This window comes from Phragmites australis, chromosome 21 (genome assembly GCF_958298935.1).
Source record: "Phragmites australis chromosome 21, lpPhrAust1.1, whole genome shotgun sequence".
NCBI lineage: Eukaryota > Viridiplantae > Streptophyta > Magnoliopsida > Poales > Poaceae > Phragmites > Phragmites australis.
The window spans coordinates 9,619,521-9,691,609 of NC_084941.1; the positions used below are offsets into that span (position 1 = coordinate 9,619,521).

Here is a 72,089-nt window from a genome sequence, read left to right on the forward strand (position 1 = left end):
TTTAAATAAATATCATTCGTGACTTTTACTATGTACAGACGATTATCTTAAAAAATATATCTATGTGTAAGTATATTACAGATGATTCTAAAATCATCTGTAACCAACTCGATATCACATATATTTTTTAGAGACGAAACCTATAACTACCTATGATAAAATTTAAAATCGTTTGTAAATACCCGTTCGGGGTAGTGGTAAGTAACATACCCCACAGTGTGGACACAATCTCAATCTTCACGAGTACCAACGAAACAACAATGCAGTAGTTTTCTCTTTGGTATTCTTTCGGGTACAACATAGTGACTAAAATATGTCAAGAAAAGTTGTTTGTGCATATAGCGTTTCTCTACAATTTAGATTGTCCATCTTATAGAGTGTTAAGACGATACTAAACATTGCACCATTTCTGGTGGAATGTTTCCTAATTGTTAGTTTAATTTTCAAATTAAAGTTTTTTAAAACACAAAGTTGAATGTTGAAATAGAAAAGCAAAACGGTTTTAGAGAAGCAACGGACTGGTTTCTGTCCAAAATCGGAACCAACGAGGGCCTGATTTTGGGTTTGCTTCGATTTTGTATACGATGAGACATCTTTTACACCGAACATGAACAAACCATCCAATTTAGGTAATGATATACATAATGTGAACAAAACAATAATAACTAAGTTTATTGGCACGCCTACACACGCCAATGGGATTTTAGTTTTTTTAAAAATAAATCCGATAATGTTTAGGTAATATGTATATAGTAATATTGTTTAAAATTAAATAGATGAGGTAAAAAGTGAAGTAAAAATAAGTAAGTACGTATATATTACATAACTAACCGATATATGCTACAATGCAATAGTAAGCGAGGCGTGAGCCGAATGGGTTTGGCCGGATGAAGTGTCAGCATGCACCATGTAAGCTGCTGGCTTTGCTCAGGCATTAAAAAATGGCTACAGAGCCATGCCAACTGAACTCAATATTATATGCGTTCTGTGAGTTGAGGGCTGAATGGTTTCGATTGGATGAGGTGTCAACATGTACCCTGTAAGGCCGTTGATTCTCGATGCCGCTGGCCTTGCTCAGCCATAAAAAAAACATAGCTACAATACTTCATGGCCTGGGAAGCGCCGATGCCTCTGGGCGCTGCTGGCCATGCTTGGGAAAAACAGAGCCACAGTAGCTATAGGGCCTTGGTGTCTGTAACTCGTTAGTATATGTTACTAGGAGTATTGGCGCGTCTATACGTGTCTATCCGACTTTTGTGCGTATAAACCAACAGTAAACTGGATCGGAAAAAATCCGAAGTGTTGGCTATTCTTATCCATCCCCTCACCCTCTATATCTCTCGGTCCACTCAATTTTCTATCTACCCACTCCTCTATCTTCTTCAACCACTGGAGTAGGCCAGAATCCTTATTCAAACCCCGTTCACTTCTCCCTCTCTTTCTCTCTATACCCAGTCCTCTCTCTGTCCATCGGGGTAGGTCGGAGTGGTGGGTGGCGTAGCAATAGCAATGGCGGAGGGGAGCGGCAGGTCTGGAGGAGCACATGGAGGTTGGGAAAGCTGGCAGCAAGGTGGGAGGCTAGATCCGTCTGTGACACACTAATGAGGACCACAACATCGGTAGCTAGGATACTAGGGGATGCAGCCTTGGTCTCCTTCACGCTCAAACCCCGCTCCACCCATCCGCTGTGGGTGTACGCCGATGACGTCTTGGAAAGGGGCTACGGTGGCACCGAGGAGGTGCTCCTGCTACTATTGGCGCCAGCAAAAGAGGGCCCATGGTCGGCGGAGGCTGGCGAGGCCCGAGCCACCCTGCTGTTTCTCCGCGTCGCGACTCGCGTGGATATGGCTTGTCCGTTAGGTTCCTATAGCCCTCTGGTGGTAACGTTACGACACGTACATCACGTGCGACACGGGTGCGAACCCGCGAGTCTTGGCCGAAGCCCAAGCGGTGACGTCGTGGTGGGCAAGAGCTTCTGGTTGCTGGATGCATTTGGTGGTGGACGGGGTGGGTCACCGTGTGGATCGCCGCCAATGCTGCCCATTGCATGGCCCCGAAGCTACGCATATTTTGTGAGCTCCTTATCGGCGCACTTGCGGGGACAAGTGGGGTTAGGGGCCTAGCGGACTTTGGTGGTGGTAGCTGTGGCGAGGTCGGGGAACTCGGCGGTGACTCCTATGTAGAGATGAAGGGTGGGGTCACGACGACTACACGTCGGCGGTGGTGACGACCTCCACGTGGTGCGCCTCTCCGCAGGTTGTGTGTGGCGCTCGTGTTTGATGTGGCGGGCGACGGAGTAGAACTCCGTGGTGCGCATCTCTATGGGAGGCATGTGACGTTCATGGTCGATACGGCGGGTGATGGAGTAGATCCGATTGGCGTGAGGAGGCAGAAGGGAGGAGAGACGGATCCAGTGGGATTCAATCAATAGTGACCATTGGGATATCCGGTTTCTCCAACATTTTTCCCATAGCGCCGGCTTCGCATGCTCGCACTGGCTTCCACGTGATTGGTGTACATTACCTACAATAACTCGATGCCCTGAGGTTGCCGATTCTTGACGTTAGGATATGTTATAGATAGATTATATATGGAGGTATCTCTTCATATCCTATTGTGTAGTAGTGCTATATCTTATCATATAAGTTATGATATTGATATTACTTATTGTTGCTATAAATATAAACTACTAAATGCATCGTCTCCTTTTTTATATAAATAAATGACACAACTCATGCCACCCTTGCTACATGGTGCTTCACAACTCACATCGCCACTGCTTCATAAGCCAAACGGTCCACCTTGTAAAGGGTGAGACTATAGTTGGCCCCACATACCCCACCCCCACCTCCACCTCCCCCAAATAAATCTATGTTTTGTACTAAGATTGGAATTCCCCACCATCTAAGGCAGAAGGCCAATATTGAAGAACCAAAACCATTCTCTCCTCCCAAAAATTTCTCCTCCCAACGTCGACATCAAAAGTAGGAGAAGCCGAGGAGTTTCTCCCAACTCTAAGGGGCTGGGAGCAAAAATGGCTGGCCCGCCAGCCCCACCACCTGCGTGCTCTAATTCCTCCGCGCCTCAGTTCAAAGCAAAAACCTCAGGCCCAAGCCCGGGCCACGCGCCCGCCTCACCGGCGGCGGCCGCGCCGCCGTCGACCATGGTCCGCATCCCGTCCGATGCGGCGCTCGCCGTGCTTGGCGTCGTTGGAGAGCTCCACGGTCGCGGACGCCTCGCTGGGCTGGAGATCCCGGAGGCCGAGCTCCTGAACGCTCGCGCGCCCGCCCTGTTCGAAGCCGTGCTCGCCGCCTTCCTCGCAGAGTCGGAGGGCCCCGGAGCCGTCCCGTTCCTCCCGATTCCGCCGCCACCGCTCGCTGACGGCCGCAAGGTGGAGCTGCTCCTCCTGTACCTCGCCGTGCGCTCACGCGGCGGGTTCCCCGCCGTCGCGTCCTGGGCAGCCGTCGCCGAGGATGTCGGCCTAGACCCGTTCGCAGCGGCGGCAGTCAAGCTGATGTACGCCGAGTACCTCACCCCCCTGGAGCAGAGCATCCGTAAGCCAGGAGAGCGCCACGAGGTGGTCGGGAGTAGCGGCAAAGCCGGCCGGCGTTTGGGCTCCAAGAAGGACAAGTTCCTGTCGCCCACCAAGAACCCCGCGAGCGCTGGACCGGCGCACCTGAAGCGGAAGAGGAAGGCACTCGTGGGGATGCTCGACTGGGTGCGCCTTGTGGCGAAGAGCCCAGATGAACCGAGGGTCCTCGGGAGGAATCCCGGCGGCCACTTCTCTACGGCGGTTCTGCTCCGGGGCCAGATGTTCGCAAATAATGATTGCAGGAGTTGCTCTTCCTCGCCGCAGGTAATTCATTGCCTCATTGTTTTGATTCTTGAACGTATCGAGGCTTATATATATAGATATACTTGATTTGTGTTCATTACAATTGCATCTAGATTCCAGACGAGCCTATTCCTTTCAGTCTGTTCAGTTATAGCATTTGCCCATTAGAAGTTCCTTTCATTCATGACTCATGAGAAACGGAACCGCATAGCGTTGTTTGCTTGTTTTATGGTGGGGTTACAGTACTGTCCGCAAGGCCGAGTTCGTGTGACAGGAGATGGCGCAATGCAGGCCGCAGCCAGCCACACCAAGAGGTGGTGTACAGCGGGGCTAATGCCCTTATCTCTAGGAACTTCTCTTTATTTAGAAAGGCATCTCCTATCTCTTAGATTAGATTTGTTAGACTAAAATTAGGTAAGATTAGATTGTTATCAATCATATCACTATATTAGATTGTTATGAAGCCACCTATGTAAAGAGTCTTGCTCAATGGATAGGATCTAAATAGAATAAGAGAAGTCCCTCTTCTCATCCTTTTTATCCATCACTTATGTACTAGTATCTTATTGTTACACATCAATCTTCCTCAGCCATGTATGAATTATCCTGCCTAATCTCTTATTGGGTATTATGATAGCTTCAAGAATCCTATTTTACATAGCCCTAGCGATTGCTAGGGTTTCCTATGACTACAATCTCTGTTCTAATACTAGTTTAGCCCATAATAATGTGGTATCAGAGCCCTTCGTTTCTTCATGTACAAGGATTACTAGTGAGGGTTCTAAGTAATTGAATCTAGACAAACAAATAGTAGTGATCTTGTCATAGTTAGATTCCACGGCCCAATTAGTTATCATCTGGCATCGCCAAGGCAACATGATGCCAATGTCATCGCCATTAATTTGTGTCTCGATTGCCGCCATGCACTCTTTGCACTCGTAGATAAGAGCAACCTTGAAGACACGAATGACAATGTTGGCGGCGACACTGACTTAGTAGCACAAGTCGCGATCAAGGAAGAGTCGAAGGCTGACATGGCACGACCCATCTTGCCGCGCTTCCACCCCCAACAGTCAGTGTGTTGGCTAGCTCTGTTGCATACATTGTGGCTAAAATAGTGTTACTGCTTTCCTTGGTGGCCTTGCCTGCCGATGTCCCCTGCTTCCACAAGCTATCCTTTTCAATATTCAAGGGGAAGGTTTGGCTGGCCTCCTACCATCTATCTGGTGTCACACAAAAGTAGTACATGCGCCTAGAGCTAAGAGGAGGCATACCAGACTCAAGGTGCTCATCCAAACTCGTCAACCTACAGTTTAAACCCCCAATGCACAACAATCTGATTGGCGAGCTTGCTCGTGTTTAGGGCATTAAGGTTGGACTCAAGGCAATAGGCCTTGCTCTACATTGTTAGTCTCCTCGAGCTCCTATGCAGTGACCATCGCCTTCGTGTGAATTTCCACATTCCACATCCCCGCCAAGTGGGCCATGAATTTGTGCATGACTGTTTGACATACCAGCGAAAGAACACAAAGCATCTCTAACCTACTGTTGTCCTCCAACCTCTCAATGTAGAGGTGTGGTAGATAAGCTCCATGGATTTCATCGAGAGCTCGCTCAAGTATGAGGCAAGATCATCATTTTGATCATCCTGAATCACTTCTCCAAATATGCACACTTTATTGCCATGACACCTACATGGCATTGGTTGTCGCCCATTTGTCTTCATGGGATGCTACGTTGCATCATTAGTGACCATAATGTCATCACTACTAGCAACTCTTGGACTGAGATCTTTATCTTGGCTAGAGTGTGCATGCACATGAGCTTTACCTACCATCCCTAGTTTGATGGTTAGGCTGAAGCTATCAAGAATGCCATCACGTGTACCTCTATTGTGTCACTAGGGATCGACATAAGGAGTAGTTCAAGTGGCTATCATGGGTGGAGTATTGTTGTGATACTTCTTCCCACTTTTCACTCCGTGGCAATGATCCCCTAACCCTACTCACATATAAAGCATGACGAGGTGCGAGTGCTTGCACTTGATGTCGCCTTAGTGGGCCACGAGGTCTCCCTCACCACCGTTCATGAATGTCTTCTCCAATCTCAGGAATTGACATACGACTACTATGACTTTCACTGTGACCTTTCCTTCAAGGTGGGCCAATGGGGTGATGATATCTCCTCACCCAAGTGGCAGCTTTGCCCATTGCCCATGACACCAAAAGGGAAGATCTTTCCCTAGTATTGTTGGTTATTCGAGGTGTTGGCTTGCATTGGAGATGTGGCCTCCCACTTTACATCCTTGTTCATACTAGGATTGATGATGCCTTTTTTATTGAGGTACTAAAGTGTATTTATGGCACTCCTCGCACACCATGTTGCCTTTGCCTCCTATTCTCCAGGATTACTACACCCTCGCCATCTTGGACACTCATGTGCAACTCTCTACAAGTTATATAGAGGAAAGCTTTTGCAAAGATCTCTATGGGGTTATGCTAGCAATATTTACCGTTATTGTTACCTATTCTGCTAGATAGATACATATGAAGGTGAGTATTCTCTTTCCAAATTTCAATTAACCTATTAGTTGATTGAAGTAAAGATGATTGCACTTCTGGCTTAATGGTTCTTTGTAAGTAATTTTACCAATTGTATATTTCGTGATATCCGCTATATGATTGAGATTGAGTGATTGTTTGATTGTATTGCAACACATCAATTTCGATGATGCAAAGCCATATTGGTTCATCACAGCTTGCTATTTTACAAAGTAAGTGTTGTTAAAATCATCTGAAAGTTGATGCAAAGAGAAATAGACATGCCATTAAGGTGAGCTATCTGAATCATTCTCGACATTAAATGGTGAGGTGTCGAAGGAACAATTGAAACTCCCAAGTGGCTCTTAAGTCTTTTGGTGGCATGTCATAAAATACACCCAACAAGCATCAACTATCCTCAAACTGCGCTACATGAAGCAATTTGGTACATGTGTGGTATGCAAGTTTGGTAAATAATCATTCTTGTGCTAATTGAATGCCCGTATGCAAAGATGTTTTGCTTGGAAGCAAGAATGTGTTTGCAAATTGAACTCTGAAGGCTTCTGATGATGACCTAGAATTCGACATGTTATGTTCAACCTCTATAGCCTTAGAATTTGCCATTGATCATCACTATCATGTGGCTTACAATCTAACAAAGTCATGGAGATTCTGAGGAATACACTGACGGGCCTAGAAGTTTTGTAGCCAATTGCTCAAAGGTTGTCTCAGGAAGAGATAATTTCTTGGACTTTTCACCTGCCTTACTGGATTAGAAACGGCATCAACGACATGCTAAGAAGTTCAACCTCCCTAGTAGTATGCATCCTAATGAGTTCTGGAGCTGGTTTCCATTTTCGGTCATTTCTCCTATTATTTTCCTAAGTAGGAAGCTAATATTGTATGTCTTCTACGCAAAGTTTGCATGTGTATAGTTGGGTTTGCAAGAGTTGCTTGCCATGAGCTCTTCTTTCCATCTTTCTAGCCTTCTTTCCATATGAACAGGAACATATGAGTTCTTCTTTCCATGTTTCTAGTGTTTGCTCTGCTTCCACAATGATATTGTTAATGAATGAAAGCTCTCGATTTCCCCTAACAAAAGAAGTCACTTTTTTATTACACTCTATAAATTATTATATCTAACGTAAAACCTCAAAATAAACTGGATCACTTATAATGTATGGGTTTCAAGCCTCTATAGGTGAAGATATAGATTATCAAGCAAACTCGATGATTGAACCTCTACTTTTGTTAAGAATTTAGGCATTATTATTTCCCTTGCTTTAGAAAAAGATTTCCTAAAGCGCATATAGCATTGTGTTTAGAGAGTTCCAAATCTTCTCAAACGAAATATGTCTTCAAGACAATGCTCTCATAAAGCTTGACTGAAGATCTTACTCGATTGATAGAAGGGTGTGGTGCTCCCACCAAGCTAGAATGCCTATTTCGGAGGTAGGGGTGTCCATAGTGAGGGAGTCCTTCACCTAGAGATAATCAAGAGTTGACATAGAAAAACGTGAATTCAAAATGGCTATATCATAATCACCAAAATTTTTGGTTGATTAGGTCGAGTAATAGGGTCGTTGGAAGCGGTTGACACTTGACAAAAGTTGTGTACAAAGGGGGTATCGCATCGGGATGACAAATTCACGACAAGGTATAGGACCAAAAGGAATCCGGGTCAATGACCTCGGGAAGAAGCATGGGGTCAAGGGTCACCAACCTAAAGGAAAAGGAAAATAAAAGATGAAGACAAGAAAGAAAAGGGCATAAAGGATTAGATGGGCTAGCCTTTCCCGAACCATCTAGCCCACCTTCACCTCAACTTTCCCTTACCCTTCTAGAAACTCACGTACAAACATTGCACACTTGCACACAGACGACAGCCATCGCCCCCCTCGCTTTCTCTCCTCCCATGACACAGTCACCATCAACCAAAGTCGCCGCCACTACCAGTTCAATCCTTCGTTGCAGCGCCTCCTCCGTCGACCCCACAAGCCACCACTGCACAAACCCTTTTCAAGCTCTGTTACAGTGTCCCCTTCTGCCAAAGAATCTCTATCCGAAGCTCATGAGCGTGCAATGATGGAGCGGAGGCCCAGCCTAAAATGGGACGTCTACCCGACCCTTGAATTGGGATGACGTCCTGGGGTCATGGAATGCGGCTCCGACCCTGTTTCCTGTGACCATGTTGCAGTTTGAGACTTTGACAATCGAGACTTTGACAATCGAAACTTTGATGAATGCCTAATCGGTAAGAACAGGGCTCTACTGTATTTGAAACTATTTTTTTTTTTGCCAAAAACAGATTTGAATACGGATAGTTCGGATACAAATATGATCACGGCTAATGTCGAAAACGAATACAAAACGAATATGGATCGAAAACGAATACGACCGGTGAATATTTACCAGAACATGGAAGACTACTCAAATTGTATGTAAGACCATAACAAAAACAAAGAGCATATTCATACTAGAAAGTTACTACGCAATAGCTGAGATAATATAGTCCATACATTTGGTCCCTTAGATAAAAAAAACAACACAACTTAGTTCACCATAACTTCACAAGTGCACATGTTATGCTTGATACAAGTTTACACAAACACACAATACTTAGACTTAGTACACATATTTAAACTTAGTTCATCATAAACTCACAAAGCTAGTAAAAAACTAAAGATAACATAAATACAAATAGAAGGGAGAGTCTTCTTCAGGTGAGCTTGCCGTCATATGGACAGCGCCACAACGCCACCGTCGGGTAGGATGGGAATCGGCAGACAACCACGTCTATGCCCTTGATCGGCGTCCCTTATGGTGGCTAACGATCGAGATAGAATCATCCCGTTTAAAAAAAGTAAACATGTTGCCCTTTCAACGGGCGACACATTTAAAAAATAAAAAATATTTCGTTCTCTTGCTCTCAAAATTTAAAACTCAGAATTATCATGAAAAATTCTAAACAATTTTGGTGATGTAGAGGATACTATGATTTAGCTATAAAAAAATTTAAATAAAATATGATCTGTACAATGAGAAATAAAAAAGACAAATTTCATTGTACACCGTTCGATTGTGTACAATGAAATTTGTCTTTTTTACTTCTTATTGTACATATCATATTTGGAGTTGATTTTTTCTAGAGCTAGATTATAGGATCCTCTACAATATATATATATATATATATATATATATATATATATATATATATATATATATATATATATATATATATATCTTTTAGCATTAGAATGCTGTTTTAGCCCTTGGTTTTGGATAATATCCGAACTCAGGTAGTCCGGATATCCGATGCCGATGTCAATTTCGTCGGAAACTACTACACTAATTCCGATACCGATTCCAAAAAAACTAACCGTTTTTGGTTCTGACCTGGATCGGCCGGAAACTATCCGAGTCGTTTTCATCCCTACCTGTGTTCCCTTGGAGAGTTGGATTATGGGATGCCTTTTCAGAGGCCTTAATGAATTATGGGCATGGTGGCAACGAGTAGTGCTTCGGATATTGGTGAGAGGTGAGTGATCACCCACTTTTAATCCCATGTATAATGTGGCCTTACTCTTTTTGATCACCCAATTTTAATCCCTTACATAATGTGGCCTTATACGTGGTATAACTTTTGCAAAAAGAGTAAAAGATTTGCATATTTTTATGGTCACTGTTACTAGCCAATATGTTGCGTGTTGTAGCGCCTTGCATAGTCGCTATTCGGGTTTAAGAAGTTTTAGTGTGTTTCAGGAATTTGAAAATCGACTAGATTTGCAAATTTGAATTAAAAAAATTGCTTAGGATTGAGACAATTGGTATTTGGAAGATGTCAATTATATGTTGACATGCCCACAAGGGTAGATGTGCAGGATTGAGCATGTGGGTGAAATCAAGATCAAACACCAAAAACACATGCAAAGTTGCTTCTCTCAGCGATATTTTCTCCATGTACCATAACTTTGGTTTAGGCCAAGGTACATAGTCCTTGTTCGGCACATCGTCTGCATGTGCAGAATCCAACTTGTGAGACCCTTCTTAGTAAAAGCAACTTACTAATAAGCTGTTGTAGAATCCTGCCGTTTAACAGCACTTCAGCTTTTCTTTGTGGAGAAACCGTTGTAGAAATTGTGCCAAACAGGGCCATAGGCTTGTTCTATGGAGTATATGCGCCTACCTTAAGTATGAACACAACCCCATGATCCTAGTTGTTTCTCTCCAATTGTCTATGCATGCACGCCAATGACCAAGGAATCCAAGATCTTGACAAAACATGTTAACTTTGATAATCTTCCTAAAACTAAGGAATCCATAGTGATAGCAGATGAACAAATGCCAAATATGAATGCAAAGTTGTTTCTCTCAAGGATATCTTCTCCACGTATCACTTTGTAACTCAGGCGAATGGCTACATCCTTGCTCCCAGGTGCATGTGGTCCTTTTCTGAAACAATAAATGCTACACCACGATCCTATCTAATTGTCAATGGATGCCTTTATCCATGTTAGGATCTATGTGTTTCCTGCTTCTGGTTCTTATTCTACTGCTGCCAGAAGTCAGAAGCCAGAACAAACAGGATTCTGAAGAAGTGGCTTCTGGAGAAGCCAAAAGTCTACTTCTGAGAAAAATGAACTAAAGCTGAGAAACTCGCTGAGAGACGCTTTTCTGAGAAGCTATGTGCTGATAAGCCAAAAATTTATTGTAGAATCCAACAATCTATTTCTAAAAACAGTTTTTCAGACAAGCCAAAAGCATAGCTTTTTAGAAAAACTCAAAAGCAGAAGCCTAAACAAACAGACCCTTAATATCCTTACCTCCACGATCACATCATAGTAACTTTGCTAGCATTCCAAAAATTATGTAGTCTATAGAGATAAAAAGAACTAGAAACACGCTTTCATGTCCCCATTAATTTCTCCTCTAACAAACTGTCACTGGTTTTGTTTTTAATATGTTTAAGGTGCTGAATGCATTTGAACTTTAAAAACAGTTTTTTGCTAGTTTAAAGCAAAGTGCTTTTCTTTACTAGCCAAAAACTGGCTTAATGACAACATTTTGGCCTGGGACGAGGTAACGAACCGTAGTTGTGGTATTGTAGTCATCCAATACGGCCACTAATGTATTGCAATGCTTTGGTCAAATACATTTTAGGTTTTCATTCAATCTATTTGTTGCATTCATGGTCTAGCCATTTTGAATTCCCAATCCTACACTAGGCTTGAGACATGAACAAAGAGCAATCCTGATACAAAATAATTAGTTTTTTATCCCAAAATTGATTTATTAACTTTATATTGTTTGCTAATGTAATTAAGCATGTTTCTTTCAGCTATATTGTTGCAGTTCCAGAATGGACATTGACAGGATTTTTGGTTCAAAAATTCGTCCTTGTGGCCAAGCAGACATTCCAGAATGGACAGGAAAGCCTTCATCACCTTATGACGATCCACGTGCATTGAGGTTTCTTGGAGAACCTATTTTGCCTCCAGAAAGTAATGAAGACCTTGATGGTGGTTCCATTGGCAAGAGGAGGCAAGATGACTGCAACTGTCAATTCCCAGGTTCCATTGCCTGTGTCAGGTTTCATGTGACAGAGAAAAAGATTGAACTGAAGCGCGAACTTGGCTCAGCATTTTATGAAATGCGACTTGACCGCATCGGTGAGAATTTAGCTCTGGTATGGACCAAGGATGAAGAAAGGAAATTCAACACCACCATCCAGAAGAACCTGCCTTCCTCCAAGCACAATTTCTGGGACAAGCTGCTTGCTGTCTTCCGTTCCAAAGGCAGAGAAGGCCTTGTGAGCTATTACCACAATGTTTTCCAAGTCCGGCGAAGGGCCTACCAGAATCGTCTCGCTCCAAATGCCGCAGACAGTGATGACGATTCCATTGAGCCCGGCTTCCTATACCTTCTTCAAGGTGGTCGTAAGAGTAGGTCCAGGTCTGCTGCTTCCTCTGGGAATCGAAAGAACTATTAGGTTGATAGTCGCCTATCGCTATCAGGTATCGGTGGCTCCAAGTCAGCTGCCTCCTGTGGAACTCAAAAGAAGGTTGTTAGGTTGATACTCACCAAATTGGTGACTGGAGTCGTTAAAAAAAAAAAGAAAAATGGTGACTGGTGACTGGTGATGGTGGACTTAAAATTGGGGATCTCATTGAGACTTGTTTACCTTTCTTTATGAATTTCTCTGGTGGTTTGTTACTGACCTAAATCTTGTTGCAGTTGTGTTGACATTTATGCTATCTTGAAGAAGGCGGTTTACAAGTTTCACCGTTATGCGAGTTTCTTATACGAATATGATAGTTCAGGTTGATATGGACTATGGTCACAATGAACGATATGTTCGCTGCAGCATCGACGCACAGGGTTGAGATTTGAGAACGTGCTCATCGCCCGGTAATGGCGTGCACTGGATGAAGGTGAGCACTGCTGTTCCTCAGTTATCACTTTCTCAGCTTATGCTGTACACTCGTGTTGTTTGGTGTTCGCATATTTGCGAAGGGCACGGGTTGGAAGCTTTAGTTCAAGTAAGTTGTGAAGAAACGTCTCCATGCTTCTTCTTTTTTTAATCTCTAACGTCTCCATGCCCAGTTCAGAGGGACTTCCGTCCTCTCTGTATTCTGTTTCAAAGGCTGGTAGGCAACACATGGCATCGTCTTACTGTGGGTATTGTGGCTTCAGTGTTATTTTGACTGCACCAAACTGTCTTTTTTTTTGTTTCATCGGACGGTTGGGAGAGGTTGAAATGCATGCAGTTGTATGTCCTTTGCATCCACAAGTGACCCGCTTGTGTGGAAATAGGAAAGGAAGACAGAACTAAGCATGCAATTCCTTTTCTGGAATAGGGATAGTGGCCGGTGGTTGTATATACTTTTGCTGGCTCGGGTTCGAGTTGGAGGATCGGTTTGGGTGTCCAATTTTTAGAGAATCAAAGAGTTCCCTGGTTATTTTATGTTTTTTTATAGAAATATTACAAGCGAAAGGCAATAACAATATAAAGTACAAGGACAGCGGTACACTATCAATACTAGTTTTTAATGTTAGCGGTAGACACTTCAATCTAATCTTAGATCATCTCCAACTATATTTTTTTCATTTCGTTACCTTTCTGATTCTTTTCTTCATTCTTATTTTCTTTATTTTCTCTTATCTCTGACAGCTTCCATTTGAGAAGAATTATGAAGGGAAAGGAGAGAGAATCCCATTCTGAAGGGAATGACCTTAGAAATTCTTTCGTGACGGAAACCGTAAAGGGAAACCGTTAGAACGCTGAAGGGAAACTGTTGAAACACTGAAAGAAATAAAAATCCTATCGTGAAGGGATTCTGGACCCTGAAAACCGTTGGAAAATCTTAGATGAAATATAGTTTTGTTTCACCGTGAGATCCACATCCCATCCATATGCCAGATATTATATTGGATCTTATTTCAGTTGGCAACATAATTTACTCACCAGGCCTCAACCCTCACACGTCAGCACGTGTGATCCTCCTCCATCCGTGGTTCCACTCTAGCAACATGTTTCTTTCTCTCATCGACAGCTCCACTTTAAGGACATGTACCATTTTTCACATGTGCTCTTCCTCCTCCAAATACTCCAAACAATTTTGTGTAGATGCCCACACCGCCACCTTGCTACCCACACACTCCAAGACACATATGTGCCATGAAGTTACATATATGCCACATTCTCTGTCCCTTGTTCACGCACGCAATGAATAAGATACTTGGGATGACGACACCAAACATGAATCGTTACTCTCGATGAAGTGCATGTTCTATGTCATAAAATTCAAGAGTTTTTCTTTAACAATATATTCGTAAGAATAATAGGTTATTTTCATGTGTGCATATTCGGGTATCTAATTAGAGTAATACCTTATATCATGTGTGATCGACGATATAACTGTATTCACTCGAGTATAAACAATATGTCTAAATCTATTACAAGGAGTAGATAAGATCTAAACTAGACTAACGAGGAAGTCGCCGAGGATCTCCTGTGGCCATAGTACTTGCGTCGAGTTACAAATAAGTTGCGCTTCTCTGGAAAAAAAGAGAGTATCCCTTCGGGGGTCTGGGTCCTTAACTTATATAGGGTTCTTGTACCGTCTCCTATCTCATCATAATTGATAGAGAGTTATTTATCTTATCCATCAAGAAAAATCAGATAAATCTGGTTGGGATGCTAGTTATTCTCAAGTTAGGTAACCAATCGAGACCTTAGTATGCGTCTACTGGATCTCTGAGATTATCAGGTATCGTAGATTCAGTTCCATAATATCCAGAATTGTTAAGCATGCATACAACATACCTTATATATATGGTATACTCTTTATGTTTATATACCCTATAGTTAGATATTCGCCAGTAGTCCCCTAACTCTGTTCGGGAGGAAGGGTTTCTGCAATTTTCCACTCAAGTACCGCCAAGCCTAAGCCTAGTCGAATAAGGTGGTTCAGGCTTGTAGTCGAGAGAATCGAGTAAGAATAGATCATATTCCGAGTATCAAGTGGAAACACAATTGGATCGAGTGCCCTGCCATTAACTGCACTCAAAGCTCAAGAAAGGACTAAAAGCTCGATTAGTTGACACCAAATTTCGAGTAGAGTTAAAAAAACCTTTTAAAATTTGAACCAATGGATATAGATGCATTCAATGCGTGCAGAGATTCACACGATATCATCATTCCGCCTTTCATACCAATCGAGACGCCAAAGAAACGTGTTTCAGAGAGGAATTGTTTCAATTTGCCACTTATGGAGAAGTCAAAGGAGAAAATTGCAAGTGATCAGTCATCGACCCGGCTTCGACCTCCACAATTATTCCACCATTATATCCTCGAGCAAAGAAATCCTCAGTGGATGTCTCTGGGTCAAGCCTACAAACCAACACGGCTGAGGTGCTGGCATCAACCTCAATGGAAGACCCTTTTACGGATCTGGAGGACCTCATCAATGTTGCAAGTGCCCAAGTGGGTGCTACCAAGGCCCGGTATTTGGAAGTCGACCATAGCAACTACCAAATGAAAAAGGATATGGAGCTCGCCTTTAGATTCGCAAGAATCGAATGTTAGTGCCCCCCTTGATCACAATCGACCCCTTTCTATTCTTCTAGTTCTTGAATCCGTAATTAGGGACAAAATTCCCCTCTTTAATGAGCAAAAACCATTGAGAACAAGGAAAAATATATGGAAAAGCTCCCAGGCAACCTGAAGCAGGCCAGAACTAACCGAAAAGCCATGGTTGATGCTTTTTAGAAGGCGGAAGCCGATCAGGACACAATGGCCGAAATTTTGAAGAAATTAGAGGCTGATTGAGACGCTGCGATTGCTAGTCGGGGAGCTATGGTTACAACGCTCCAATAGCTAGAGGAGTAGACCCTCGACCGCATGACCCTGTCGACCTCCCTTAGCGCCAAAATAATGATTGGTCTCCTCAAGAGTTATGATCCCAATCTCGACACCTCCATGGTGATGGCAGGTTTTGGATGCCCTGTAGAGGAGGCAACAAAAATTATGGAAAGCGTCGAACCTCTGATCCCTGCTTTCATCGAGTCTTTGAGGCTTAGCCTGTCTGACGGCAAAAGCGAAGGTAGTCCTTCTTGCTGATGGTCTGTGGTGAGGGACTCGAAACATTTAGATTTGATCCGTACTCTGGGGATGTCTATAAACACTACTATTATTTTGCTTGTGTACTATGCTACTGCCTGTTATTTCCTTATCGATGAAATAGAGTTAGCGTAAGTAGATGCAAAACTGATTAGCAAGTGTTATTATTAGCCTCGAAGATCATTAACCAAATATATGTTAGTTCCTAAAATCTCAACTAAACAAGCCAATCGATGCACAATACTCGAGTAATTACTCAAGGTGACCAAAAAAGGAATAAGGAAAATACTAGTATAAAACTAGAAACAGAACATATGATAGACTTTTGCAAACTTTTACTGATTTGCGCATTTGATCAACATACGAATAAGAACTTGTCAGAGAGCACCCACGGGACCGACTAGGACATTCCAAACCTTTGTTGGCTGTTAGGCGTGAGATGTCTGACAATCTCAGTGCCATTATGCCTTATGAGGTGTGACTACACCAAAACACCTCATCAGTGCTGGTTCCAAAACCTCATCAGTGCCGATTTTGGAACCAGCACTGATTACTCGGCACTGATAATCATGGACTATTAGTGTCAGGTCTAGAAACGACACTAAAGATTCTTTTCACTACCGGTTGGAGGCTCCAACCGGCACAAAAAAGGTTTCGGGAGCCAAAAAATAAACGAGCCAGTTTGGTTGCCGCTCCGGTCGCTGCGGTGCTCCCACTGTCGCATACTGAAATCAAACACATCTCATACATACAACATATCTCACAATCAAATTCAATACAACAATGCAAGAATTGACTTATCTCGTCTACCCAACACATCTCATAATCAAATTCAATGCAACAACGCAAAGAACAGGCACTCGATGTAGGCGGAGAGGAGGGAACAGGCACTCGATGCAAAGAACAAGTACAGATTAAACATCTTATGCAAACAATGAGGTAAAGTACAGAAGCACTCGACACCATCTAATATTCTGGCCAGGACCACATCAGCTATTCCGGCTAGGACCACATCAGCGAGGCCACGATCGATGCGCATCCAGTGCGGTGACGAAGGAGGACCACATCAGCGAGGCCTACCACGGCGAGCGTGTCGCAGTAGCTTCCATCAGGTGCGTGACTTCATGCGCCACACCACCGTCAGATCTGTCAGCGGCGGGGGAGGCAGCGCTGCCGGGGGTGAGCCTGGTTTACCGGTGGCTAGATTCGCGTCGTGGACGAGCTCGTCGGGGTGGACGAGCACGATGAAGCCTTGAGGAGTAGAACATTAGATGAAGAGATAAGGTGGAGAGGGAGAGAGAGAGGGTAGAGCCGAATATGGTAGCCACTGAGTACGAGAACAGTAGCCTACTCCTCCACCACCCGCTTCTCTAGACTACTCCTTCGTGCCTACTCCACGCACGCCCCGCCACACTGCCACGCGCACAGGCTGGGGCCGTTGGTCGATGACGCACTGAGCCCGCGGTAGGAGGAGGCAATGCAGTCCACTTTTGCCATGGCGCTCGCTTAGCCCCCACCGCCGACCGACCGACGGAGAGAGAGAGAGAGAGAGAATGGGAGAGAGGAGGGGATCGATTCGGTGAGGAAGAGATAAAGCTCTGGCACTCTATGGATGTGACTCATGAGGAAAGAGATAAGGCTCTAAATGCGAGGACTTAGCCGACGTAAGTCAAAATTGTATTGGAGACCAAATTCGGGTCTGGATACATCAGTACCAGTTGATGGCTCAAACTAGCACTGAAAAGGACACATCAGTGCCGGTTCATGGCTGGAACCCCAGTTGATGGCTCAAACTAGCACTGAAAAGGACACATCAGTGCCGGTTCATGGCTGGAACCGACACTGATACTTCAGTGCCAATTCTAGCCATGAACCGGCATTGATAGTCATTTTCTGTGTCGGTTCTTAGCAGCTTACTCATTTTTCGCGTGCGAGAGATTAAGAACCAGCACTGATACATCTTCAGTCGTGGTTTTTGCACAACCAACACTGATAGGGCGCCACTTATTGCCTATTTTGTAGTAGTGCGTGATTGTCCGTCATTGACCCAACACATGTCTCCGTTGGTTCTATCCAACATGATCAATGCAAAGCCAGATAAGCTTTTGCAAAAATACTTACAAAAGAATATGATATTATTATGTATCCCCTAACTCTATGGTCGAGGAGAAAAATTCTCGAGTAGAGAGTGAAAAATAACATACCTATACCATTGAAGGAAAATAGCGTAGCCCTCGACTTTCCACTCAATGACTGAATAAAATGAAGGGTAGAACCTTAGCATCAAAAGTATACGATATAGCCCCTAACTCTCTATTTGATGTGATAATCAAAACAGGGAGTAGATCATATGCTCTATACTTGACGTGTCCCATGTCTCTTATGAAAGGATCGAATGACCCAAGAGGGGGAGGATGAATTGGGCTATTAAAAATTTACTCCTACTGAATTTTAGAACAAATAGCAACCTTAGCCTAGATGAATTAAAATACAACTACACAATCAAACTAGACAGAAGCATGAAAAACAAGCAAGCTAGAACATAAAGTAAATGCAGAAAGAAAATCTTGCAAGAAGTAAAATGCTCAAATGTAAATATGGGAAAGTAAGGAGATGGACAAGAGAACTCCAACTTTTTCCTAAGGTATCAAGGAGTTAGCACTCCCCCCTAGTCCTCGTTGGAGTATCCACAAAAGATATCGCTCCCCCTTGAGTCACAAAGTCTCAAGTTCTCACTCATGATTGCCACTTCTACATCTCTGAATTGATGGGCATCAAACCAAGCACATAGCTCTTCCCGGGGCTCCCATAAGAACTCCAAAAGCTCACCAAGACACCTCTAATCACCAAAGACAGGCTAGGTGTTGCCAACCACCAAGAGTAACAAGCCAATAACTTCACTTGACCAAGATCAAGCCTAGACTACAGCTAGATGCACACTCGCTACTCTTGAAGCACTAATGAAATCCTTAACCTTCAATTAGAGATTTGAAAATTAACTCAAGTGCTCTCCCTTGCTTCTTAATGACATACACAGTGTATGAACTCCTTTGGGTTGCAAGAGAGCCAAATAAAACCAAGTGAGGGGGGTATTTATAGGATAGAGATCTAAATTTAGCCGTTGCCTAACCACCCACTTTTTTGTTAACACCAGATGATCTGGTGAGTACCATCTCACTCACAGCGGACAATCCGATGAGTAGAAACTCCAGAGATAATTGTGCCAGCTGTCATTAGTCGTTGATCCTATAATGTACTCGGACAACCGGTCAGAAGAACCATACCAAAACACTCATTGCAAACCTCTTTGCAAGAATTAGTCTAGTGATGTCATCTTTGCCTACATCGGACCATCCGGTGAGTGAAGCCTCTTCTGAACCTCTCTACAACATTACTCTAATGCATTGTCCAGTGAGCACAACGTGAAGACCAGACTAGCCGGTGAGTAGAGCTTCAATTTTCTGCACTTGGAATTTTTCTCTGCAAGAAATTGTCCGGTGATCCCCCCTTTCCATCATCGGATAATCCGGTGAGGTCAAATTCATTTCCCCTTGGAGATTTTGCTTCTGCTGAAAAAAGTTCGGTTCACTCACCACTCTAATATCGGACCATCTGGTGAAACACTTCGAAAACTTTTGAACATAAATCATCGAAAAAAACTCCCGGTGATTTCACTAGTTAGACACCGGATCATCCTGAGCACTAAGTTCTTTTCTGTTCTGAACCGAAAGAAAAACTCCGATGATAATTCTTTTCAAGTCATCGGACTATCCGGTGAGGTATATTTGTTGCTGAGCACGTCCAATTCAAATTTCTTTGAGCACTAACTTTTTGACGACTCAACCAAGGGCTCCTATGAGCTACCTAGTGCTAGACATTCACAAGTGTGCATCAAATCAAGTCTAGACTTACTAGATCAAGCTACTACTCTTAGCTTATCTTTATAGTACGGTCAAAAAGACTAAAAAAGAAGACATATACTACTCTAAGTGCCCTTCATCTCCTTTGTGGCACTTAGAACTAGAAGATCCTTAATCTTGATGTATATGTTCTTTGACCATCCATATAATCAACTTAGGAACCAAGAATACTCAATCATCATTGTGAACTTAAATTTGTGATATCCTTCAAAACACACTTGTTAGTCACAATGATACGGTTGTCATTAATCACCAAAACACTTATCACTTACCTAGGGACTTAGATGCGACAATCTCCCTTTTTTTGTTTATTGATGACAACACAAAAGAGAATAAAGAGATATGAATTGAAGTGCACCCTATCATACTAGACAATTGATAACATATATCAATTAAGCAAGAGAAAGCCTAGCACTATAACAACCTATCATGCTAGAAGAATAAGAATTAAACAAACATGAAATTAAACACAATGTGATGACAAGCAAAACACATCAAGAGAGAGAACCAAATAGCCTATCATTACATCAAAAACCATAAGATCTAATAAGTCAAACCTAACTACCCAAACTCCTAAACTCCCCCTGAAACAAAACCTCTCTAGACACTCATGCTAAGACTCTCTCTCCAGACTCCCACTATCACTAGACTCTCCTCATCCTCAATCTCATAAAGAATAAGGTCCACGATATCAAATCGCTAGCGAGTGAGGATAGAGATGATCAACCACTGCTGCAAACTGGTGATAGCCTCTCCATAGCCAATCCTCGGTAGCAAACTATGTCTCAGGGCCAAGTGGATGGCCTTCGCCTCACGTGTCAACATGTCTGGCAGTCTCGGTGATCCTAGAGAGAACGATTGCCTAAACAGTGGTATTATCTCCTCATCAGTGGGAAAGACACCACCAGCTAAAGGATGATGAGGGGGCTCAGTGTTCGGATGAATACCTCATGAAGAAACCTGAAATTTGCCTGAACCCCCAGAGCCTCAAGTATCATGTTCCTGTATTATTTGATCTGCTCTCCCATGAACATGAACTCGATGAAGTTCCTCTCTGGTGCAATCCACACTATGGCGTAGAAGACTCTGACCCACTCCACAACATATTTGTCCACACCTATGAGCAGAGCTATAAGACCTGAGATGGTAGCAAAGTGTTGCCTCACGTCCACTCCCCCTGTAGCCAACTACATGTAGTTCTAGTTGAGCGTCTTGTGCTGGCTCAACTTGAACTTCTTCCTGAGAAAAGAGCGAAATAAGCTATCCTGCAGAATGGTGTAGAAAATGTGATTTACACCCTCATCTCTAACTGAGGGAAACCACTCATCGATCATCACAAACCTTAGTTTCTTGATATTTGGTGACTTGTAAGAGGTCAAGTCACGCAACCGAATCTCTCTCTGAGGCTGAGACTCCTCTATTTGCTCTGGCTCAAACTACTCCTGCTCCTCCTTCTCTGCCACTAGCTCCTGATGAGCCCTCTTCCGGCTCCCTTACTGACCTGAAGGCGTCGAGCCCAACCCCACAGTAGGGCAAGTGCAGGTGGACTGACGCGGAGAAGCGACATCTCTGATCTCAAAACCTCACTGAGCGTTTGCTGCATCTGCCACTGTAATGGCACAATCAATCTCTTTCTGAGCCTTTGACTTCTTCTTCTTCAACTACTCAACGGCCTTGCCCTTGCCCATATCACTGCGCTCATGACCCATATGATAGATAGAAAAATGAAAACGGATGAGAGAGCGCTTCAGGTTTTAAGGATTTGATATGAATTTACTCAAAGTTGAACCCTAAGCATGAAAAAATGATATGAGAATTTGACGAACATGCTATGTATTCAGGTTTGTGATAGAAGACATGATCAATTTCAGAGAACTCGACTTGAATTTGAACAAATTGATCAAATTAGGCAAGAATTTGAGGCAAATTGGCTCGGATTTGAAAGAATTTTGCAATTGAAGCACAAAAATTTATCAACATGCCCTAAATCCAAGATATTACATCTGAATTGCACCAAATTTATCAAGAATTTTCTCAAATTTTGAATAAATTTGCATGAATTTGGGAAAGTTTGCTTCAATTTGCATTTAGGGTTTGCAAAAATTGATAAATCTGGCCAAATTTGAGCTCACCACAAAGAATTGAAGGAAGGAGGACCGATGGTGAGGGAGAAGCACGTCGACCGATGACCTGGGCGGCATCGGCGGTGCTACGGCATGAGGCGGCGGTGGCTTTGATGCTCTCCAGTAGCAAGGCAGAGCGGCAGCGCTGCTGAGGTGGAGCAGGGGTGGCGGCGGTGCAGCTACAGCAATGGTGCAGGGTGACAGTAGTGCAGTGGTGTGTTGGTGAGGTGGAGACAGGAGGCAGCGAGTTGGCGAGACAGGCGGGCGTACAGGCGATGTGGCGAGATCAAAAACAGAGAGAGAGGCCGGTCGGGATGCCCTTACATGACAGTTGGGGCCCATGGAAATTTCAAACACCAGAAGGTCCGGTGACGCCAATAGAGAACACTAGATGGAACACCGGATGAATTTTTGCAGAGAACATTTTCAACCTCAGCCGAAACCACCTTCATTCACCAGATGCTTTGGTGATAGAGCACTAAGCACCGGATAACATCACTAGACAAACTCTCAGGGAATTTTCAAAAACTGCACACCGAATTGTCCGTTCATTCTGATATGTTCACTGGACAAAAACACCAGACCTTTTCTAGGGATGAACTGAGTTGACTGGTAGGATCATTGAACACCGGACGATCCGATGGGGACAAAGAAAGGAGCACCGGTCTATCCGGTGAGAAGATAAAGATTTTGCAGTACTAAAATCTCTCACTAAGTCCAACTTCAAACAAACAAACAGCATAAACACATATTTAGACTAGTTTGAATGAAGACCTTGCGCTCTCAAACAGTCATTTGCAAATATATGCCAAATGGCTATAGCATACATAATTTTTCAATAAGCAATAAGAACCAAATAAAAAATAAGGGAGAAAACTCCAAGTAAATGTATGAGCCATATTCCCTATGAACTTAAATATTGAAACCTTAAATTCGCGCTAAGACATGACTCAATAGGAATTAAGCACTTACTTCTATTTAATCACACTTTTAGAGGTGTATGTTCACATCAAGAGCAAACAACAATCTCAAAAAGTGATATCCTCCTTTGTGATCTCTCTACCGCCAATGCACATGCAATGTATAAGAAGTGCATGAAAGTAAACATGAGTGCAAGCTATATGACATGTGAATGCATATCATAAAATAAATCTATCTTGTCATAATACATCCCTCCTCAAGCTTCTTCATGGTGAACCCAACAACATGCCTTGAATGAAACTAGGGGGCCACCAACGCAAGAAAAACTTATGTTCACCACTATCTTGAGAAGGTTAGACAAGCACTTATCATAAAATGCATCTATATGACAAGACATCACGCGACGTTTGAAGCAACTATTACGTTCAACTCACTTTGCAACCTACAAAATGTGGTTTCATCTCAAGGTTTTGTGAAGATATCTGCTGATGAGCTCATGGCTCCTTCGGATAAGATCAATACCACCAATAATCCTCAAATCATACAAGGTCCAATTACAAGAGCACGTGCACGACAATTAGACCACCAGGTGAACTCGTTCCTTGCTATTCATATTTCATTGGATGGATTACTACTAAATTCTTATGATGTTTTATTGCATAGGAACATGGGAGAAGTACCACAACCTTACTCGGATATCACTCCTCGAAGACTAAGTCTACTCAAACTCAAGGCTGAGCTCTAGTCGTGGTTGTGGTCGTGGTCGTGGTCGAAGTCGTGTTCCAGGACAGCACGTCAGTAAAACGGGCATAACTCTCTCATACGAAGTCCGTTTTAGAAAATCTTGGACATCCTGGAAAGCTTATGATGAGCTATTTCCAATGAATATGAGCTCAACCAAATATTCTTTATAGTTTAGTCAGAGTCAAAGGAATAAGGTGTTGAGTCACCATTTTGAACCCTGACGGGTTTTGTAATCGTGTCAGAGTCGGAGTCCAGGTTGTGCACGCCTCTCTCCACGGTTGCACAACCCTAGGTCAACCTCCTCATGCCCCCTTATATATACACAGTAGCCATTGTAGTTTAGGCTTGGGTTTAGCTTAGATTATTCTATTTAATATAGTTTCGCCGTTTATCGGTTTGTTGAACCCTAAACTCAAGTGCTTCATTGGTAATTAGCAATATTCAAATTGCATCTACCTGTTCTTACTTGTGTTCTCGATTCGCTTGCAGGAAAAACTTTCTTGGCGAGGTCAACAGCGTCTTGGCTCGGTTGATAACCACGAAGTAGTGGTGTAGTGGTTACGAGGGTTCTTGATCTATTCTGATCGGAGACTTTGGATCATCAACGTCGAAACTCCACTAATCGACTTATCATATTACCTTCGGAAGATCGGGCAAACACGTATCATCTGCCAATTGATCTTTCGACCTTACATTACCAAGAGAAATATCATTTTTAGCCACATGATCTCTAAGGAAGTGATGATGGATATCAATGTGCTATGTGCAAGAGTGTTGAACGAGATTATTTACAATTTTTATGGTACTCTCATTGTCACAAAGGAGTGGAAACTTCTCTAGACGAACACCAAAGTCTAACAAGGTTTGTTTCATGTACAGGATTTAAGCACAACATGCTCTGACGGCTATGTATTCAGCTTCCGTGGTGGACAAGGATATAGAGTTTTGCTTTTTATAAGACCATGAGACTAGGGATCGCGCTAGCAAGTAGCACCCACCCAAAGTACTCACCATCCACACGATATCCGGTGAAGTCCGAATCTGAGTAACCCAAGAGTAGGAAACTAGCACCTTTGGGATACCACAAGCTTATGCTAGGTGAATGCTTTAGGTATCTAAGGATCATCTTAACCGCACTAAGATGTGATTCCTTATGATTTGCTTTAAAGCGAGCGAACATGCATGCACTAAAAATAATATCAGGCCTATATACAGTAAGATAAAGAAAAGAATCAATCATAGAATGATAAAGTTTTTGATCAACCAGTTTACCCATTTCATCCGAGTCGAGATGTCCATTAGTAGGCATAGGGTCTTGATTGGCTTGCAATTATTCATCTTGAACATCTTTACGATGTCCCTCGTGTACTTCTCTTGATAGATGAATGTTCTTTCCTTCAATTGCTTGATTTGAAAACCAAGGAAGTAGTTGAACTCACCAATCATTGACATCTCGAACTCCCTAGACATCATGTCACCAATTTTTTTACAAAACTCTTTGTTAGTTGAACCAAATATTATATCATCAACATAAATTTGATATAAGAAGAGTTCATTGTCGATAATTTTTATGAATAATGTAATATCCACCCTCTCGATCTTGAATCCTTGGTTGATGAGGAAGTCACATAGGCATTCATACCAAGCTCTTGGGGCTTGCTTGAGTCTATAAAATGGCTTGTGCAACCTATAAACATGATTAAGATATCTAGGCTCTTCGAAATCAGGGGTTATTCAATATAGATAGGTTCATTAATGAAGCCATTTACGAATGCACTCATCACATTCATTTGATAAAGCTTAATGTTATGATGTGAAACAAATGCAAAAAGGATACGGATGGTTTCAAGCCTTGTCATGGGAGCGAATGTTTCGTCAAAATTCAAACCTTCAACTTGTGCAAAGCCTTGCGCGACTAGTCTTGCCTTATTGCGTACCACCACACTATATTCATTTTTCTTGTTACGGAAGACCCACTTAGTTCCAATCACATTCTTGTCTTGAGGCCTTTCTTCAAGTATCCATACTTCATTAACTCCCCGAGATTGACTCCCAATGATTAAGTCAACTGGATGATCCTTAGAAATGTGTGTTTGTTTCACTTGTGGTCTTGAGGTGTGTCTTATGGTGGTCCAACATCTTGAGCTTGAACTTAAGCTTCCTCTTGAGAGATATGAACATCTTGTGATGGAAGTGGTTAATCATCATTTTTATCATCTTGATCAACTTGGGGTACCATGGAGGTGTGTGGAGTGAAAGTAGAAGATACATCTTCATCATGCTCCTTAGGTTTGATATCCCCAATCGCCATATTCTTCATCACATCTCTCAAGGGTTCATTGCCTACATCATCACAAGAAATACCTTCTCCTTAGGAGCCATTAGATTAATCAAACTCTACATCACAAGTTTCTTCAACAAAGTCGGTGATATTGTTAAATACTTGATATGCTTTGGAGTTCAATACATAACCAACAAGAAAACCAATATTACAACGTTTTTCAAACTTGCCTAGGCGTTCTCTTTTCTTATAGATAAAGGACTTACACCCGAACAAGCGGAAGTAGGGACTGGCAATTTCTAGCCGTGGGAAATGGGAGTTAAGAACTTGCTAGCACAACAGGGTATCTTGAAGGCTCTACAGGAGTCACAACTGGCCACGGTAGATGATGACAAGTGGGAGGACATACAAACGCAAACGGCAGCGAAAATCAGGTTGTGTCTCTCTGATTAGATCATATACCATGTAATAGATGGGACATCACATAAAAGGATTTGTGATAAATTAGCCGATCAATTTATGTCCAAAACATTTACCTATAAATTATATCTGAAGTAGAAACTATATAGCCTGAATGCGTTACCACCTGCACAAGCGCACTTTCAGCGCAAAAAATATAGCAATAACTAGGGATGGCAACGGGTAGGAATTACCCGCGTGCCCGCGGATAAGAAACCCGACGGGTACCGGTTTGGGTTTCAACGTTTCCCCGTGGGTACGGGTACGGGTTTGATCATAAATTCGATGGGCAAAAGGTCACGGGCAAGAAAAATACATACCCGTGCTCTAAACCCATAAACCCGCTCCAATCATCTTATATGTAAGCCCAAGTCATCACTAGGTATATAAACCTGCTCTAATTACCCATAAATCCGCTCCAATTATCCTAGCAGGCGGGTATACGGGTGCACCCGCAGGTATGAGATGCCCGCGGGTGGCAGGAACGGGTAACATTTCTTACCTGTGACGGGTAACCGATGCGGGCACGGGTTTAAAAATCCACTCGCGGGTACGGGTCTCAACATCATCTAGCCGTGAGTATTTTACCCATTGCCATCTCTAGCAATAACACACGCAAAAGCAACGCCAAACTCCAGTAGCAGGTCACTGGTGACACGCATTCATTTAGCAATGGCTTCAGAATCTTGCCAATGGCAACCAGACGACTATAATTCTAATGCAAATGAATCAAAGGTGGAGCCAAAGCATCTAGGAGCATACAGGTTTTCTACACAAGAAAAAAATAAAATAAAATAAAGCGATATATATCTCGTACAACTCTAAAGCTTAATCATTAAACAATGCTATCCATGATATTGCAACACTCAGAACCAAGATCACTGATTGGAAGATCGACCCTCTATTTATATATTTTATATCATGCCTAAATATAGAATAATCGACACAGTAATCCAATTGTTTGCTCCCTTTTTTTTTAACAAGCCTAAGCTTAGACTATACTACAATGCTACAGCATGCTCCTAATGGTATATCCATGCAACAGCTGGTGCCGAACCTCTTCCAGGCTGTGAGCAAGCGCAACTCGCATTCGCGTCTGGTGGCTGACGCTTTGCGCAGCAGGAGCTGGGTGCGTGACATTTCTGGATCCTTGATGGTCCCGGTTATCATTGAATTTCTCCAGGTCTGGGACGCCATGAGGTCGATTCTTTTGTCTGAGGCTCCGGATAAGTTCGTTTCGAAGCGGTCGGTCGATCAACAATACTCCTCGGCGGCAACTTACAGGGCTTTCTTCCATGGTCAGACCGAGCTTCCCGGAGCCAAACAACTTTGGAAGACGATGGCGCCGGCAAAATGCAAATTCTTCCTCTGGCTTGCACTTTATGGTCGCTGTTGGACCAACGACCGGCTGCAAAGACACAATCTGCGAAATGGAGGCCCATGTTCTCTTTGCAATCAGGTGCCGGAAACAATTCAACATCTCCTTCTCGGATATGTTTACAGCCGTGAGGTTTCGTTCCGTATCTTGCGTCCGTCCGGCCTCCCTCGTTTCACCCCACAGTCGAACATGGAACTTGCCTATTGGTGGCTCCCAGTCCCAGCTCGCAAACAACTGACAAAAGATACTAGGCGTGCTTTTGATTCGCTCTTCATCCTCACCGGGTGGAATCAGCGTGTTTTCCATCAATCGGCATCCCTGCCAGCGGCCATGCGCGCGAAGATCGTGGATGAAGGACTTTCCTGGGTTCAGGTCGGGAATCACCGATTGCTGGAGCTCCTCTGAGCTTAGTCTCTTTTCTGGTGCTGCTTGGTCGCACAGTGTATTTTTTCTAATATAGTTGCAGCGTTCTATGTTGTCGGGCGACCTACAGCGCAACTGGCTAGTTCGGAACTCGGTCGTCCTTTTTCCTCAGTTGTTGTCCTTTGCTTCCCTCTTAATGAAATAACACGCCCAGGCGTGTTCTCGATAAAAAAACTCAACTGTCTCGGCATTTAGGCCTTCATCAGTAGCTCTCCGTTTGTTGTCTCTGTCATTAGTAATCAGCAGAAACCTTAGCACTCTCACCAAGATGACTTTGGTACCAGCGAACAGCAACACGAATCGCTCTGTCATTACGATCATTAGGACTCTCCCCAACCATATCTCCGATATAAGTATTCCTGTGGTTCTACGGGTGGTTCTCGTTGGCGAAAAATGTAGAACCTCCATGCATCGTTGGTACACAGGGCCTTGATCTTGTTGAAAACCGCAAGATTCTTATTCTTCACCTCGTCGGGCACCACCAACAGCACGCCAACATCTTCAACCGCTGGATTCTCCAACAAATCGATCTGGTGGAGCACGACGTTAGTGTCAACGACGAGGATGACGGCTGCGTCAGCACGGAGTTTGCGCTCGGCAGCGGCGTCGTAGGCGGAGCAGGAGACGACGCCGCAGTAGATGTCATTGCGGAGGTAGTGCTCCTTGACAATCTTTTGGGTGTAGCCTTCCTTCTTCTTCTTCACGAACGACTTGTTCTGCAGCATATTGGCGAGGTCGACGGTGGCGACCGGCGGTCGGACGACTCGGCTGGCCTGAGCGGTGAAAGGCAGAGGCAGGCGAGTGACGGCTAAGTGGCGACGCTAAGCGAGCGGCAGCGGCTCCCCGGCACGTCCTCAGGCGATGGCGCAACTGCACACGGTGGCGAACGGCAGATGAAACCGGCCTGGGCGATGGCCGTCGGTGACTTTCCGCGATGAACGCCGCTTGTCCTAGACCTTTTCTTTCCTGCCCTGCGCCATCTCCTGTCCATCTCCTTTTTCTTGGCGCTGCCTAGATCCATCACGAGAGTTGTTTCCTGCCCTGCTGCTGGGTGCGTGTGGCTGTCGCTTGTCGACGTCCTGCTGGAGTTTTGAGCGGTAGGTTGTTGTGCTGATGGAGCGGCTGGCCCTGCTGTTCTATTCTGTGCTACTGGATGCCCCATTGTGAATACGCTGTTCGGTGTTGGCCAGGGGAGAAAGCGAAGCAAGGGGGCAGGGAAGATAGAGGAAGAACCAGAGAAGGAGCAAGGGCAGGAGAGAAGCTCGTGGACACGGCAAGGCAGAGCTGCTACGATCTCGTCGTTCTGTTAGGTAAGGAACGGAAAAAAGATTACAGATCCCCTTTTCGTCTCCTGTTTAAGTTAGTTTAGGACCTCCATAATTAAGGCTAAATCCTGTTTGATAATTTTTTTGTCATGGCCATTAGGTTGCAGTAATTTTTCAGCCTACGTGCAGTGTAGATTAGGTCGATTTATGGATTTTTTTAGTCTGATTTGAGGATGTCATGAACTAGAGTGCAAAAACCAGCAGGTGCTTGCTTAAAAGCGTTATTTTTTGCCCATAGTTTTTGGTCAGAGTGAATAACTCTCCAAACTGCTTTTCTTTCTTGCATTTTTACATTTTTCTAGATCCTGTTAATGGGAAGAAAAAGTACAAAAAGCACAAACATTTTTGCTAATTTTTTGGTCTTATGCATGTTGATTGCGACTTTCTTCATTGATGTAGTTTATTTTCATCCATTGTGATTATTTTCATAGCCCATGCATGTTAATTGCGACTGATATTTGCTTGATGCATGTTATTATTGGGCAGTTTCATATGTGGTTATTGAGGACCAATAGGAAGAAATGAAGTATGATTGATGTATCATATTGTCATCCAATTCAAACAGCATCCGTATACAAATGAAACTTGTAATCCAAAATTCAGAAGGGAGTTCACTACTTGATCATTGCCTAAGAGAAAATAATCACATTGCCAAGCATTGCATACTACTCATGTACGCATTGCACAAGGCTGGAGTCATACATGTAGAAAAAAATAACACCAGGTAAGAGAGAAGAGTATCACTACAGATTCAGACAACCAAACACAAACATGTATGAGATCGTTCTATTCCATACAACCAACCAAATAGAAATATGTATCATCCTATATAGCCAACCAAACATCAGACTTGTACTAGCCCATCCAGGATCAATTCATCCAGCCACAACCGGAGACAGCTTCTTTGCCGAGTGCCTCAGGCACTCGGCAAAGGACGATATACACTCGGCAAAGGCTTTGCCGAGTGCTACACTCGGCAAAGGGCGCTCGGTAAACAGTTTGTCGGCAAAGACCTCTTTGCCGAGTGCACTTTATCGGGCACTCGGCAAAGGCTTTGCCGAGTGCTAATCTGACACTCGGCAAAGGTCTCCGCTTTGCCGAGCGCCAGTGAATCAAACACTCGGCAAAGGTGGCGTCTGTGCCGAGTGCCACCGGGAGGACACTCGGCAAAGAGGCCATCTTTGCCGAGTGCCTGGACCGTGGCTCTCAGCAAATCTTGATGTTTGCCGACTGCAATGGCCTTTGCACTCGGCAAAGCATGTTGTCACTTTGCCGAGTGTCATGGCCATTGCACTCGGCAAAGTGACTGAAAACAGCCTTTTTTATTTGTTTTTTACATCCCATCCAAACAAACAGAAGATATATATATATATAACAAACATCACCAACATCACATATATATCATCAACAGCACATATATATCACCAACACCACATATATATCACAAATGTCACATGTCTCACAATATATCACAAATAAGTTCACAAGTAATCCAAGTGCTCCATCATCTACAACCATAATTGCAAATAGAAGTACCATTAACAACCACAAGTATCATCACCAAGATGGTCAATGAGACTGATTTGGTGAAGGATTCGCTGAAGCATGAGGATCGTTCGATGCCGCCGATTGATTCTGCACAAAGGAGAAGAGATTGCATGTGTGAGACAAGATAAATATATACCATACATGAATAAAACTTTCATACTCCACTAGGTTTGACCGTAAGCATGAACATACAAACTAAAATATTTATACTCACAGGAGTAGAATAGTGAGGAGGTGGAGGTGGAGGTGGAGCGAATAGCGAAGGTGGCGGAGCTACACCCGTAGCGGCGCCAAGACTTTGCATGTACTGAAGAATCTCCACCATCCTCCGCTGCTCGGCCTCCCGCTCGGCCTCCACCCTCTCCATCGTCGCCTGCATTTGCTCCCGTATCCTCCTCTCTTGTTCCAGCTGGGCCTACAATATATTCACCCCAATGTTACAATAATGCAAAGGAAAGGTATGAAAAAACCAATGAACGACGAATAAACCAGGAATAACCTCGAGTGCCTCCACCCGGTGGTGTGAAGTGTCCTTCCGAGGTCGTATGGCCGGGCTCGTGCTCGTGCTGCTTGCTCGAATCTGGGAGAGACTGGGAGTAGCGGCCGAGTCGATTGCGCCGTCGCCAATCCAGTATCGCCCATGCTTCTTGCCTCCTCCCACCCTCATGACGACTTCTCCATCAAGGTCCTCGGTGCTCGGATCGTACTCTGGCCCATGGACCTCCCTTGCCATCGATGTGTACTCACTAAGGCGGTTGTGGACGGTCGCATTGCTGTACGCCTCGGGCCCGTCCTCCGGGTTGTAGTCGACGTCGGACGTCGCCTTGCCCTTGTGGGCCATAGCAAATGCCTTGAAGATGGAGCAAGGCTAGCCACCATGTGACGCCGACTGCGAGAAAAACAGCAAGATGATTAGAAATCATGCAGAATTGAGCGTTAGAATAAATAAATGAATTCGCGTACCCATGTTTCTGCGTATCCGCTGAGGTTGCGGCTGCCTTGATGGTGTGCTACACCTGGCATCATCAAACGCCGCTCCCGGCACAAGTTGTGCGTCTCCTCCCACTCGCGTGAGCACCACTTGTCCACCATCTGTTCCCAGCACTGGGTATGCGCGGCGCACCAATAAGGAATCATCTACAGGCCATCAAGTACATGACATATCAGAAGATGAAATTAAGCCTACTTAATCTCAAAAGGAATCAGTATTAATGTTCTGTATTTACCTGCAGGTACTGGTCCCGGGTCAGCGTCATGGTTCTTGCGTCCCTTTTGGTGACCTTCGTTCCAAGGACGGTCCCGTGGTAAGTTACGACGGCATGGATGCGCGCCTCGTAATGCATGTCCACGACGAGTTTTTTGCAGCATTTGGTAGCCACCGCATCCGCCCTGGCCTCATGTCCGTCCTGGCATCTAAAGAAATCCTGCATACAAACACGATGTATCCATTCATTATTTCAAGAATGTCCAATGAATACGATGTATTGAGCAATGTAGTGCGAGGAAGACTTACCCACAGCTCTTGCTTCACCCGCTCCGCCTTGTTGTTGAATACCCTGCGGGCCCGATCTGCAGCATCGAGGGCGGCGGCGTAGTGGTCAAACGAGTAGGTCGGCCCCGTCACTCCGGCGTACTCAACCAGGCTAGGGAAGTGCTCCTTGCACAGAAGACCGAGGATGCCATTGACTTGGCGTGTGTGAGCACCTCCACTCGCCACAATCGTCCAGTTCCTGCCCAAGTGATTAAGAAAAATTATTAATTTCTATTTTGATTTTCAACATATCATATAAAGTAGTGATAACATCTAAAGTTACTTACTTTTCCCCCTCGGGTCAAATCAGCGGGCGTCTCTCACGAGGTATCGGTCGCTGAGGGAGACTCGTGGGACCTCGCAAGTAGACGCTCGACGAACTAGAGGAAGCGGAACCCCCTGCTGTCGCCTCCTCCTCCTCGTCCTCCTGCGCGTCCTCCTGCGCCTCCTCGTCGTCCTCCTGCGCGTCCTCCTGCGCCTCCTCGGCGTCCTCCTGGGGCACCTGCTCCTCCTCCTCCTCCTCACGCGACGGGGCGGCAGGCGACGACTCCCTCCTGCGGCTGCTCCTCCTCCTACTCTCCCCCGGTGCAGCGGTCATTGTCCTTCGGTACAAGGACGTTAGCTTCCTCATCCCACCGCCCACCATCTTTGTTCAATCACCTGCAATTAAAAAGAGTAAACCAATAAGCACAGATAAACAAGAAGTACTTAGAAAGAGATGCAAAATAAACAAAACGTAAGGATTGAACCCATCTGTTGCCAGCGCAACACGTACATTACGAGCCTCTTTAGCTTTCTCATGATGAATGCCATCAAAGTGGGTCCATGCTTCACCATCGGATGCATGTACCATCCTGTCAGGATTGTATCGTTTGCCATTTTTGTGCCATGTCATCTGTTTCGCGGATTCCTCGGTCATGTATAGCCGTTGGATCCTCGGTATGAACGGAAGGTGCCGTAGGATTGTCACGGGAATGTCAAGCTGCCTCTTCTGGCCATCACCAGAATCTACCTCCAGGAACCTAGATGATTTACACTTTGGACAGTACTTTGCTTCCACGTATTCTTTCCTAAATAGGACGCACCCCTTCGGGCAAGCATGTATCTGCTCATACGGCATCTTAAGTGCACGAAGGAGTTTCTGTGACTCGTGCATGCTCTTTGGCAGAAGGTGACCCTCCGGAAGCAGGCTGCCAATAACTGTCAACATACCATCGAAGGCGTCTCGACTCAGGCTATACTGGGACTTTAACGCCATTATGCATCCAATGGCATCCAGTTGAGAAACCTTTGTTTGGCCGTGAAGGGGTTTCTGTGCCGCGGCAAACATGTCGTAGAACGCCTTTGCGGTTGCCTCTGGCTCCTCCTCCGTACGTCCTTCAGCGAACTGTGCCTCGTGATAGTCATTTAACATGTTTGCTACCCCGGCATCAGCATCATAATCCTCGACGCGTGGTCTCACCACCTCCTCTCTCATACGATCGGCTTCACCATGGTAGACCCACCGGGTATAGTCTGCCGTAAATCCATTCTTCCAAAGATGTTCCCCCATGACCTTCTTCGTTTGTCTTTTCCTGTTTGCACATTTGCTGCAGGGACAGCAAATTTTACTCGCTCCTTTAGCAGCCACGCCAAATGCCCGTTCCAAGAAAGCATCGGTCTTGTCGATCCATTCATTGGCGACCTGACCCTGACTTGCGCGGCCCGTGTACATCCACTCACGGTCCTCCATCCTCTAACATATATAGCGGCGAGTAATATAAACATCAATTGCATCTACACGACGTTCCTACTATCTAATAGGTGAGGATAGGTCCTAATCCCACGCGAGGATCCGTAGATGAGGTTAGTTTCCATGCTCTACTCCTATTCGAGACAGAATTTCGGCAGCACCTCCCCGCTGTTCTCCAAATACACGTCCTGCTAGGGAGAGTGTGTATCCGGAGAACAACAGGGAGATGATGCCGAAACTCTGTCTCGGATCGGAGCAGACCATGGAAACTAACCCCACCTACGCATCTGCGGGCTGTCCAAAAAACGTGGACAATTCGAAACAGATACGGTTTTAGATATGGAAATATCTGCATATTTCCAACCGTATCTCTTTCGAACGGGAGACGCCTAACTGGGTTACGTGATCTACGACCATGATACGGAAAGAGGGGTTATACCTAGGGTGGCGGTGGAGTCAGGCTAGCGGGGCCGTGGCGGGTCGGTGCAGTGGCGAGGCGACGCGGTGAAGGCAGACCCGCAGCGGCAAGGAAGGCGATCGGGGTCGCCGAGGTACTCCGGTGCCGCTCCGACTGGCTCTTCTCTGCAAAAAAAAGAAACATAAAACTGTCAATACAAAATTTCGGCAGCACCTCCTCTGCACGGTGAGGTTTCCAAAACCTGCAAGAAAACCAACGGCACGATGGCCGACATGCACATATATATGAACGGCACGATGGCCGACATGCACAAGATTATATCCAACCACATATATATAACAATGTCACAACCACTCCTACGACTACTTAGACTACCATCACTGCTACTCTACCACTACTACTACCGCAACTACTAGTAATACTACGACGACGACGACGGTATGGCATACCTAGTGGGCGTCGTAGGGCGGCGGTGGTGAAGGGGCCAGGGCGCCGGTGGACAAGGCGACGGCTGGGGAAGCGTTGGGGACGTGGCAACGGCGGCCGGGGCGCCTCCTCCTCCTCCTCCTTCTTCTTCCTCCTTCCTCCTTCTTCCTCCTCCTCCTTCTCTTCCTCCTTCTTCCTCCTCTCCTCCTCCTCCTCTCTTTCTCCTCCTCCTCCGGCGGCGCAGCGCTGGCGCGGGGGCGGCGGCGGCGGCGGCGCTGGCGCGGACGCGGGCGGGGGCGGGTGCGTGTGTGCGTAGTGTGTGTGGGCCGGCTGGGCCAGGGGTTAAATCCCCCCTTTGCCGAGTGCCCCTGATCTGGCCCTCGGCAAAGAGGGCTTTTTTAAAAAAAAAATTAAAATTCTTTGCCGAGTGCCAGACGTCCTGGCACTCGGCAAAGAGGTTCCTTTGCCGAGTGTCATGTTTTGACACTCGGCAAACCCTATTTTTTTTCACTTTTGACCTCCAAACTTTTTCTGCAGTCCTCATACAATACCTGGTACTCCATGTTCCAATGTGGCACATTTCTCGGACTTTTTCTATATTTCTTTAATTTATTTCAATTAATTGAATTTTCTTGGATAATTCAAATTATAACTGCTAGTCATTCGAATAATGAAAAAAATGAATGAAAAAATGATATTCATGTTATTTAGTATAATGTGAGGCCGTATCCAGGAACAGACCACAAATTTCGAACATCTTGTTCACGAAACATGACCACGAACTTGCGGTAAACTTCTTCGGAGATTCTTCGGTTTGCAAGCATCGTACGTGACAACTTGCGCAAAACCTTCTCAAATTTTTATCACAGCCTCCACATATGATATCATGACATCTTGACAAGTTTCATGATTTTCGGACTTCGTTTGCTTTTTATACAATTTAAAAACAACTCGACCGCAAGTTCGTGGTCATGTTTCGTGAACAAGATGTTCGAAATTGGTGGTCTGTTCCTGGATACGGCCTCACATTATACTAAATAACATGAATATCATTTTTCCATTCATTTTTTTTCATTATTCGAATGACTAGCAGTTATAATTTGAATTATCCAAGAAAATTCAATTAATTAAAATAAATTAAAGAAATATAGAAAAAGTCCGAGAAATGTGCCACATTGGAACATGGAGTACCAGGTATTGTATGAGGACTGCAGAAAAAGTTTGGAGGTCAAAAGTGAAGAAAAAAAAAGGGTTTGCCGAGTGTCAAAAAATGACACTCGGTAAAGGAGCCTCTTTGCTGAGTGCCAGATGTTTGCCGAGTTCTTTCTCTCTGGCACTCGGCAAATAGCCTCTTTGCCGAGTGCCAGATGTTTGCCGAGTTCTTTCTCTCTGGCACTCAGCAAATAGCCTCTTTGCCGAGTGCCCGATAGCCTCTTTGCCGAGTGCCAGATGTTTGCCGAGTTCTTTCTCTCTGGCACTCGGCAAATAGCCTCTTTGCCGAGTGCCCGATAAAAAGCACGCGGCAAAGTCTAGGACACTCGGCAAAGAAGCCGTCTCCGGTAGTGAGCTGAATCATCCCATACATTATCATCTTACATGCTAGTAACCAAACACTACTAAATCTTGAGAGGAGGGACAGTGCCTCTAGCTTCATTTACTGTAGCATGAGGTAATGTAGGTAAATTCATTGTGCGCGAAAATACTATACCAATATTGCGTTTACTTCTAATCCAACAACTTGCGTTGAACTGAAGGCACTGACTTCACTGGATTGTGAAGTCAGAGGATATGGTTGTATGAATGATGAGGGTGGTGACCGATCCATCTAGCCTTTTATATATATATATTTTATTTTTCTTTTTGACGGTTTAGATTTGTTGAGCTCATTTTTGTTTCACCCGGTATCTAAACATGGCGTCATCCAAGCAACAGACTTAAAAATCAAGTTATTTTTTACATTCCCACAGTCAACGCCTTTTTATTTATTAATTTTCAGAATACCCAGGTATACACTGAAACACCATGCACATGTCCATAATTTGGTTCTCCGTATCAATGGGCAGCTAGCTTGCACATTAACTCCTTAACAAGAGCAGGGAAGCTTTTAGTCAGATGCTCAAAGCCATCGGTTTCCACGACCGCTTCCAGTAGACGAGGAGATTTAAGGAACTCAATGCAAGCCTCCTTCAGTCCATGGCAGTTGTGCTGTTCAGCCAACACCAACGTTGTTGCGGCCGTGCGCACGTCTAGGTGCCTGCACAACCTGTCCTCGCAGATGAGCTTGAGCCTCGGCATGCCGTACCTCACCGCCGCTTCCAGCAGACGTTGAGCCATCACAGCCTCCTCTTGCCCCTCCATCTCCGGCAGTGAGTCGGTGTATATGAAATGTAGCAAAGCCTTGAACACCTGAGGTAACATGTCATCAATCCGGAGAGAAACCATTGTGGCGGCGCTCTCTTTCATCGTGCCCCAGAGCTCTGCCTTGAAGACTGGCGACCGGGCCGCAAGGAGAAACCTGTGCGCCCTGAATGTCTCACCGGCAACCTGGAACGTGACGTCGGCGCCATCTTGAGCCGCGAGCAGATCGCCAAGATGCCGATTCAGGTCAGATGGTGGCACTGCCACAAACGGCGATGCGGCGATCCTGTCCTCCGTGCGGAGCTCCTCGGACATAATGATGTCGCAAGTGATCTTGAAGCAGTCGTCCAAGAGGTACTCCGACTTCTCCAGGAACGCCGTGCTAATGAACTGAGCGATGCCGAACCCGACGCCACCGGGGAGGTACTCGTATGGTTCTGTGGTAGAAGTGTTCGATGGCACTGGTTTCCCTGCCCGGTCGAGCAAACAGAACTTGGTTCGTGCCTTCACGGGTTCGCCGGCACTCTTGTCAAGGTGGAGGAAGACGGATACGAAGTCGGCGTACTCGGATCTCAGGCCATTGGGGTAGTATGAGATACACCAGGAGCGACCCCCCACGCTGAAAGGGAGAGATTTAATGAATTGGCCAGTGGGGAGCTTATGCTTGGTGCGCGAGTAGCCGTCGATGTGGAGCAGGTGGTGCCCCGTCACCGTGGCCCCGACGATGGCCGAGGCGGAGCGGGGCTCATCGACGCCAAGCGCGGCTGATCCCGGCGCCGGCATGGCGGCAGAATGCGGAACGGCGGCCGGCGAGGGTTTTGCCGCTTGGGCTGGTTTTGGGTTGGGGACACGATGAGCTCTCAACTCAAGATATGCTTAAGTAGCTCAGGAGGAGTACTAATTTTATATGCCTTCAAAGAGGAATTATAAGAGTCACCCTTGCTTTCGTCAGAAGTCATTCCTTCTTTCGACACTGGGTAAAGGGGACTAGGATCTCCTGACTTCACGTCGCCGTCACCGACGTCATAACTCTAGAGGATCCCAATCTGGGTAAAGGCGCAAGCTCTTCTCAAAAATTCCGTTTATGCGGAAGAAATGGATCTTCAGCCATCTATGTGCTGTTATTCGAAATTTGAAATTTTGCAGCAATCTAGAGGCACAGTTGATGGTGTTGACATTTGTAGAACCTATATGTACAAGTGGAAAGCCATGTAGTAAAATTTATGCCATATGAGTATCCTGTGAAATGAAGAGGCAAAAGGTGCATTAGTTTTCCTGAACGACAAAAAAGCTCCATTAGTAACAAACTTAGATTCATATCAAGATTTTTCAAGAATTGTAGTGAAGATTTCCCTTTGTAGATTAATCTTATATCAAGCTTTTTCAAGAACTGTAAACTATGCCATTTACTTATTCAGAACAGGGTAAGAAAATAAGCTAATCACAGGACATCCGCGACAAGAAAATACAAATATAAGAAACTGTTGTTAAGAGACCCAAGACAATCCACATACCACGGAGAAGTGGTATAAAATTAGGTATATCAGCCTGTACAGTTATATCATGACCTTCTGATATTGGCTTATATCAATATGCTTTGGATTTGTCACCACGTGAGCGTGCCTCACCATAGACCTCATAGACTACAGTGCTATTAGTGGAACCACTCCGGGCGAACGCGAGCGAGAAAATCTAGCTCGCCGAGAGTACAAATCTTTTACTTGTGAAACAGACCAATGAGAGGGCACCTTTTCGAACTCATGACTGGCCTTCCTAGCTGACCCTCTGGAAAAATGGCTTTTCCCAAACCGTTTCGCTCGTGAGTCAACCCGGGAGAGTGAGCACGAAGAACTTTTTGAGGCGAGAAAAAACTAAATTTGAAAAAACTAATTTGGATATGAGATGATCATTTATCTCCTTAGGGATGGAACCATTTACTAGTTTATTTGTTCGTATGGATAGGATATCTAATATTTTGTTTGTTTTAATAAATAAACGTGGTGAGTATATCTAACTTTTCTGTTTGTTTGGATGGATGGGTGATTGTGATCACTTAAACAAATAGTAGTTAGGATACTTTTTCTTGTCATTGATTACGTGGTAACTGCTCTTACAAGATATGTGTTTATATGGTAATTACTTACAAACGCTTACAACACATGTGCTTATGTGGTAATTATTCTTACAAATTCTTACAATATATGTACTTGTGTGGTAACTACTCTTATAATGTGTACTTGTATGGTAACTGCTCTTACGACACGTGCGCTTGTGTGGTAAATACTCTTACAATATATATATTTAGTGGTAACTGCTCTTACAATGCATGTGCTTGTGTGATAAATGCTCTTATAAATTCTTACAATGCGTGTGTTTATGTGGTAACTGTTTTTACAATTTATGCGCTTATGTTGTAACTGCTCCTTCAACATATGTACTTATGTGGTAACTACTTTTATAAATTCCTATAATGCGTGTACTAAAAAGTATGATCATAATATGTTGGACAACAAAAACTCCTTTATCATGCAAAGTTTTGTGATCATTAGTCATATCCAAAATTTTCATACAAAGAGATACATACAGCTACAATCAATAGTAATTTAAATCTTAGCAAGAACTATAGCCAACACAATTCACATGATAGCAGTTCCACATAGCAGATTACATAATAGAAATATCCAGTATTATGATAAAGAAGTTTACATCAGGTCTTAGCATTGGTACATACCAAAAGCATACATAAATAATCAACCATAGTTCAGTATCTTTGGTTGGAAACAAAAGACAACCAGCCATACAATAATCAATCTGCCATCACCCTAGAAAGTGCTGAGACACATACCTTGCAACCCACACCAACTTGTCAGAGACATCTAGTCCATAGAATGCCCAAGCAATGCTAGGTTTCTCACACAAATGGGCATAGTAGTGAGAAAGATGGGCACCATCAAAATCAGGGAGGTTTTTAATTCCCTGCCAAAGATCTTTTGGTGATTTGCTTTGATCATCTTCATCCACCTTCTCTATAGTCGTGGTAAGCCTATCAACAAGCCACACATAAGTGTTGCTTGCAGCCCTGAGTCTTCTTCAATTAGGGTTGATCTGGCTTTGTTCGATGGCTTGGGGGCTATGGAGGACTCACCAATATTATGAGATTGTGCAGCCTCTTCAGATGTAGCAGCAACACCATCTCCATTCTCAGCTTCATCATCTTCAATCTCAGTCATTTATGTAGCTAGATGATCGCTTGATCCTTTTGCATACTTCCCTCTGGCCAAAGCATTGCCAAAGATTGTGGCAATCTCTCGGTAGTGCTCAATAGGCTTGTTTAGATACTCAGCATCAGCTTTGTGTGTCTAGCAAGCAAAAAAGAATATGTTAGACACCATATATGTAGCAAGCCTACCCAGCAAATATTCAAAGTATGTGGAACAACAATACCTCCACAAGGCCTGTGTACCGAGTATGGTCAAGTACAATATTGTAGTTGTCTTCATCCCATCTAGCACCACTGAGCTTCTTGAGATAGGTAGAATTTTCCTTTAAAAAATTGGCATGGACAAATCAACCTATATAAGTAATCTATTACCTTGTGGGATGCATAGGCCATCGTCATGCGCCAAAGCATCAACTAGCACTACAACATCCTGGGTTGTCCCCTCCCAACTAGCCAACACGTATGTGAATTTAAGATCAAAGTCTACAGCTGCCATCACATTTTGAGTGCAAAAGGACTTTCTACCACGAAACAAAGGCTCCATGTCCTTAGAAATAGATGCCATTATATGTGTGCCATCAATAGCTCCAATACAATCCTATTTTCACAATAGTAACATGCCAAAAGATTAAGAACTATACAATGCTGACCCTAAAATGATTAAGGAGTAATTACTTAATATCATACCTTAAAGAATGGAACATACCTTGGGTTCCCTGCTATTTTGGTGGGGGTCTCTAATGAAGGTGGCCTAATATAATCATTCTATAGCTCACCTATGGCGTGGAGGACCAGTTTAAAGTACCGGCTAACTGTTTCAGTGGATTTATCATAATTAGTGGAAACTAGCCTATTTCTAAGATTTGTGTCTAATTGTGTTAAAAAAAACATGGTGACTTGTTGCTCTACACACACATGTATAATGTTGGGAAGAAATAAAAGTGTAAGGTAGTCAAAACATTTAACAAGAAATAAAAGTGTATATTTTACAATAGGCAACATAGCATTCCAAGTCTAAGACAACACTTCACTCATTCCTCACACCTTCTCTTTGTCTTCGACCACCTTCACGGTATCCCCAATATTTTGCGAAGCGGTAGCTTGTGAGGCTGGTGGGGCAGAGGGTCTCGTTGTTTGCGAAGCAGTATTTTGTTATTTTGTGTAGGCTCCTAATTGACGATGATGATTTTAAAAGAGTCAACAATATTATTATGTGTAAATTTTCAATTCTCATTGCAATATACGGACATTCAACTGGTGTCAACTAATTTTAAAGTCAGCAGGGCCCTCTTGCATCATGCATGTGCAATTCAGAGTTGAGATCCTGCTCGCTGCCTCCTCGCCATGCTACTGTGAACAGGTCCCAGGCGGTTCAAGCAGACCTCACAGGGAAACCCTCCTCTTCCCACGTCACACAAACTAATGTGCAAATTTTCTATGCTAGAACATGCACGGCCTAAACGATCCGGCCCAGCGCGATGTAGTCTGTGGTCTTGTGCAACACACCCGTAGTACAATCATATGCCTTCAAGAGACCAAGCTTCACACCATAGACCATGCACTGGTCATCCAAACTCTCGTACGTCCCGACAGGACAAATCTGATGGAGAAAAATTTTATATGACCCGGTGGGGATAGATTCCTGTGAGACCCTCTCTCCCTCCACCGGCTGCATGACATGTCAGATACATCAGTCCTTGTATGTACAATGTACGACATGTGTCGGCAAAAAAGAGGGTCTCACAGGAGACACAATCCTATAAAAAATTTCTCCAAACCCGAGGAGGAATCTTACTTGCCTGCTCAGAGCACTACATCACGCTTCCGAGAACACGCTGACTGCAACAATCACCATGAGAGCTGACAAGACTAGACTAGCTTGACTCTCACGGGTGTGTACGGGCCACAGGATGATGCTGATAAAATCAGCTTTATGCAGGAACTTAGGGCCTGTCTGGCAGGGCTCCTAGAGCAACTTCCCGGCTAGAATCAGGGGGAGCTCTGTCAAACAGCAGCTTTCAGCTTTTAGCTCCCTGAGTGGAATCCGTGGGAGTGATTCTTTGAAATGAACTAGAAGTTGGGGAGCTGAAAAAAGCAACTTCCCCTGATTCACTTCTCGCAGAGAATCACTTCCTCCATATATTTTATTTTAGAGAATCACTTTCATCCACAAAATCACTTCATACAGAGAATCACTCCTCGCAGAGAATTTGAATCAGGGAGAGCTCTACCAAACGGCCCCTTAAAATCCATCACCTCTCCGCACCAAGATCAGTGGCTCGTGCTAGGCAATTTCAACTTAATTTACCAAGCTGTAGACATGAGTAACACAAACTATGGGTTTCTTCAAATCAACACTAGATGAATTAAGGCTCAAGGAGATACGACACATACAAGGATCGATCGATTCTTCTGCACCACCCAATAAGAGATTCTTTTCCCAGCCTGTTTTCTACATTCCCTGTCGACCCTAATGTCTGATCACAGCCCCCTTCTATTGCTTGGAGAGAGCAACCTAGCAGTCACTAACTCCTTCTGCTTCGAAAATTTCTATTTATTTTTTCTTGTTATAAATCGTACGTTCAAAGAAAGAGGCTGAGGATAAGATAGTTCCACGAGAAATTGATGCAGTTGACTCTGTCGTGGAGCCTAGAATTGAGCAGCGCTGGGTCCATGTCGTGGTTTGCCACCAGGAAGAACTCGTGCCACTCGCACGCCTCGGCCACGCCGCATGGCCAACACCACTTTTCGAGTAAGGTTTTTCAGTTACCACTTTCTCCAGGTTGCGTTTTGTAGCAAGGCGCATTGCCTTAGTCATGGAACCTTCATCTCTATGTCCCATAGCCATCATTCTGCTGCTGGTGGGGCACTACGCAGCCATGGTGCTCCTCGGGCTGGACATATATCCCTGTATGCCACCTCCGTTACCTCCTCCTACATCTCAATCTTATCGAGGATCTCATCCAAGCCATCAACCGATGTCATTGCAGATAGAGTCTCGATCTTGTCACAGTCTTCATGTTCGCGCACGCTCCATTGAGCATACACAGGGCTTGTAGTTGCTGGTGAGAGGGCCTTGAAATCTGCTCTCACTTGCATATCATGTGAAGCACCAGGGCTAGAAATGCCCCCTGTCAGCACCTTATTCACATCTGCGGCACTGTAACCTCCCGCTTGCTTAGCGTGTCACTCATCATCCATGGCACAGTGCCCTGCACAGCTGCAGTACCATGCAGGGCCTTATCTTGTTCCAGCGAGACCTAGGCCTCCCGCTTGTGATCATCAATAGCCACCCCGGCTGCTAACAAGCAAGCCAAACAGCTCTTGGCTACGTGGCAGACCACACTTACCTAGCATGCCCACGTCCTCCCTCGTGCCCACGACCACTTGCTGGCCGCGCGCCTCTAGCGCCCTCGCTACCACTAGCACGTTCTCCGTCACGCACGTCCTGGCCTACCGCGGGCTCATGGCCTCTGACGTGAAGTGAGGGCTCCAGTGGGGAGGAGGACTGAAGCACGATGCTCCTACATGGAGCAGGGCCTCCTAGTGGAAGGAGGCCAATGGTGAGGTGGCTGTGGAGCTTGGCCTCTGGGTGGAGGTGGTCATGAAGCTCAGCCTCCGGCATGGAGGGTGGCTGGAGAGTGGAGGGGCGGCCTGAACATGGAGATGAACTGGAGGGGGTCTCTAGCGCAACAGCGAGCTTGAGAGGGTCTCCGGTGTGGCAGTGAGCTAGAAGGGCCTCCGGTGTGGGCAGCTTCGGTGCGAGGTGGCCCAGAGTGGAGGTCTTCGGAGACCATCCCAGCCTCCGGCACGAGCCTCTCTAGCACGAGGTGGATCAAAGGCAGAGGTCTTCGGAGCCCATCCCAGCCTCCAGCATGAGCAGCTCCAGCATGAGGTGGACTGGAGGCGGAGGTCTTCGGAGGCCATCCCTAGCCTCTGGAGCGAGCAGCTCTAGCACGAGGTGGCCTGGAGGTGGAGGTCTGTAGATCGAAGGCCTCTGATGAGGAGCTATGTGCGGAGCGCGAAGGGGGAGGTTTGAGTGTGGATATGAACTAGAGGGGGTCTCCAACGTGACGGTGAGCCTGAGGGGCCTCCGGCATGAGCAGCTCTAGCGCGAGGTGGCCCAGAGGTGGAGGTCTATAGAGCAAAGGCCTCTGACAAAGAGCTTTGCGCGGAGTGCAGAGGGGGAGGCCTGAGTGTGGAGATGAACCGAAGAGGATCTCTGGCATGATGGTGAGATGGAGGGGCATATGGCGTGATTAGCTCTGGTGTGAGTTGGCTCGGAGGCAGAGGTCTTCGGAGCCCATCCTGGCCTCCGGCACAAGGTGGATCGGAGGGGGTCTCCAGCATGAGCAGCTCCAGCGTGAGGTGGCTCAGAGGCGGAGGTCTTCGAAGCCCATCTCGGCCTCTGGTGTGAGCAGCTCTGGCGTGAGGTGGACCGGAGGGGGTCTTCAGCGTACATCCTGGCCTTTGGCATGAGCCGCTCTAGCGCGAGGTCTTTGGAGGCAGAGGTCTTCGGAGCCCATCCTAGCCTGCGGCGCGAGGTGGACCGAAGGTCTCCAGCGTGAGTAGCTTCGGCTCGAGGTGGCTCAGAGGTGGAGGTCTTCGGAGACCATCCTGGCCTCCGGCGTGAGCAGCTCCGGCGTGTGGTGGACCAAATGGGGTCTCCAGCGTTCATCCTGGCCTCTGGCGCTAGCTGCTCTGGCGCGGGGTCTTCAGAGGCAGAGGTCTTCCGAGCCCATCCTTGGCTCCGGCATGAGCCGCTCTAGCGCGAGGTGGACCGGAGATAGAGATATTTTGAGCCCATCCTTGTCCTTCGATGAGGTGGCCCGGAGGCGGAGTTCTATAGAGCAAAGGCCTCCGATGAGGAGCTATGCGTGGAGCGCGGAGGGGGAGGCCAGAGCCTAGAGATGAACTGGAGGAGGTCTCCGGCGTGACGGTGAGTCGGAGGGGCCTCCGGTGTGAGCAGCTCTGGCGTGTGGTGGCTCAGAGGTGGAAGTCTTCGGAGCCCATCCTGGCCTCCGGCGCAAGCAGCTCTAGTGCGAGGTGGATCGGAGGGGTCTCCGCATCCATTCCGGCCTCTGGTGCGAGCCGCTCTAGCACGAGGTCTTCTGTGGGGAACCATCCGGATAATATTCTAATTAATCACCAGGAGGATCATTATTCATAATAACAACCTCGATGATTAACCAGAATATCATCTCAGTAGTCCTGGCATGTGTTTTGTGCCCATGGTCGGAATACATGCCTTTACAACATATAGCATCCCAACACAACTTAAGAAAGAGCAAGTAATTAAAGTTATATTACAAGTTCTTAAGCATTTACCAAGTTATTACAATTTATAGCAAAAAGAGAGTTAGGAGGAGACTAAAACCTGCTTAACTCCTAACCAGCAAAAGAAACTAAGCAGCGGAAGACTAAAAGCTATACAACAAAAGGAGGATGGAGCCATATGCCCTTAGGCTCCATCACAAAAGCTCGGTAACTCAGTAGGATGCACTACTCAAGCTCGCCACCACCCTCGGCAGGCATGAAGTAGCTAAACACCACTTCTCCATCACCTGCAAAACCTGCAGATCAGTTGAGTACGAAGGTACTCACAAGACTTAATGCATATAGGGTACATATAAATAACCAAACTCTAAGGATCATACATTGAGCTATTAGCAAGGAAACAGCTATAAGGTTAAATACATTTAATATGCTTAAGCAACCTAGACATATGTGTGAGCACCTATACTTAACCAACATAAACTCTTATCCAACAACTAGTACATGAGTGTAAAAGGAACCAAAGTAATACATCAGAGCCAACATCAGCATTTTCCAACCATCACCCATACCACCATTAACCCACAAAGAAACTCTACAATGGTGCGTATGGACAAAAAGCATGCTCATGACCGAGAGCGCAACATTTCGAAATGTTTTTACACCCTGCAGGGGTTACTCCTTTACCCACATGACACGAGGACCATTCGGCTTATGCCACCCGCTAAAATGCATATAAGGGGTACTCGTGACAACCTTTCACTATAAGTCCCAACCATTTGATACATGCATCGCTCGGCGCGGAGGTATCCAGAACCACTCTTGGAGCAAACTAGATACTTGTACAAGCCTGCTCGCTCACACCGTCGATATTCAGGCCCAAATGATCGTAGCTACAGAGGTATTCGGCTTACCTTACCATTAGATCAGCATGTGGTGAGTACGGTAAATGCTTAAGCCAACGGCGGCCAATGGTCAGTGCTTAACCGATGCAAAGTGGTCTACGGTATCCGGGCTCCCTCCCCGAACTACCCTAGGAACCTCCTCCAAGGCAGATGATACCCCTAACACCGCCCACATCTCATCTTATCCTCACCACTCATCCAACCATCATCAATATTTGCAGTATGAACAATAAGTAAACCTATAGCTCGCGAGCGATGGAACAGTCCACCACTCGACTTCGACCGATGACCAATACATTGCTAAGCATCTCGTATCACTTCTATATTAACAACATTATATGAAGCCCAGGTTATAAGGATATAGATTCATCAATAAGCTAAGGTAGAGATCATGCATCAACATAGGTTCTACCCACATCGATCCGACATTGACTCACTAAACATGTGAACATACATAAAGCATAATTTATCAATTTAGACTCCATAATTCATTCAAAGGGTGCAATATACTTAGATACTTGCCTTGCTGCTCATGTGACCTCCTGATACTCCCCGCACAACACTCGCAAAACTTGGGAAGGTTAGCGTCGCCATCAACCATGGCCGGGTCACGCGTCGGTTCTTCACTAAACAAAAACGCGTGCAATGATGAGTATGAATGAAATGCAAAATGTATGTCACCATATGCATATAAAGAAAAGTCATGAAAAGTATGCTTTATAATGCATGAACATTTTTTTCAGTTAGAACAAGTCATAAGAAGACTAGCAAAATTAGATTCACCAATTTTGGACTTGTAAAGAATTAACGGTAAATTGATGAAACCTTAACCTAATTAATTCATCCTAAAATGTTAATTAATTATTTAACAGATGGGGACATTTTGAATAGGTAGAGGAGGTTATTATGAAACCAAAAAAATTAGTTTTATAATTTTTGGAGCTACGGAGAATTTATTATGAATTTTACAAGCCTCATATCGTCTAATGAACAGTAACTGCGGAGACTCCGCATTTTTGCGGAGTATCTGCGAATTTTTGCGGAGTCTCGGACTGCAGAGTCTCCAAATTTTTTTTTGAGTTTCTGGACTTTCCAGAATAGCTGTTCTTTGTGGGGAAAAATGGCCAATTTGATTTGCTAGTTTCTCCAATCCAAAGAGAGATATGTTTGAGATATTTTAGAGAGTCTAGAATTCACTCATCAATCTAGCAACACGATTCCTAACTCAGATCTCCCCAAATTCTTTAATTTAGTCCAAAACCTCATGAACTCATGAACTTCACAAGCCTTACTCCAAATTCGAAATTTATCCAACTAAAATACGGATTCTTGCCATGGATGCCTAGATGACTCACCCAAGATGCTTTGCCGAGCTTGGGGATAGTTAGTTGAAGGAAGAAAGCTCAGAAAGAGGAAGAACACCGGTGCTTCTTGTGCTTCAACCATGAACACCAAATGATGTCAAAATCGGCTCGAATCCTTCGGAAAAACGAAAATAAATTAGAGGGATGGATAGCTTACGAGCTAGTGATCGCGTAGACACTACATGCGCACCTCGATTCCTTCTTTTGAGGTGAGATTTGGGGCAGAAGAAGAGAGTGCTTGAGAGAGTGGGAGAGGGGAGCTCCCTGCTATTGTGTGGCCGGTGGGGAGCATGGTGAGGGAGAGAGTGAGCTAAGGGAGGGGTAGGTGGTGCTACCTAAGGGGTGGTTGGCCCATATATGGGGTCCACATGCTAAGATAAAGAGTTCATTTTAACTGCAATTTTTATTTTTTTCTCTCCCGAATTTATTGCTCTTATCCAAATGACTCATAATGAAGTACTCTAGTGTGCCAAAATAATTTATCATAAATTTAATTATAATGTTAATGATATATGATTAAACTTAATCATATGATTATGAAATTTGGAACGTATCATCTTGAGAGGTGGAGGTCTTTAGAGCCCATCCCGGCATCCAGCGCGAGCTACTCTGGCACGAGGTGGACCAGAGGTGGAGGTCTTCAGAGCCCATGACTGGTCTCCGGCGCGAGGTGGCTTGGAGGCGGAGGTTTGCATAGCGAAGGCCTTCGGCGAGGAGCTGTGCGTGGAGCACGGCCTCTGGCACCGAGCGCAGAGGTGGTCACGGAGCACAGCCTCCGGCTAGGAGGTGGGCCGTAGTGCAGTCCGGAGCTCATTGGTGGTGGCCATTGGCCATTGCGTCCACCATGCCCTGCATGCAATCGACACACGCGTAGCTTCTGCATGGTCTCCTGTTTCGACTGCCTGGCCATCCCCATGTCGGCAGCTGCTCCTGCTTGCATGCTAGCTACGCACTTAGAATCAGCTCAACACTGCACGCAGCTTTCACTCGACATGCATGCATGCGATGGTGGTGTCGTCTGTCTGGCTCGGTGTTTCCTGCTTGTATTTGTTGGTACAAAAAAGGCCTTTGTTTGCATGGCTCCATCATACAGGTGCTGTTTGACTTGACCGTGCGGCTTTGGCTCTACCCATCACGAGACTCCTCAGACGGCGAGAGCTCTACGAGCTATGCCCAGGAGTCGTGGACCCACGCGGACTATGCAGCGACATGCATCGTGGCCCCGTTGGCCTCCTGTAGGGCCTGCTTCTTCGGTGGTCCGGTAGAGCGGTGCACGAACTCCAGCAAGGAGAGCGGCCTCTGGCGAGGAGGTAGGCTGGAGCACCTGGCCTCTGGCGAGGACGAGAAGGTGGGTCAGAGCGCTCGTCCTTCGTCGTGGAGTTTCTGTAAAAGCTAAGCATATACTCGGGGTTGTCTTTGATCAGCTGCATGTATTTGTTAGAATATTCATATACTAGCATATCACTCCTAGAGCTAGTGACGATAGCAAGGGTACATTAAGTGTTCTGACAAGCTGACACACCAGTGCTTATAGCCATATAGTTTGGCGTGCAAAGATGGCGTGAGACCTTTGGGCTTGAAATCGTGCCGCTGCTATAGCCACGCGGCCTGTCAGAGTTGGAGTGCCTCTTAAGGCTTAGAGGCATGCGGGCTGCTAGCTTGAGATATTTTAATTTTTTAAAAAGAGTGAGTAGCAGGTAGTCATTTGAGATATTTTAATCTCTCAAAAGGATTGACTAGCAGATGAATTAACTCCTACGATATAATTAAGCTAGTGAGGTACCCATGATCGGAAGAAGCAAAACTGATTATGACAACTTTTAGCAAGCTACAAGAGTATGTAAGTAAATAAATATACTATTATCTCCTATGCCACGAAAATAAATATCTTAGAGACATGGTTTCACCACTTAAGGATTTTAGTCAAGTATTGTGCTGCCATGCCCTATTGTGGATATGAGGGTGACCTGCTGCCCTGTCGCAGCATGCGTGAAGCTGTGCTGCCGAAGGCATGTAGTTACTGCTAAATCTAATAAAATATTGGAGTAGATATTTATTCGCAAGGGAAACACACTTATCTGCGTCTTTATGAACCTGGTGGTCCGAAGTTGGCCTTGGCCTGACACGAACCTCGCGAGCGCCGCACGGGCCATGCCACAACAGTCTAGGTGCTGAACCATAGCCTGTACGCGTAGGCGTGTAGCGCGGTGGGGACTTCAACGAAGATGTTGAACAAAATGGCAGTGGCAAGCTAGATGTCAGTGGGTTCACGCACGTCGGTCAAAGCGGATGGTGGCCCTAGCAAGCCCGCTCATGCTACGATGGTCTAGAGACCGACGAGCCCGCATGCGTGGGAGCGCTTTTTGGGGGTCGTCTGCTCGGGGTTGGCCACTCACCACGCTATTGGTCATCGCCACTTGTCCAACAGCAGGGATGGTGAGGATAAGCGTCGCCCCCTGCCGCTGTATGTGCAACGCGGTACACTCGCAACATGGCTGCCATAGATGGTTGTACGTTGCGTCCCCTAGATCTGCTCCTTACCTTTTTTGACGTAGCGATTCGCTCGAAGAATCCCCACGGACGACGCCATCTGTTGGGGCACGAAAACGTGCCCCAGACAGAACACGGCAAGAGTCCTGCTCACTAAGGAGGGATCAAGCTTGAAGATGGCGTGAGAGCCTTTTTTGAGAGGATCGGAGAGAGAGAGGGGGATAAAGTCTAAGAAGGTTGTGTCATAAGGAGGAAAAACTAGAGTCCCCTCTTCTGCCCCTTGAGGGATTATATTTTATAGAGACAAGGAGCAGGTGAAATTATCACTCTGTCTCTAAGATATTATGTTACAACTATATGTATATGAGGGTATTTTGAGCTTTTAATCCTTTTACATGCCACGTGGTAACAGAAATATAATCGTTGCTATAGCCATACCATTATAGTTATCTAAATATCTCAAGGCTTTGGCGTTTTTCTAACAGCCTTGTTTCATGAAAGTTCATATAACACAGAAGAGAAGAAATCACACTCTAATACATAACGCATAATAACACCCCAATTATCAATAGGCAAATATGGAAAATAAAGGTACCCAAAACCAAAAAAAAAAATCCAATGGTACTTACGCAAATGAGTACTATTAACTAAAAATAATTTATCCAAAAGATATTGGTAAGAGAGTAAAAAGTGTTACTTTATTTTATAAAAATAAGATGATTAAGCACTTTTTTTTGTCGTTTTCCCCGATGCATGGATTGTAGTCCAATGGTTTCCAATCTTCACCCAGTGTATAGCGTACCAAATATATAAGGTAAATGGCTACACGGTCTTCGTAAATAATAGAAAGCTAAAATAATGATGGCGGTAGCTGCTTTTTATTGGTCATTATAGATATAAAGAATGATATTGTGCTTAATAAAAAGAAAAATTGTTTTTATTTATAGGTTATTTATACTTGTACGTATTGGCTCCATACATCATCAGTTCTGCAACATCAGAAGCATAGAGAGACGGTAGCAGCAATGTGCATGCACTGGGTGGTCAAAGATTTTTTTTACCTGATTTAGATAACAATTTAGACCATAGATAGATGCTCCTCCACCATAGAACTACACTGGAGTGCTTTCTCTCGTTGTTATGTTGTGCCTCACTGGCTGATTTCATTTTTTTCCCTTTTTTTTGTTGTTGTTGTGTGCATCCTTATCCTGCAGAGATGTAAGTATACTCTTATGTGATTGCATGATTGTATCATCTTGATGTGATGATGAGAGTAAAAATACTTCTTTTATCCAAAATAATAAGAAAAGAAATGTATTCTTGGAAACTGCCCCACAATGACGAGCTAGAAAAAAATGGTCAATAGCAGCAGGAAAAGGTGACATTGGATCGTCCAGCAATTTTTAAAGGGGAAATACCAACGAACATCTGAAGGCTCTAACAGTAGTTTCCAATTCCAATCATTATATATACCTTCTGTCAAAAGAAAAACTATAGCTTAACCCTGTCCTACCTGAAGTAGTGAAAAGAAAAACACTATCCATGCAGCTTTTTTACTGAACAAAACATGCATCTACTTAGCAAACACAGTGCAGTTTCAATTAATACAACCATGTACCTGCAGAGATTGTATGAAAAAACGAACAAGAAGTATGGAACTTGCAGGTAAATTGATTTGGGGGTTTATAAGTAATCAAAAGACACGGATGCATTACATCACTCTAAGGATTAATTAAACTAAAAAAACATAGTGCTAGTATTTCGTAGCTTCCTTTTACTAAAATACAAAATTAGACAACATACATAACTGTATTTACCGAAATAGATAATATATCGTCATAATTACAATTTTAACATTCATATTCGGCACTTCATTTACTTAAAATTGACTTTTGATACACCGTACCCCTAAAATAACATATTCGGCACATCGCGTATGAACAGTAACAATAGTGTGTTTGAATTTTGCTTTCCCTCTTCTTCAAAACGGTGGGCTTCTGTTACTCCAAAAATTTTAAAACTTTTTTTATGTGTTTCATAACCTATGTGCAACCCATTTTAATTAGATTCACCAAAAAATCCTTTGTATATTTTAAACTAAAATTCTCCAAAAAAAGGCTACTTTTATAACTTGTAACAATTGTTAGTGTCTCAAATAAATTGCAAAAATCTAGGAAATTCACTAATATTCTTCTTATGTGATGGACTAATTTCTAAAATTATTCCTAGCCCTAGGTTAAATGATGAAAAAGTAAGTTCCTTTGTAATGATCCATTTATATGTATTTTTATTATTTCATGTGATATTCTTGTTTTAATTCAATTTGAATTCGAACAAAATTCAACTATATAGAGTAGTCTAGACCAAGTCGCTCCACACGAGGAGGATGTGAGCAACTAAGGAAAAATAGTCAGCGGGTGAAAACCCACGAAATTGAAGATGGAGTCGATGAAATTTAGAGGAGAGGCTCTAATACCATATTGGGAAGCATTGTCACCTCTCTCGAGGCTGTGTGGATGTATATATATAGACTGCCGAACCACAACTAGAGTTACAAATGGATTACACCTCATACAGATGATTTCGATCACATGAAATAATGCATGGATACAAAACTGAGTTTATCTCTGAGTTCTATCTCTAAACCTATCCAAACACAAAAGAACAATATGTTCATCGTGGAGTATGTCAGAAAGATGCTGAGTTGGTTACAATGATTTTTTGGTAAACTTACCCCTTGATTGTAGGTTTTTTGCATGTTTAAATTTATTTTTATTCAAATTCAATTAAAAAGAGAATATCAAATGAAATGATAAAAATGTATATAAATGGAGCATTACAAAGGAACTCACTTTTTCATCATATAACCTAGGGCTGGGAATAAGTTTAGAAATTATTCCATCATATAAGAAGAATATTAGTGAATTTTCCTAGATTTTTAGGAATTTATTTGAGACACTAACAATTGTTACAAGTTATAAAAGTAGTCTTTTTTGGAGAATTTTAGTTTTAAATATACAAAGGATTTTTCAATGAATCTAATTAAAATAGGTTGCACATGGATTATGGAACACATAAAAAAAGTTTTAAATTTTTTGGAGTAACAGAAGACCACCGTTTTGAAGGAAAGGGAAACGAAATTCAAACGCACTGTTGTTACTGTTCATGCACGACACTGTTCATAACCGTTCGAATATGGCACCCCAGTATATTTTTGGCACACTATGTGCCGAAAATGTACTACAGTGCTATATTCGGCACACCATGTGCCGAATATAATATTTTCGAGGTACGGTGTACCGAAAGTCAATTTTCGGTAAATGAAGTGCCTAAAATGAATGTTAAAATTGTAAACATGATGATATATTGTCTATTTCAGTAAATACAGCCACAGCCACGTATGTTGTCTAGTTTTAGATTTTTGCCGTTTATTTGCCTTTTTATAGACATCACACGTTACAGAAACACTATATGTTTAACTCATCTTTCCCAAAATCAACGATCAATAAGATTTCTCTTAATAATGAAAGTACAACTCTTAGTCTCTATATCAAAGGCATCAAAACGCCTAGAATGCACACAATAATTTTTTAAATTCATATTGAAGAGGACTTAAACTTGGATGATCTAAAGTCATGTTTGGTTTTTTTGCCCACTAATCTTATTTGGCAAAATTTAGCAGCACATATTGAATATCTAACTATAGGGTATATATGTATAAGGAGTATATCATATATAGATGGGGTATGCCGTGTGCATACTTAATAATTTTGAATATTATGGAACCGAATCTGCGATACATGATACGCTCGGAATTTAGAAGGTGTATAATAAGAAAACCTCGATTGCTTACCTAACTGAGAAGACTAGTATCCAGAACATATCTATCTACTTGGACTAACAAGGAAAATGACTCCCTATCGACTACAGTTAGATAGAAGGTGGTACATCACTCTTATATAAGGAGGGGACCCAAACTCTCCAGGAGAGGCTCTTTTTCTCTGGACTATTGGAGGCAAGCATCGGGACCTTAGCATAGGAGGAACTCGGTGACTTTAACTCTATGTTAGATCAGATCCGATCTACTCCTTTTAATAGGTTAGCCACATAATCATCCACACAGGAGGTAGGATATTACTCCGATCGGAAGCTCAAACCTACATATATCTCGTGTGTCCGACTTCATGCTCGATCTTTGATCTATAAAGATAACCCTATTATTTTTGAACACATTATCGGGAACAAATACTAAACAAGACAAACCTTGCTAGGAGAGAAGAGTCAATTTGGCTCTCCCTCAAAATCAAGAAAATCATAGCCGAATCTTGCCTAAATTCAAACCAATCAAAGGAATCAAACACCTCTATCTTTGCTAGGCAAGACAGGTAGGGGTGGATAAAAAAATCAAACATACCCTAAGTGTATATCTACACCTTATTTTCTCTTGACCTTAAGGATTAACTCCTTCAAAACAGAGGGGCAGCTTCTCGCCAAATGCTCAAAGCCGTCGGCCGCCGCTACGGCATTAAGAGCTGACGGAGGCTCGAGGAACTGGAACACACCTCTTCAGCCTATGGCAACAGTGCTGCTCGGCCAAAGCCAGGATGGTCGCCGCGGAGCCCACGTCAACATGCCTGCATAGTGTCCTCGCATATCAGCTTTAGCCTCTCTATGGCAAACCTATCGGCCGACGGCCGCGACGAGCAAATGCTGACAAATTGCAGATTCCTCGTGCCATGCCATCTCTGGCAACGCATTGGTGTACACGAATCCAAGCAGAGCCCTAAACGCTTGTGCCTCCATGTCATCTATCTCCAAGACCGCCGCAGCATCACCCTCCATCATCATGCCCAAGAGCTCCACCTTGAAGACCGGTGATCGGAACACGAGGATATACGTACCTGTGTGCTTTGAACGTCTCGCCGGCGACTCGGAACGTAACATCGGTGCCCTCTTCGGCCGCGAGGAGATCGGCGAGATGCCGGTGCAGGTCCGATGGCGGCACATCGACCAATGGAGACGATGGCGTACGTAGCTCTCCTCTCCTCGGCCGAGTGGAGCTTCTTGATTGTGAAGCAGTCGTTCTTTAAATGCTCCGAGCTCTCCAGGAGTGCCCCTCTTGATGAACTGTTCATAGCCATAGCTGTAGCCGTCGGCGGAGTACTCATGGATCCGTGAGGTTAGGGTGTGGGACGGTACCGGTTTCTCGGCCTGAATGCCTGATCGAGCAAGCTAAACTTGAACTACGCCTTCACGGGCTCGCCGCCACTCTGGTCGAGGTAAAGGGAGACAGATATGAAGTTGGCGCTGTAAAAATTAGATTAAGCGAGGTACATCGTCCGTACTCGCGTTCATGTTAATATAGGGCCGGCAACAGCCGCCGGCGTGGCTCATACACGAATTAGGGATTGAATACAAGATATACAACTTCCATATTTGAGATATACAGAAAATCTAGCTTTCCTAACCAATGTATCTTGCTATATCTTCAACAGCCTCCCTCAATCTTAACTTCCCAAGTTGAGATTGTGCCTGAATTCCATTAACCGACGAACTGACAAGGGCTTGGTGAAACCATCGGCAACTTGATCTCCTGTTGGCACAAACTGAACATCCAGTAATTTGCGAGCAACACGCTCTCTCACAAAATGATAATCAACTTCTATATGTTTAGTTCTTGCATGAAAAACAGGATTAGCCGATAGATAGGTAGCACCAATATTATCACACCAAAGACGAGCTGCTGAAGGATGAACTATACCAAGTTCATTCAATAATGTTTGTACCCACATTACCTCAGCTGTTGCATTAGCTAATGATTTGTATTCTGCTTCTGTACTAGATCTTGACACGGTCGCTTGTTTTCTTGCACTCCAAGATATCAAATTGGATCCTAAAAATACAGCAAAGCCCCCAGTGGATCTCCTGTCATCTAGGCAACCAGCCCAGTCTGCATCTGAAAAAGCACTTACCAACATGGAAGATGACTTGCTTATCTTGAGTCCAACACCCAAGGTTCCTTTAACATATCTCAAAATTCTTTTAACTGCAGTAAGATGTGATGAAGTGGGGGAATGAAGGAACTGACACACCTTATTTACTGAAAAGGATATATCTGGCCGTGTCAAGGTTAGATACTGAAGAGCACCAACTATACTCCTATAATGTGTTGAGTCCTTTGGCCCCAACTTCTCTCCTTCTGATATTGACAATTTTTCTGAAACAGACATGGGTGTACTTACTTCCTTGCATGTATGCATACTTACTTGCTTGAGCAACTCCATAGCATACTTTTCTTGTGTCATCAGAATCCCATCTTCTCTCTTCTTTACTTCTATGCCAAGAAAGTAATGTAAATCACCCAAGTCTTTGAGTGCAAAGTCCTTCTCTAGATCTCGAAGTAATGCTGAGGTTGCATCTGAAGAAGAGCTGGCAACAATAATATCATCCACATAGACTAGAACAAAAATAGTGAGTTTTCCCTTACTGTAAAAGAACAAGGATGTATCTGCCTTAGATGGAGTAAACCCAAGTTCTTGTAACCTTGTACTCAATCTGTAATACCAAGCTCTTGGCGCTTGTTTAAGGCCATACAAAGCCTTATTCAACTTACATACATAATGAGGCATAGACTTGCTTTCATAGCCTGGTGGTTGTCGCATGTACACTTCTTCCTCCAGAACACCATGAAGAAACGCGTTCTGCACATCTAATTGGCGTAGACTCCATCCCCTTGAGACTGCAACTGACAATACAAGACGAATAGTAGCAGCCTTCACAACGGGACTGAAAGTATCCTCATAATCAATACCATAGCATTGTTTAAAACCTTTTGCAACTAAACGTGCCTTATATCTATCAATAGTTCCATCTGCCTTCTTTTTAATCTTGTAAACCCACTTGCAATCAATAATATTTTTCCCTTTAGCTGGTGGAACTAAGTGCCAAGTTTCATTTTTCATAAGAGCCAAAAATTCATTATCCATAGCTGTTTTCCATCTACTATCTCCTAGTGCTTCTTGAATATCACTCGGTTCACCAGTGACAGTAAAATTCCCATACCTCAATGTGCCATCAGTATATACTTTTGGCTTTCGAATACCTTGTTGAAGCCTTGTTGTAGGTCGGTTTGGTGCAGGCGCCGGCGCTATTGAAGCCTGAACAGGGATGCCAGGTGCAGAGTCTGCCACCGGTGCAGATTCGGTTGAGGATGCCTGCTGCTCGGTGTGCTGTTCAGTTGCTTCCCTGTCCTGGATGTGTCCTCCTTGTTGCTGCTGGTCAGATATGGAGGAGGAGCCTGGAGTTGCTGCTGCTGGTCCAAGTGCCCCTTCGAGTTGCTGCTGGTCAAATGCCTGTTCGTCAGAATTTTGCCCCTGTTCAACATTGTTTTCTGCAGAATGCTCATAAGCGGGATTAGCAGGATTTAAAGGGAAATTCATCATGGATTGATCATCTACATGTACGCCCCCATGATCAATAGGTGATGGACTATGAGAGGCACTAGGCAGCAGCAAAATTTCAGAGGTCAATCGAGCACCAGCATTCGGATTGAGGCGAGCAAAAGGGAAGACATTTTCATCAAAGACAACATCGCGAGAGATATAAACACGACCCGTAGAGATGTCGAGACACTTAAATCCCTTGTGAAGAGGACTATATCCAAGAAAAGTGCATTGTTTAGATCTAAATTGAAGCTTATGGGAATTATAGGGGCGAAGGTTCGGCCAACAAGCACAACCAAAAGTGCGAAGCAGACTATAGTCAGGTTTGTCATGGAATAAGAGTTCCAAAGGAGTAGTGTTGTGAATGACTTTGCTAGGAAGACGATTAATAAGATAGGTGGCAGTGAGAAAGGCTTCATCCCAGAATTTTAAAGGCATTGATGCATGAGCAAGGAGAGACAAACCTACTTCAACAATGTGACGATGTTTACGTTCGGCCGAACCATTTTGTTGGTGGGCATAAGGGCAAGAGACATGATGAGTAATACCAATGCGCTGGAAAAAGGAATTCAACTTCTGATATTCGCCTCCCCAATCTGTTTGCACAGCAATAATTTTCCGATCAAAGAGTCTCTCAACAAGATTCTGAAATTCATGAAAGCGCTGAAAAACCTCAGATTTATGTTTGAGCAAATAAATCCAAGTAAATTTACTGTAGTCATCAATAAAACTAACATAGTATTGCTTTCTTCCAACAGATTCTGAAGCAGGACCCCAGACATCAGAAAAAATAAGTTCTAAAGGAACTTTGGAAACACTAGAAGACTTGGGATATGGTAATTGATGACTTTTTGCTTGTTGACAAGCATCACACACAGAATCTTTATTTGACTCACAAGAAAAAGGAAGATTATTTTGGCTAAGCACTTGATGAACAATAGATAAAGATGGATGACCCAAACGACTATGCCATCTTGTAGTAGATGGTTTGACGACTCCATAAGCTTGCTTGCTTGAACTGGATGGGAAGGTTGGCAAAGGGTAGAGACCACCCTTACATCGACCGTGAAGAAGGGTTTTCTTCGTAACCTGATCCTTAACAGAAAAGAAATCAGGGTGAAATTCCAAGAAAGCATTATTATCGGTAGCAAGGCGATGAACAGAAACTAAATTTTTGCTTGCTTTAGGAACATGGAGAACATTATTTAGATAAAGATCACGACTAGGGGTACGAACAGTAGTATGACCAATATGATTAATTTCCATACCTGCACCGCTAGCGGTGTGGACTTGATCATTGCCATTGTACTTATTTCTCACCGTCAATTTGTCCAGCTCACTTGTAATGTGATCAGTGGCTCCCGTATCGGTATACCAATTTGTGTCAATACCGTACGAGGTGATAGCAGATCCAGCACTCTTCTCCTCTCCTGTGAAGGACGTGTCGAATCTCTTGTAGCACTTGATGACAGTGTGCCCAAACTTACCACAAAGTTGACATTGCGGTCTTGTGTCAGAATTGTTGGAGTAGCTGACATTGGATCTGCCTTCGCCACGGCCGCGGGAACCATTGCCGCGCCCCCGGCCTCTGTTGCCACGGCCGCGGCCACCATTGCCGCGACCACGTGAGGAGGCATTGGCCGAGTGATTCTGCTGAAATCCTTGATGAAGTTCAAGGCGAGTCTCAAAGCCCACCAGCTGGGCAAAGAGCTCGTCCATGGTGATGGGCTCAACACGAGCTGCTATGGCCGAGACCAAGGGATTAAACTCAAGGTCCAGGCCGGAGAGGATGTAGGAGACCAACTCCTCATCGTCAAGGCGCTTCCCAGCCGACGCCATCTCGTCAGCCAGAACCTTCATCTTGTTGACGTACTCCGCAACGGACATGCCGCCTTTCTGGGTCGTAGCCAGCGCCATCCGTGTGTTGATCACACGTGCGCGGGATTGGGATGCAAACATCCCGTCGATCGCCTTCCACACCGCAGACGCGCTCGTGAGCGACGCCACCTGGGTGAGGACCTCCCTGGACAGCGAGGAGAGCAGGTACCCCAGGACCTGTTGGTCTTGCGCCAGCCACGCAGCATATGCCGGGTTCAAAATCTTCTCCTTGCCGTCCTTGCCTCCATCGATCTCCACAGGCGGACAGACCGCCGTACCGTCGAGAAATCCCATGAGCTGCGCACCGCGCAGAGCAGGCAAAACCTGCGCCTTCCAGAGGACGTGATTAGTCCTTGTAAGCTTCTCCGTGACAGGATGGCCGAGAGGAGATGCGGCCAGGGAAGGAGAAGAAGAGGAGCTCGCCATAGATGAGTTTGGAGGAAGCAGCGGCTCTGATGCCATGTAAAAATTAGATTAAGCGAGGTACATCGTCCGTACTCGCGTTCATGTTAATATAGGGCCGGCAACAGCCGCCGGCGTGGCTCATACACGAATTAGGGATTGAATACAAGATATACAACTTCCATATTTGAGATATACAGAAAATCTAGCTTTCCTAACCAATGTATCTTGCTATATCTTCAACAGGCGCAGTCGGGGTTCCAGCCATTGGGGTAGTAAGAGATGTACCATGAGCGACCTCCGACACTGAAAGGGTGAGAGTTGGTGTACTTGCCATTGGGCAATAGCTCCTTGGTGAGCGAGTACCCCTCGACGGCGAGCAGGCCGGTGGTGCCCGGTCACCGTGCCCGAGACGATGGCGGAGCGCGTGGGAGCGCACACGTCGCCGGCGGCACATGGGGATGCCGGGGTCTGCATGGCGGCCGGGTTTCTAGCTAGGGTTTTGTTTTGGGTTCTTCTGGGGAGAGGCGGCGCGAGGCTTTTACGTGCCCAGCGTCCAGGGTTTGGCGATCCGATTGACGGTGGGAGCTGTGGAAGGCTACAACTGCAGCTGAGTCGAACGTCACCCGGCCCGTGCAGATGGGCTGGGCCTCGAGTCCGGTCCATGGAGCCCATGCCGGTCTGCGTCAGTGGTCCCACCTAGCAACTCAGGTTAACTCAAACGGAGGGATCGATCGCGGCAGCGTCGCCGGTCACCGTCCGATGCCGGAGCCGTGGAAGAAGAAGCTCGCATGTATCACCTTGGTGGCTTGGACAAAGGAGCCGATTGAGATTGAGGCCCCCTGAGTCTGCACTAGTCTTTCGCTCTCCCGGCATCTCCTTCCTTCTCTCCATCACGTTAGTTCAGCACATTCACTATTTCATCAACACAACACATCCGTACATAGTGTCCGAGTAATAATTCAATCAAAGGGGGCTCATTTATAAGTACTAACATGAGATAAATGGACCAAATATAACTATTTTTTCATGCAAAATCATACATGCGATCTGGGGACTTGGGAGAGTACATTGGGGTAGGGCGGTCTTTCCCCTCCCCCCTGCTGGATCTGCCGTTGCCCGGACAAGAAGGTGATATTGCTCACCAAATTAAACAATTCTTTGAGAACATGTCACAAAACGTGAACTTGGAGAGAGTAAACAAATGAACCTGATAGGGCGTTCGTCGTGGCAAACTGTTGGGTCAATATCTAATAGCAGGCTCTGGTTATACTGTGAACAACATCAACTCATCTTTTTCTCTTTTCGAAGAAAAGGGAAGCAAATGTTCTAAGGCTAAGGGGCGTGGATGGTAGGAATTGCACAGGCATTGTTCCTCATTCGACAACAGGCTGAATTAGTGGGCGGCAGATAGTTTACAGGTGTAGATTGGCCGGCCACTGCTCATTTTCATTTTACAGTGGACCTGGACCAGGATGTTAGCGATCTTGAATTGCACGTCTTCTTCATGGGCCAAATGGATCATTCTTCCAGTTGCTTTCTCTCAATTAAAGATTGCTCCATTCCTCTCCTTCCATGTCCCACCAGACGTGGATCAGAACACCGTTGAGGTCCTTCAGCGGCAATTTGGTTTTGTCTTCGCACCACTGCGATACTAATCCCTGATAATGACCTACTGGAGTTACCTGAGTCATGACAGATTGTAGCACTCTTTCCCGGACGTCCTTTGCAAAGCTTCAGGACATGAACACAGCATCAAAATATAGAGACTGGTAACCATGGATCTTATATAACATTGAATTGCTATGCAATAATTAGGAAGAGAGAAAAAAATGATAGATCGGGATACAGAGAGAGCTCGGTTTGTAGAAGATGAAATCAAGAACAAAATGGCACATGGAGATTACAAAGACCAAGAAAAATATTGTAGAGCAGTATGTTGCAAACAAGTTGGTCAATTCAATCACGGCACCCTCTTTTTTCTTTTTTTGAACGAACGGGCACGTAGGAGACGGTGCCTATTTCATTATATAAAGCAGAGATTTACAAGTAAAAGCCCTGGGAGGCTAATTACAGTTTTGCTGTAATTAGAGACGCAAGATGTTTTGCTCCTACGAGCGCTCAACTTCTCGCCTCTTCTCGGATTTTCATAAACAAGGACACAGTCGAGGATTCTGTCCGCTGGAAGACTCTAGCGTTCCTTTCCTTCTGAAGCTCCCATGTCGTAAGCAAAATGAGCAACTGAAGGCCCATCTTTGGCACTTCATTCATTGATCCGATGCCCACCACCATTGCCAAACTGAGGTGGTTTGTGACCACGAGTCCGGGTGTACCTGTGCATATCAGATCCATGTGGCACTTGAGGCCCAAACCCTTCTTGTGTATCGACACTACACCACTAGTTGGTGAGCTGTTTCCATGGTCTAACGGCAAAGCGGGCAGGACGGGCTAAGCGACCATCCCCTTGTTGCTAGGCGATCCGATGTCCAGACACGATTTTGGACTATCAATCGCGCGAAGAACTTGCACTTCGGTGGCGTCCAAGCCTTCCAAATGTGTGGCCTGAATGCTGTTTGCCAATACTCCATGAACTGTGCTTTGTATGTGGAGGCTATCGTGTATTCACCGTGAGCATTTAGCTTCCCAATAATGGTATCCGTAGACCTGGTGTCCAACTGTATGTCACACATCGCACCCCATAGGATCACAAATTCATGCAGGTGCGAAGTGGTTAGTTGACATTGTGTCTCAATGTCGGTGACCCAAATGTTGTTTTGTAGGGCATCCTTGACTGATATGTTTTTCCTTCTCGATCTTGCAAAGATAAGAGGGGCTATATCCTTGGGTCGCTGGCCCCCAAGCCACCCGTCATGCCATAAGGAGGTCTTGGCTCCGTCCTTGAGGGTTATCGTGGTTAAGGCTACAAAGAGCAGTTTGTCTGTGTCGGTGCAAGGCGTTCCCAAATGGGCCAAAGGTCTATTCGGTTTGGTCCATTGCTGCCAAAGACATCTTAAACGCAGGACCCTCGCAAAATTTTCAAGGACTAGAATTCCCAGGCCTCCCATATCTGTGGGGCGGCAAACATGTTGCCAATTCACTTTGCACTTCCCACCCATGATGGTTGTTGCGTCCCCTGCCCAGAGGAAATGTTTCCTAATTTTGTCTATCACTTCAAGCATCTATTTGGGCATGCATAGTGCGGTGAGGAAATAGACCGGGAGCAAAGAGAGCATCGACTTGATTAGTGCGTTACAGCTTGCTTGTGTCAGATTACGAACCGACCACCTTGCCAGCTTGGACATGGCTCTATCAGTGATTGGTTGGAAATCAACACATCGTAGACGTCGCAAGGTTAAGTGGAGCCTGAGGTATTTGAAGGGAAAACCCACTCTGTTTGCTGGGAAGCCATCAAGGATGTTAGGTAGATCAGTGTTGTCACATCTAATCGGTGCTATTGACGACTTGCTCAAATTTGTGGATACTCCTGCCACCTCTCTGAAATGCTCAAGGAGTCTTTTGATCACATTTACTTCTTCCTTTATCGGCTTGATGAAATTAACTATATCATCTGCATACAATGATGTCCGAAGGTGCGCCACATTTCTCCCCAGGCGGCTTAGTAAACCCAACTCAGTTGCCAAGGTAAGTAAGCGTTGGAGGGGGTTGATGGCGAGTATGAATAGTAGCGGCAACAGGGGGTCCCCTGACGTAGCCCTCTACCATGTATGATAGGCTCTCCCAGGATGCTATCTAGAATGACCTTGGAGGAGGAGGAGGTGAGGAGCACCACCATGCAATTACACCACTTTGTGGGGAAGCCTTGACGCTGCATTAGGGAGAACAAATAGTCCCACCTCACTGAATAGAATGTCCTAGAGATATCCAACTTTAGGAGCAGCATAGGCATTTTGTTTCTATGACAGTGTCTAGCAAAATTGCGGACGTAAAGGAAGTTGTCATGAATGCTCCTTCCCCTTATGAACGTGCTCTGGCCTTGGGAGATAATCTCCTACATTTTTGGTGCAAGTCCCAATGCAAGGATCTTGGAGAGGATCTTGGGCACACCGTTGATGAGATTGATTGGCCTATAATCCATGATCCTATCAGCACCTTCTTTCTTTGACAGAATTAAATGTTCGCCAAATTGAGCATGTGTAGATGAGAGCATCGTAGGTCATGGACCGAGTGTAAAGCCGCAACAAGGTCATGCCTGATAATGTTCTAGCATGTTTTGAAGAAGGATCATGTGAAACCATCAGCTCTGGGGGCCTTACCCAAAGGCATCTTCATGATGGCCATGTTGATTTCTTCCTCAATGAATGGTGCCTCCAGGGAAGAGAGATCCACCTGCTGAAGGTTGAGCTTGTCCCAGTTGAAGTCACGAGTCCTTGGTGGAGGTCTACTCATGATGTTGACAAAATGCGGCTGAGCAACATGCGCTTTTTCTTCTTGTGACACGGCCCAGTCCACATCTTTTTGCAACCGCTGGATGTGGTTCTTTCTTCTTCTTGCATTTGCTTTGAGGTGAAAAAACCTTGTGTTCACATCCTCCTCTTTCAGATAAGTAATGCGGGAGGCTTGCCTCTTGTGGGCTCTTTCTATGATAGCAAGGCCCATGACCTGCTGCTTCAGACCATTTTGTAGCGCATACTCAACCTCAAATAGCATCCTATTTTCTTGAGTGATGTCCAACCTTTGGATCACCTCGAGTGCCATGTGTAGCTTTAGCCTAGCCTTAGATATTATTCCCTTCCTCTACATCCTTAGATGCTTGGCCGTTGCAATCAGCCTGTGGTTAAGTCCATGGAAAGGTCCGGTGTGTGTGGTTGGACTATTCCAGACCCACTGAACTTTGTCCAAAAAAACCGAGGATCTTTGTCCAGAATTTTTCAAACATGAACGGCCACTGTTGACGTGGCACCGCTTGGTTTGATAGGAGTAAGGGGCAGTGATCAGAGATGGAAGTGGCAAGAGCATGCAACCCGTGGAAGTTGAAAGCTAGGTCCTCCGCATTGCAGAAGACTCTGTCAAGCCTGACCAAAGTTGGGTTTCGGCGTTCATTGCTACCCGTGTATTTTTTATGTTTGGAGGTGTATCTCATGAAGATCATAGTGGGTTAGGGCCGCCCAGAACCGTCGCATTAGTGACAATTTGATGTTCTTGTTGCTTTTGCTTTGTGCGCGATATATGAGGTTTAAATCTCCCATTATTAACCACTTGTGTCCAAGCGATGGCTTTTATCTGCAGATCTCGCGTAGGAAAGCATATTTTTGGGCGTCCATCGATGGGCCATAGACTACCGTAATTGTGAAGATGGTGGAGCAATCTTTAATGAGGATTGACGCTGAGAGGGAGTAGCGGCGTATGTGAATGTCGGACAACTCAATGTAGTTGTCATTCCAGAGTACTAAAATCCCTCCTTTATTCCCACTTGACGGCTTGAAAGCAAAACTATTCAATTTGTATGCTCCCAAATAACTGGCCAGTGCGCCATCGATGTTCTAAAGTTTTGTTTCTTGGAGGCGTACAGGATGGAAATGTGTTGCAGAGATCAGTTCATGGACTGTTATGCATTGAGCCGCACTATTCAGCATGCACACATTCCAACAGATTGTGTCAAAATTGGCAACTATCATCGTTGAGTGGCTGAAGCACATGTTGCGGCTGGGTGGCCAATCTTATGAGTAGCAACTCACAGGGAGCAGATTAAACACAAGCAACACAAGCACAGGCTATACACTGCCATGCAGATTGAGCAACACATTCTCCTTGGATGGGAGGAAATTATTGGCACACGGATGAAGATGAAATAGGTGTCACTCCAGCGTATAGTAGGCCAACAACACACTTGGAGTGCCACAATAAAGCAAGGCAAACACAGGAACGGTAGGGTGGTCTTTCTTTGCAGATCCATGGAAACTAAGGGACTCTTTGCTAAGCAACGGAGGCAACTAGGCAGCTACCGCCTGAAAGTGCATCTATGCCCTCTATGTGGGTTTTAGCTAATTGATGACAAACGATTAAGAGATTAATGAGTTTGTTGAAGTTATGAACAGGTTTTAAGTCCCATTGGATAAGTTAAGAGATGTTGGCGTCCCTCAAAAAGAAAAGAGAAGCGGCATGTAGTTACTCAATAAGCTTTAATTTAATTTATCTTGAATTTGAGTTAAGGATAGCTGTACTATCAAGAGGGATGCATGTTAATAGTTTTGAAGGTGTCTCGGTGCTCAAAGTATCCTTTTACAATCAAAAGTTGAGAGACACAATCACCCACGGACACCGGGAAAAAGGTTTTAGTTGTTTGAGCTTGGAGTCTTCGGGTTAGCCCTGATACTCCGAACTCTGATCAGTTGGTCGGAGTCTCTGGGTGAGACTCCGGCAGAGAGTCTCGGTTTGAGCTTGAGAGCTCAACCCGGAGTCTCTGGGTTAGCCCGGATACTCCAGAGTCCGGTTTGTGGCTAGAGTCTCCGAGTGAGACTCCGCGAGAGAGTCTTGGGTAGGCTTTAAGTGCTTAACCTGGAGCGGGTTAGCCCGAATACTCTGGGTTCTGGTGTTTCCAGACCCTCCGGAGAGGCTTCGGACAGTGTTTTATGCCTGCGTGCCCATATGTTACCCAAAGTCTCCGGGTGAATCCGGATACTCCGGGTCAGTACAAAATACACAATAACGGCTAGTTTTTGAAGTGAGCTATAAATACTCCACACCCACTTCTTGAATAGCTGCTGAACCAACTCGTGGACAAACTCATTCAAAGCTATTCAATAGCCCTCCTAACTCCTCTAGAGCTTTAATTCTTGCAAGATTTGGATATTTGGGTTTGGGAAGTGATATTGAGTGCTAGAGAGCAAAAATGAATTCTTGAGCACTTGGGTCATCGCCAAGCTTTCGATTCGCGTTCTTTACTCTTGGAGCTTTCAGCTCCTAGACGGCAAGACGTCACCCGGAGAGCACCCAAGCTTGTAGAGTACCCCGAAAAGTTTGTATTACCCCCTTGATTTGAGTAAGAAATCTAGCTTGATCTTTGTGGTCGCTTGGGTGAGGAAAGGGTTGAAAAAGACCCGGCTCTTTGTGAGCTCCTCAACGGAGACGTAGGCACTTCTTTGTGAGGCGGCCAAACTTCGGGAAGAAATCTTTGTCTCCTTTACTTTATTGCACAATTACTTGTTCTAGTTGATCTTGGGGATTTTCCCGATCTACTTGTTTGTGTGCGTGTGACTGCAGGTTGTTGGTGATAAGATATTTAGGCTTCTCTTAGAACCTATGGTAACTTATAGACTCATTTAGATTTGCTCGAATATTCATAAGTTTCAATTTCCTGTAAAATCCGGATTATCCGGATAAGCCCGGAGTATCCGGGTTCTATCTAACCCGGAGTCTCCAGATTGACCTGGAGTATCCAGATTCAGTAATCCGCATTCAAGGCGAGCAAGAGCAAGAAAATTGAAGAATCAAGCTCAAGTGAAGATGAAGACTTGGATGATGAAGAAATAGCCTTCTTTGTAAGAAAATTCAAGAAATTTATGAAAAAAAGGTGGCTATAGCAAGTACAAGAGAGATATGCCCAAGAAAAGAACGTCCAAGATGGCTTGCTATGAGTGTGGTGAAGTTGGCCACTTCATTGCCAATTGTCCGAACAAGAAGAAGAGCAAGGACAAGGATGAGAAGAAGAACAAGTCCTTCAAGAAGGACAAATACAAGGCCCACAAGAAAAAGTATTCGGGTCAAGCTCACATTGGAGATGAGTGGGATTCCAACTCCAACTCCGATTCTGATTACGAAGGAGTCGCCACCATCGTCATCCGCACCTCTACACCAACAGTCACTTTTTGGAGCGATGAGCGACGATGACACTCCCAAGTGTCTCATGACGAAAGGACGCAAGGTAAAATCACAACCCAAACTCCTAGATAGTGACAGTGATGGTGATAGTGGTTGTGAAAGCATGTTTAAAGGTTTAAGTAAAAGTATCATGTCTAAAATGAAAGAGCTAATAGAAACAATAAAGAGTCATGAGGAGACCCTTGAGAAGCAAGAGGACTTGCTCATCCTTGAAAAGGAGAGAATCCTTGAACTCGAGGAGATTCTTACTAAAGAAAAGGAGAAAATTGAGAAATTGACCAAAGATCCTAATTTGACCAATGCCTCAATAGCTAGTCTTGAGAGTAGCAATTTTACACTTCAAGAGAAATTCCCGTGTTTGGAGGAAACTCATAAAACTCTTGAAATGAAAATTGATACCCTCAAGAATAACACTCTCACCTCTAATGATGCAACTTTATTCTCTAATGCTTCTACTAGCAATGGTTGCTCTCATTGTTACAATATAGATATAATGCTTGTACCACTAATGTTGAATCTTTGCGAGCCTTACAAAAGGAAAATAAGAGGCTAAATGTCTTGATTAAGTATGGATGCATCAAAACATACAAATATAAAGATGCACTATACAAGAGGATTTGGCTTTGATATGTATACAAATAAACTAAATGAGTGTGTGTTGATCAATGGCAAGGAGTGCCTCAAGTTCATCAAGGGAGGTAAGCAAGTTGATCATATCACTCAAGCAAAGCAACCCAAGAGCTATGCTCCACAATCTACCTTTTATGCTTCTTATATGATTAAGAGAAACCACCATGGTAAAATAGTTGCTCTTTATGTTGGTGCCCGCACAAAGAACCGTGTTGTGAAAAGTAGAGTGTGGGTACCAAAAGTGCTTGTGATTAACATGAAATGACCCAAACAAATTTGGGTACCTAAAACAAAGGCTTAAAATTGTTTTGTAGGCATACTCCTCTGGTGGATCAAGTTGGGTGCTTGATAGCGGTTGCACAAATCATATGACCGGAGAGAAGAATATGTTGTCATCATTTGAAGAGGATGGTGAACCACATGAAAATATCATTTTTGGTGATGATGCAAAAGGATAGGTAATTGGTTTAGGTAAAATTGCTATTTCTAATGATCATTCTATTTCAAATATTTTGCTAGTTAAATCTCTTAGTTACAATTTGTTGTCTATATCATAACTTTGTGAAATGAACTAGAATTGTCTTTTTATTAATGAGGATATGACCGTCTTTAGAAGGGATGATGCCTCAATAGCTTTCACCGGTAGCTTGAAGGGTAAACTTTATATTGTTGATTTTTCAACGGATGAAGTGAGGCCTAAAACTTACTTGATTGCTAAGTCTAGCATGGGTTGGCTATGGCATCGCCGACTAGCCCATGTTGGTATGAGAAATTTATCTAAACTTCTAAAGGGGGAGCACATCCTAGGACTGACAAATATTTTCTTTGAGAAAGATGGAATTTGTAGTGTTTATCAAGCAAGAAGGTAAATTGGAGCTCCTCACCCCACCAAGAATGTAATGATGACCACAAGGATATTGGAACTTCTTCACATGGATTTATTTGGACCAATCGCCTACATAAGCATTGGTGGTAACAAATATGGTTTTATTATTATTGATAATTATTTCGTTTCACTTCGGTATTCTTTTTGCATGATAAGAGTGCAACATAACCCATATTCAAGAAATTCGTGAGAAGAGCTCAAAACGAATTTGATGTGAAGATCAAGAGGGTGAGAAGCGACAATGGAAGTAAATTCAAGAATACACAAGTTGAAGAATTTCTTGATGAAGAAGAAATCAAGCATGAGTTCTTGGCACCCTACTCCCCTCAGCAAAATAAGGTTGTCGAGAGAAAGAATAGGACTCTCATAGAGTCAGCAAGGACAATGCTTGATGAGTACAAGATCTCGAATCAATTTTGGGAGGAGGCCGTCAACACCGCATGCCATGCTATCAACCGGTTATACCTTCACAAGATTTTGAAGATGACCGCCTACAAGCTTCTAACCAGTAACAAGCTGAATGTATCATACTTTAGAGTCTTTGGTAGCAAATGCTTTATTCTAAATAAAAGGCCAAAAGTTCTAAATTTGCTCCTAAAATAGATGAAGGTTTTAGGCTTGGCTATGGATCAAATGCCTACGTCTATCATGTCTTCAATAAAATCTCTGGTTGTATTGAAATCGCGTGTGACGTGACATTTGATGAATCTAACAGCTCCCAAGTAGAGCAAGTTGATCCTAATAATTTAGGTGATGAAGAAATTCCAAGCGAAGCAATCAAGAAGATGGCAATTGGTGAAATTAAGCCTCAAGAACCTCAAGAGTAACAAATAGATCATAATGATCAAGCTCAACCATCTTCATCAACTCAAGTAGAGCCATCAACATCAACTCAAGATCAAGATCAAGTTAATGATGACTCTAACAAGTTCCTTGATAATGATGAAGTGAAAGATATTCAACCTCAATCCCAAGTGCCACATCCAAGAGTTAATCAAAGTATCCAAAGAGATCACCCGGTGGATAATATCATTGGTGATATACAAAAGGGAGTAACTACTCATTCTAGAATTGCATTTTTTTGTGAATATTACTCTTTTGTTTCCTCTTTGGAACTATTGAAGGTAGAAGAAGCACTTGGTGATCCAGATTGGGTGATGACCATGTAAGAAGAGCTCAACAACTTTAAGAGAAATGAAGTATGGTCATTAGTGGAAAGACCCAATCAAAATGTGATTGGCACCAAATGGGTCTTTTGCAATAAGAAAGATGAGAACGGGATCGTGACAAGAAACAAGGCAATGTTAGTTGCTCAATGTTCACACAAATCGAATGTTTGGATTTTAGTGAGACTTATGCTCCCGTAGCTAGGCTTAAGTCTATTCGAATATTACTTGCCTATACTACTCACCATGATTTTAAGTTATATCAAATGGACGTGAAGAGTGCCTTTCTAAATGGACCAATCTCCGAATTGGTGTATGTGGAGCAACCACCTAGATTTGAAGATCCCATGTATCCTCATCATGTTTTTAAACTCCATAAGGCGCTCTACGGGCTTAAGCAAGCACCTAGAGAATGGTATGAATTCCTTAGGGATTTTCTCGTAAAAAGGGCTTTGAAATAGGCAAAGCCGATTCTACTCTCTTCATTAAGAATGTTGATAATGATTTATTTGTTTGCCAAATATATGTCGATGATATTATATTTGGTTCTACTAAAAAAATCTTTTCTAAAGAATTTAGTAGGATCATGACCAAGAGATTTGAGATGTCAATGATAGGAGAGTTAAAGTTCTTCCTAGGATTTCAAATCAAACAATTTAAGGAAGGAACTTTCATATGTCAAACCAAGTATATCAAAGATATGCTCAAGAAATTTGATATGAATAATGCCAAATCCATCAAGACTCCTATGCAAGCTAATTGACATCTTGATCTCAATGAAGATGGCAAGGCCGTCGATCAAAAGGTATATCGCTCCATGATTGATTCTTTACTTTACCTTTGTGCATCTAGGTCCGATATTATGCTTAGTGTGTGCATGTGTGCAAGATTTCAAGCCGTTCCAAAAGAGTGCCATTTGGTGGCCGTTAAGAGAATTCTTAGATATTTGGTTCATACCCCTTACCTTGGTTTATGGTATCCTAAAGGCTCATCCTTTGATCTTTATGTC

The 72,089-nt window shown here is 44.4% G+C and overlaps 3 protein-coding genes, 1 non-coding gene and 1 pseudogene across 4 annotated transcripts; 2 read left to right on the forward strand and 3 right to left on the reverse strand.

The window, feature by feature from the left end:
- Positions 1-3,034: 3,034 nt before the first annotated feature.
- Positions 3,035-4,029, forward strand: LOC133903150 (uncharacterized). The gene is made up of 2 exons (XM_062344491.1): positions 3,035-3,856; positions 3,949-4,029. The coding sequence occupies exons 1-2, from the start codon at positions 3,035-3,037 to the stop codon at positions 4,027-4,029; spliced, it is 903 nt and encodes a 300-aa protein (XP_062200475.1).
- Positions 4,030-11,734: 7,705 nt separating this feature from the next.
- On the forward strand, positions 11,735-12,364 carry LOC133903151 (AT-rich interactive domain-containing protein 2-like). Its single transcript, XM_062344492.1, has one exon. The coding sequence runs from the start codon at positions 11,735-11,737 to the stop codon at positions 12,362-12,364; it is 630 nt and encodes a 209-aa protein (XP_062200476.1).
- Positions 12,365-37,203: 24,839 nt separating this feature from the next.
- LOC133903004 (BTB/POZ and MATH domain-containing protein 2-like) lies at positions 37,204-38,454 on the reverse strand. The gene has a single exon (XM_062344334.1). The coding sequence runs from the start codon at positions 38,365-38,367 to the stop codon at positions 37,279-37,281; it is 1,089 nt and encodes a 362-aa protein (XP_062200318.1). The 5' UTR covers positions 38,368-38,454; the 3' UTR covers positions 37,204-37,278.
- Positions 38,455-55,271: 16,817 nt separating this feature from the next.
- LOC133903152 (BTB/POZ and MATH domain-containing protein 1-like) lies at positions 55,272-55,978 on the reverse strand (annotated as a pseudogene).
- A 3,983-nt stretch (positions 55,979-59,961) lies between these two features.
- LOC133904179 (small nucleolar RNA Z247) lies at positions 59,962-60,100 on the reverse strand. The gene has a single exon (XR_009907414.1). It is a non-coding gene; the product is annotated as a small nucleolar RNA Z247 (small nucleolar RNA).
- Between the last annotated feature and the right edge of the window lie 11,989 nt (positions 60,101-72,089).

Excerpts from the sequence above, each read along its gene's own strand:
- LOC133903004 (XM_062344334.1), bottom strand. The coding sequence starts at position 38,367 with ATGCCGGCGCCGGGATCAGCCGCGCTTGGCGTCGATGAGCCCCGCTCC.
- LOC133903150 (XM_062344491.1), top strand. The coding sequence starts at position 3,035 with ATGGCTGGCCCGCCAGCCCCACCACCTGCGTGCTCTAATTCCTCCGCG. Across the intron at positions 3,857-3,948 it reads GTTGCTCTTCCTCGCCGCAG|ATTCCAGACGAGCCTATTCC; the intron begins GTAATTCATTGC and ends AATTGCATCTAG.
- LOC133903151 (XM_062344492.1), top strand. The coding sequence starts at position 11,735 with ATGGACATTGACAGGATTTTTGGTTCAAAAATTCGTCCTTGTGGCCAA.